We start from the raw sequence: 72,089 nt of genomic DNA, 5'->3' as shown, positions 1-72,089 counted from the left end.
TATAAACGTTGGGGTTACAGTCTTCTGAGGTAAATCCTTGGAAGTGGAGGTAGACTTGCTGTCCCTAGCAACTGAACATTTTTTTTCCTCAGTTATAGTGTCCCATATTTATACATCATCATACTCTGCAGGCTTTGTCCCTTCAAAACTACCCCTTTTCAGTCTTTCAGTATATTATGGGAGAAATAGGGGATTTGAATGGTTGCTGTGGGCCAAGAGAACAGTCTTTCAATATTTAGTCCCCACCTCTGAGGAGCTTAGATTCCCTTTTCATTCTTCTAGTGCAGGGGTGTCAAACTGGCGGCCCTCCAGCTGTTGCCAAACTACAATTCCCATCATGCCTCTGCCTTTTGGGAGTCATGCTTGTAACTGTCAGTCTTGCAATGCCTCATGGGACTTGTAATTTGACAACAGCTGGAGGGGCATCAGTTTGACACCCCTGTTCTAGTGCATTCTAAGGCTGCTTTCAGACTGAGAAGTTTTTCAAGCGTTTTTGCGTTTAAAAAAAAAAAAGCGTCTGAAAAGCTCAAGAAAACTGCTTTCCTGTGTATGTGAATGTACATCTATGTATGTTTTCACACTGAGGCGTTGCGCTTGCGGTGCGGTGTAAAAACTCTTGCTTGCAGCATCTTTGGGGCATGTTTGGGAACTAAAAAAAAACGCCCTGAAAACGCCTTTTCGCATTGAAAGCAATGGAAAACGCCTGAAAAGCACCTCAAAGAAGCAATCTTGGTGCAGTTTTTAAGTCACATGTCCTTGAAAAAAAACACTCAGAAAGCACTGCAAAAGCATGGTAAAAACGCCTATGTGTATGCTAACAGTGTGAAAGTAGTCAAAGGAAGAGGAGAGGGGAATCCTATTGGCCGCTATGGGCAGTGATATCCATTTTTTTTTTCTTTCAAATGCATCAAAGTTCTTTCATCCAAGCCTTTCTAGTCGAGTTCAAATGATGAAAGCAAATACTTTACTTAATTAAGAACCACCTATGAGGGCAGCAATGGGCACTGAAAAGTCCATCTTCATTTCATACTGTTACTACGCCTTTCTGAGTAGGCATTGAAGTTGTAAGCTAGAAAATGTTTTAGTTTTTTTGGTTGGGTTTTTTTTTTTTTTGTATTTTATTTTTTTGTTTTTAGTTTAACTTTGAGAAACTGTTATCTACTGCCATGTACGGTGAAGTAAACAGTAATACATTTAAAAGCAGAGGTCTTGATTTTGCAATAAAACTAATTTTGCGTAAATCTGTTTTTAGTGAATGCCCTCTAATGTTGAATGTTAAGGTTGCGGACGTTGATGAGATCACTTGGGGAAGATGGCTCATTCAGATTTGAAAATGTCAAGAAACTTCTATGGCGAGGCTAGGATCCAGTGATCGGGATGTAGGCCTTATGAGTTTTAATAAAACTTGTCGGGACCATTGGTGCTGTCAAAGCTTCTGTCCACTTCTGGAGCTGTTATTGCTTGATTTCTGTAAGGTTCCTCAACATGTCAATTTCAGCTTCCTTTTCTTGAAGGCCACCAGCTTTCAGGCTGATAAGGAAGTCTCACTGAGGTGGATAATGAGGAGGACTAGAAAAGCAAATGTTTATGGAAATAAAATAACACATTGTAAGATAAAATAAGGCTTTCAGCAGTTAAATGCCAATTTTCGGACCTGGATCACTTCGCCTCTCTCTTTTTTTTCCACAGCTATCCCTCTTCTGGTCCCAAATCTCCTTGTCCCCATTCCCTAACCACTACCAATCTTCTGGACATGGATTCCTCTGTCTCGCTCTCCTCCACAATTGCCCCAGTTTCACATTAATTGGTGTCCCCTCATTAATTCAAGTTTTCAGTTTATCTGTGTTTATTTGTTTCTCTGTGCATTATGTTCATTAGTGTACCCTTGTGTCCATATATTGGTTATGAGACTTCTGTGTGGGATGGAGACAGACATTCTTATGGGTAGGATGTAAACAGATTAAATCTGTGGCGACAAAGCACATCCTCCTTGGTAGGGTGGAATCTGAGGATATCCTTCTTGCTGTGACTGAGACAAAGGACAACCTCTTCAGTTTGTTGAGAACATCCTCCTGGGTGGAATGGAGATATAGGATATCCTCCTTCATAGGGCAGAAACAGAGGACATCCTCCTGGCTAGGATGGAGGCAAAACCATATGCTAGGTGGGGTGGAATAGAGGACATCCTCTTGGTTAGGATGGAGACATGACCATATCCTAGGTGGGATAGAAACATTAAATCTTTCTGAGTGGGGTGGCAACAAAGCACATCCTCCTTGGTAGAGTGAAGACTGAGGGCATTCTTCTGTTTGGGCTGAGACAAAGGACCGCTTCCTCGGTGGGTTGGGAACATCCTCCTGGGTGGGTTGGAGACAGAGAAAATCATCCTTTATAGGGTGGAAACAGGATGTCCTGGTTAGAATGGAGACAAGATCATATCCTGGGTGGGATGGAATAGAGGACATCTACCTGCTTAGAATGGAGACAATACCATATTGTGGGTGAGATGGAAACAGATGCAGTCTTTCTGGGTGGGATGGAGAGCACATCCTCCTTGATAGGGTGGAAACTGAGGATATCCTTCTTGCTGTGACTGAGACAAAGGACAACCTCTTCGGTTTGTTGAGAACATCCTCCTGGGTGGAATGGAGATATAGGATTTCCTTCTTCATAGGGTGGAAACAGAGGACATCCTCCTGGCTAGGTTGGAGGCAAGACCATATACTGGGTGGGGTGGAATAGAGGACATCCTCCTGGTTAGGGTGGAGACATGACCATATCCTAGGTGGGATAGAACAGACAAAACTTTCTGGGTGGCATAGAGACGGAGCACATCCTCCTTGGTAGGGTGGGGACTGAATACATGCTTCTTGTGTGGACTGAAACAAAAGACTGCTTCCTGGGTGGAATGAAATGGATGACAACCTCCTGGGTGAGATGGAGGCATAGGATATTCTCCTTCATAGGGTGGAAACAGAGGATATCCTCCTGGCTAGAATGGAGGCAAGACCATATCCTGGGTGGGATGGAGACTGAGGACATTTTTTCTTGTTTGGACTGAGATAAGGGATAGCTTACTGGGTGGAATGGAATAGAGGACATCCTCCTCCATGGGTTGAGAATATCCTGGGTGGTATGGAGACCTATTATATCCTCCTTCATAGGTTGGAAACGGAGGACATCCTCCTGGCTAGAATAGAGGCAAGACCATATACTGGGTGGGATGCAACAGAGGACATCCTCCTGATTAGGATGGAGACAAAAACATATCTTGCGTGGGATGGATCCGAGGCATCCTCCTGGTTAGGATGGAGATAAGACCATATCTTGGGTGGGATGGAAACAGATGATATTTTTTGGGTGGGATTGAGACAGCACATTCTCCTTGGTAGGGTGGAGACTAAGGTCATCCTTCTTGTTTGGACTGAGACAAAGGACTGACTCCTGGGTGGAATGGAATAGAGGACAGCCTGATCGGTGGGTTTAGAACAGGCATGTCCAAAGTCCGGCCCGCGGGCCATTTACGGCCCGAGGGTCGGTTTAATACGGCCCTCCATGTCAGTGTGTCTTATGGAGCGAATATGGAGCGGCCGGTCCGGTATTTCCACCGCGGCCGTGTCAGAATACCGGGCCGGCCGCTCAGCTCTGCAGCGGGACCTTACCTGTTCCTCTATCCAGCGGCGCGCTGTCTTCCCGGCTTCTGTAGTGTGGGCGCTGAGCATGACAGCCGGATGCCAAGTGCGCATGCGCAAGAAGCGGTGCTTTTTGTGAATGGTAAGGCGGTACCTGGGACACATGACAGATCCCAGAAGCCGCCGGACCAATCACAAAGCGCAAGTGCTTCTCGCTCATGCGCACTGGGCACCCGGCTGTCATGCCGAGCGCCATTACAGAAGCCGGGAAGACAGCGCGCGGCTGGATTGAGGAACAGGTAAGATCAAAGAACAACTGCGGAAGTAAGAGTGGGTACCTGTCAAATTCAGGTACCCGCTCCCCACCTCCCCAAAGGTCAGCAGTCATCTGTACTGTCCGCAGTCTCTGGTCATCCCTGTGCTGTCCGCAGTCTCTGGTCATCCCTGTGCTGTCCGCAGTCTCTGGTCATCCCTGTGCTGTCCGCAGTCTCTGGTCATCCCTGTGCTGTCCGCAGTCTCTGGTCATCCCTGTGCTGTCCGCAGTCTCTGGTCATCTCCTGTACTGTGTCTGCAGTCCATTAGTTCAGAATTTTTTTTTTCCTGTTTTCTGCCTCTAAAACCTAGGTGCGTCTTATGGTCAGGTGCGTCTTATACGGCGAAAAATACGGTAACTTGGCATAAAATAATTTATTTGCATTTAATTGTAATGGTTCAAAGAATGTTTGGAAAAATGTTCGGCCCTCCACCATGTTCACTTCATCCAATCTGGCCCTCTGTGAAAAAAGTTTGGACACCCATGGTTTAGAACATCCTCCTGGGTGATATGGAGACAGATTACATCCTCCTGGTAAGATGAAGACCAGGCCATATCCTGGGTGGGATGGAACAGAGGACATCCTCCTGGTTAGGACAGAGACAAGACCATATCCTGGGCTGGATAGAAACTGAGATAGAGGACATCATCCTTGATGGAGTGGAGACAGAGGACACCCTCCTGGTTAGGATGGAGACAAAGACCTCCTCTTAGGATGGAACAGAGGACATCATCATGGGTTGGACAGATACAGATGACTTTTTGTGGATCGGATGGAAACTGAGGACATCCTTGTGTTTTGGCATGAAGACAAGGACATCCTCCTGGGTGAGATGCAAGCAAAAAACATCTTCCTGAGTTGTATAGAGGCAGATGGAATTTTTCTGGGTAGGATGGAGACAGAAGACCTCATCCTTGATAGGGTGGTGACAGGTGACATCCTCCTGGTTAGAATGGACACAAGTGACATCCTCTTCCTTGAGATGGAAACAAAAGACATTCTCCTGAGTGGAAAGAAGTCACCCCACTGGATGGGTTAGAAATAGAGGATATCCTTCAAGGCAGGATAAAGAACATCCTTTTGGGTGTAATGAGGACGTTCTCTCTTGGGTCGTATGGAGAAACACCAAGCGGTACAGCTACAAATCTTATTTAACCGTTTTCTGAATCGTTGAACTTTCCATCCCTTTGCCTAAACAATTTTGCTTTGATCATACCATTTGGTTGTCACCTAATGCCCCTTAGACTCTGATCATATGACCAAAAAAAAAACTTGCATTTAAAAAAAACTCACATTGTTAAAAAAAAATGGCCTGGACAGGATTACAGAACATGGCAGCAATATTGCCAGCCTGTGGTCTATGCGTGGGATTGTTCTCGCAGGAGTGACAAAGACACTGCGGCAATGCAAGCAAGGCTTCGAACGTTGTCACCCCCCAAAAGATGAGCCACTGACACCATAGAAAGTGGTAGCAAAAGTTTTTTTTCCCCTTAAATAGCAGTAAAAAATACAGAAAACAATATGGTATAGGGGTTTAAAGGAACAAGAGCAACTATGCATTCATTTTGTTTTTGGGTGGATTTTACAAATATAACAAAAAGCTGTCAATGATAAGGAGTCAGTCAGTTATGCTGCAGTGAAGGGAGCCTATTGATAGAAGGAGAGAACAGAGTGATTGAAAGATACACTCGTCAATGTGCTGCTTCTCTTTCAGTGGTCTATGTCGGTGGTCCTTTGCTTGCTTTTATCCATCCCTTGGGGCACTATTTCGTCCACCAATACCAACAATGGGGCATTATTCCCTCCACTGACACCAATGATGAGGCACAATTCCTCCCAATGACACACCAATGGGGCCCAATTACCCCACTGATGGGGCACAATTCCTCCCACTGAAACCAACAATGGGGCCCAATGACCCCACTGATGGTGCACAATTCCTCCTTCTGACACCAATGATGGGGCACAATTCCAATGACACCAGCTATGGGGCACAATTCCTCCCAATGACACCAGCAATGGGGTCTATTGTCCCCACTGATGGGGCACAATTCCTCCCAATGACGGAGCACAATTCCTCCCAATGGACACCAACAATGGGGCCCAATGACCCCACTGATGGGGCCCAATTCCTTCCAATGACACCAATGATGGGGCACAATTCTTCCCAATGACACAACAATGGGGCCCAATGACTCCACTGTTGGTGCACAATTCCTCCCTCTGACACCAATGATGGGGCACAATTCCAATGACACCAGCAATCGGGCACAATTCCTCCCAATGACACCAGCAATAGGGTCTAATGTCCCCACTGATGGGGCACAATTCTTCCCTCTGACACCAATGATGGGGCACAATTCCAATGACACCAGCAATGGGGCACAATTCCTCCCAATGACACCAGCAATGGGGTCTAATGTCCCCATTAATGGGGTACAATTCCTCTCAATGACACCAATGATGGGGCACAATTCCTCCCAATGACACAACTATGGGGCTCAATGACCCCACTGATCAGGCACAATTCCTCCCTCTGACACCAATGATGGGGCACAATTCCTCCCAATGACACAACAATGGGGACCAATGAGCCCCTGTTGGTGCACAATTCCTCCCTCTGACACTAATGATCGGGCACAATTCCTCCCAATGACACCAACAATGGGGCCCAATGACCCCACTGATGGGGCACAATTACTCCCACTGAAACCAAAGATGGGGCATTGTTTTTTCCCCACTGACATCGGGACCTTTTGTACTCCCAATGGCCACAGTCCGGCCCCCCTACAGTCTGAAGGACAGTAAACTGGCCCTTTGTCTAGAAAGTTTGGAGACCCCTGGTCTATGTCACAGGCAGGGGAGGAGACCTGTAAGTGAAGATGAAACTGTGAAAGAGAAAGATCATGTTCTCTATCCTGCTAGACAGGATTTTATTGTGGAGCGTAGCAGTGTAAATCACAGGAAAAGGTTGGACAGAAATACAAATTCGGTGACCAGGGCTCTGTGTACAGAACCCTCCAGGTAGCCATATTACATTGCACTTTACAGAAAATTGACTGAAAAGGAAAGGTCATTTTTTATTAATATTATTATATGAATATTAACCTATTTACAATATGACTTGTGTCGCAATTGTATATGCTACATTAGATATTTTTTTATTTGCCCCCCCCCCCCCTATGAAAGTGGAGTGAACAAGGGATAACATAGGCAGCACAGTGGCTAAATGGTTAGCACTTCCGCCTGGCAGTACTAGGGTCATCAGTTTGAATCCCAACTGACTGACAACTCATGGGGCCCCTGGGCAATAGGGGATCATGGGGCCCCTGTGTCCTTTCCCAAACTCAAAAAAGCCTATGAAAAAGGTACCAGGGGCATCTCATGGGGCCCCCTACTGACCCCGGGCCCTCGGGCAATGCCCGAGTTTTCAAATGGTCAGTCCACCCCTGATCCCAACCACGCCTGGAGTTTGCATGTTCTCCCTCTGCCTGCGTGGGTTTTCTCCGGGTACTCTGGTTTCCTCCCACCTCCAAAGACACACTGGTAGGTGAATTGGCTCCTATTTAAATTGGCCCTAGTATGTATATGTATGAATGGTAATTAGATTGTACGCCCCTTGAGGGTTAGGGACTGATGTGAATGTACAGTATATATGTAAAGCACTGTGTAAACTGACGGCGCTGTAATAGTAACACAATACATTGCAGTTCTCAGTGTGGCCACAGGGGCCGCAAGAGTCCAGTTCAACGCTGTGCTCCCCATTGTCTAGGCCAGTGATGGGAAACCTTTTTTTTCAACTGAGCCAAATCTCGCCAAAACCACAATTGAAATTTATTTTGAGAGCCACATTTTTAAAACTGAAAATACATCCCCCATATAGTAATTCATCCCCCATAGTAATTCATCCCCCATAGTAATTCATCCCCCATATAGTAATTCATCCCCCATAGTAATTCATCCCCCATATAGTAATTCATCCCCCATAGTAATTCATCCCCCATATAGTAATTCATCCCCCATAGTAATTCATCCCCCATATAGTAATTCATCCCCCATAGTAATTCATCCCCCATATAGTAATTCATCCCCCATAGTAATTCATCCCCCATATAGTAATTCATCCCCCATAGTAATTCATCCCCCATATAGTAATTCATCCCCCATAGTAATTCATCCCCCATATAGTAATTCATCCCCCATAGTAATTCATCCCCCATAGTAATTCATCCCCCATAGTAATTCATCCCCCATATAGTAATTCATCCCCTATATAGTAATTCATCCCCCCTATAGTAATTCATCCCCCCTATAGTAATTCATTCCCCATATTGTGTCAATTCACTTACATTTTCTCCGCGCGTTCCTCTCGCCTTGTTCCCGCGCCGTTCCGGTCTTCAGGGCGGACTGTGAGAGGAGAGGAGTTCGTCACGCTGCCCCGCCTACATCCTGACAGCCAATGTTTGCCACGCTCCGCGGGCTGGATTAAAAGGTCCGCCGGGCCGTAGTTTGCCCATTGCTGGACTAGCTGCAGAGTCCTGACTTTTGGGGCGGCTGCCCGAGAGGAGGGAGGGGAGCGGGCGCCCGGCACACAGAAGAGCCGCATTACAGTGTGTAAAGAGCCGCATGTGGCTCGCGAGCCGTGGCTTGCCGACCACTGGTCTACTCAATGCTTTTCCTCTGCCGTGCCGGCTGCAGTTGCCTATTAGACCACGAGATGGCGGCGCTGAGGCCAGCGGCTTACAGTTCGAGTAGTGTATGGAAAGATGGCGGAAAGAGGGCGGAAGTCAGAGAAGAACTGGCAGTAAGCGGAGGAAACAACAACGTCCGGTGTACAGCAATTCATTACTAATCTAATGTCTGCATTGTAAATCCTATATATTATCTAATATATATTTTTGCCTGTCTTCCCTGTGTATTCTCTATTATATATCCTGGCTTTCCTCTGTGTGTGTGTGTATATATATATATATATATATATATATATATATATGTATATATAGCTAGAAGACAACAATGTGTATGTATATATACACACATTGTTGTCCTCTGGCTATATATACATATATAAACACTCTATATCTATATATATATATATATATATATATATATATAAATATATATATATACACACACACACACACACACATACATACATACACACATACACACACTCTATATATATATATATATATATATATATATATATACACATACATACACACGACAACAATGTGTGTGTATGTATGTATCTGATTATATATACACACACATTTATGTCCTCTGGCTGCCATGGCAACAGTTTCAGTACTGTGCATCACTGACCTGGCGTAATTATGCAGAATAAGTGTATATTTAGTATAACTGTCCTTGTGCTGAGCACCTACGAGGTCTACCTACAGTAGCAAGAAAAAGTATGTGAACCCTTTGGGATTACTTGGAGTTTTGCATGAATTGGGCATAAAATGTGCTCTGAACGTCATCTAAGTCACAACAATAGAAGAACACAGTCTGCTGAACATAATACTACACAAACATTAGATGTTGCCATGGTTTAATTGCACATAACATGTAAACATTCACAGTGCAGGGAGGAAAAAGTATGTGAACCTTTGGACTTAATAACTGGTTGACCCTCCTTTGGCAGCAATAACCTCAACCAAACATTTCCTGTAGTTGCAGATCAGACCTGCACAACAATCTGGAGTAATTTTGGACCACTCCTCTTCACAAAACTGTTTCAGTGTAGCAATATTCTTGGGATGTCTGGTGTGAATCGCTCTCTTAAGGTCATGCCACAGCATTTCAATCGGGTTGAGGTCAGGACTCTGACTGGGCCACTCCAGAAGGCGTATTCTGTGCTGTTGCAGCCATTGTTTTGTTGAATTACTTGTATGCTTTAGGTCATTGTCATGTTGCATCACCCATCCTCTGCGGAGCTTCAGTTGGCGGACAGATGGTCGTACGTTTTCCTGCAAAATGTCTTGATAAACTCTGGAATTCATTTTCCCATCAATGACAACAATCCGTCCAGGCCCTGAGGCAGCAAAGCAGCCCCAAACCATGATGCTCCCTCCGCCATGTTTTACAGTGGGGATGAGGTTTTGATGTTGGTGTGCTGTGCCTTTTTTTCTCCACACATAGTGTTGTGTGTTCTTCCCAAACAACTCAATCTTGGTTTCATCTGTCCACAGTATATTTTGCCAGTAGTGCTGTGGAACATCCAGGTGCTCTTTTGCAAACTTCAAACGTGCTGCCATATTCTTTTTGGACAGCAATGGCTTCCTGCGTGGTGTCCTCCCATGTACTCCATTCTTGTTTAATGTTTTCCTTATTGTAGATGTGTCAACAAAAATGTTAGCATGTGCCAGAGATTTCTGTAGGTCTTTAGCTGACACTCTGGGATTCTTCTTTACCTCATGCAGCATTCTGCGCTGTGCTCTTGCAGTCATTTTTACAGGACGACCACGCCTAGGGAGAGTAGCAACAGTGCTAAACTTTCTCCATTTGTAGACAGTCTGTCTTACCGTGGACACATGAACATCAAGGCTTTTGGAGATACTTTTGTAACCCTTTCCAGCTTCATGCAAGTCAACAATTCTTGATCGTAGGTCTTCTGAGAGCTCTTTTCTGCGAGGCATGGTTCACATCAGACAGTGCTTCCTGAAACCAGTAAACCCAAAACAGGTGTGTGTTTTTTAAGGGCAGGACAGCTGTCGGCAACACATCCAATATCATCACACTGATTGGAGTCAAGGTTGGCTCACTCCTGGCTCCAATTAGCTCTGGGAGAAGTCATTAAGCTAGGGCCTCACATACTTTTTCCTCCCTGCATTGTGAATGTTTACATGTTATGTGCAATTAAACCATGGCAACATCTAATGTTTGTGTAGTATTATGTTCAACAGACTGTGTTCTTCTATTGTTGTGACTTAGATGACGTTCAGAGCACATTTTATGCCCAATTCATGCAAAACTCCAAGTAATCCCAAAGGGTTCACATACTTTTTCTTGCAACTGTACCTACCTACCCGTCCTTCCTCCTCCAGAACCTTCACTAGGAGACAGAGTCACACATCTACAAGTCTCCATTCCAGGCTTTTCTTCATTCATGCATGACCACCACAATCTTGATACAAAGAAAAAAAACTTTTAGGCCCCATGTACACGGGACACTTCTGAACGATGGAAACTGACTGCTGGAAAACAGAGGTTAAAAAAACGTCTGTTTAGCCACATTTGCATACCGCGTTTATGAGCGTTTGCGTTTAGAAGCGTTTTTTTAAAGATAACCTCAGGAGATCTTCCAAAATGCCTAATGCACTGGAAGACAGTAAAAAATTAACAATTTCAGACATTTTGAGAGAAATATAGAGAGCAGAGAGAGCAGTATGTGTTGAGATTAGCAGTCTTTTTTTTGTGGCATTTGGATGTGTTCCAGCTCATTTCTGTGCAGAAATTATTGCAGCGGCGTCTAACATATCTTCTTTCATGCAAAACCTCAAAGTATGGCGTACCGGGTCCATTTGAGTACTGGGAAAACGCTTTGCATGCATTTTTCATGATGAAAAAAGGTTCCGGACAGCATCTGGAAATGGAAGAGTTAAAAAAAATTTCCAATCGCAAACGCTTATAAACGCGGTTAGCCACGTTTACAAGCATTTGGCGTTTGAAACGCTGATAAAATCTACTCCTGAACACAAGTTTTCTGCGTTGAAAAAACGTCTGTAAACTCAACTGCCTGTAAACAACGATGTGTACATGGACACATAGGAGAACATTAGGGAGAGTTCAGGGGCTGCTGAAACAAACACAGAAAAGTTCCTAAACGTCAGTTTATCAGCTGCAGTGTACATGGAGCCTTAAAGTTAAACACTTTTGTAGATACTAGATTATCCTGCCAGAAGAACCCTTAGGATAAGCACTTTCTTTGATAGGGTGACAACAATCTTTCTTTTGCAGTGAAATGACTGCAGAATTATCACCTCTTCCACTGCCATAGCTGCATAGATGCTGGCAACATTGATAGCCCTGGTAATGAGCAGCCTCACTCACAACCCTTTAGATTGACAGCACAGTTTAGATAAAATTTGACCTTTATGTTGTCAGTCTCGCCATGGTCTGTGTCTTTAGACATCCATTATTGCAGCCACTGACAGCCCTCACCTGTCCTCAGATACCCTGCACTGTCAGAGGACTCAGCTCCGCCCCCCCCCCCCACTGAAAAACTCCAATACAGAGATTCTATACATTTGATATTCTTTTGTGTTTTTAGTAAAATAACATCTGATCTTTTCCGCTTCCAGATCGGGTGAAGATGGATGAGAGTCAAAATTATGTGATGAAAATATTTGACCTAACCCTGGAGATCATCTCCCTGCTAACCGGAGAGGTGAGGATTCTGGGAGGTCACATGACATCGCTCTTATCTCTATTAATAAAACACAGACCTGGCCAGAGAGGTGAGGAGGATTCTGGGAGGTCACATGATATCACTCTTATCTCTATTAATAATACACAGACCTGACAGGAGAGGTGGATTCTGGGAGGTCACATGACGTCACTCATCTCTATTAATAAAACACAGACCTGGCCGGAGAGGTGAGGAGGATTCTGGGAGGTCACATGACATCACTCATATCTCTATTAATAAAACACAGACCTGGCCAGAGAGGTGAGGAGGATTCTGGGAGGTCACATGATGTCACTCTTATCTTTAATAATAATACACAGACCTGACCGGAGAGGTGGATTCTGGGAGGTCACATGACATCACTCTTATCTCTATTAATAAAACACAGACTTGACCGGAGAGGTGAGGAGGATTCTGGGAGGTCACATGATGTCATTCTTATCTCTATTAATAAAACACAGACCTGACCGAAGAGGTGAGCAGGATTCTGGGAGGTCACATGACGTCACTCATATCTCTAGTAATAAACCACACAGCTGACCGGAGAGGTGAGGAGAATTCTGGGAGGTCACATGACATCACTTTTATCTCTATTAATAAAACAGACCTGACCGGAGAGGTGAGGAGGATTCTGGAGGTCACATGACGTCACTCTTATCTCTATTAATAAAACACACAGCTGACCGGAGAGGTGAGGAGGATTCTGGAGGTCACATGACGTCACTCTTATCTCTATTAATAAAACACACAGCTGACCGGAGAGGTGAGGAGGATTCTGGGAGGTCACATTAAAAAGGTTGGGAGAACCACAATCGGGCTCAGGGTAGGATTTCTGCTGCTGCTCCTAATTTTGAGATATGGATTGCGTGCACGCCGGAAAATAATTACACGGACAACTGTCCAGTACAACCACTTTGACATCATCTCATCTCTGTTTATTGCAGGGCGGTGCTTAACCTTTTATACATAGAAAACAATAGAGTATACGTCACTATTGATTATATACAGTCACATTCTAAAAGGCACATTTTGCTTGGTTGAAATATAGGAGAAATGTAGAAACTTGATGTTTGCTTCTCATCCCGTTATCTCTTCACCCCCCCCCCCCTCACATTCCCAAAGTAAAAGGTCCTCTCAGTGCGAAGGGAGGGGTTGAGAACATTGCTCTGAGCAAAACAAGTTAAGGAGGACTGCAAAGCCCAGCAGACAAAATATATATATACGCACAACACATATATTTAGAAATATAAAAAAGTATAAAAGTAAATATGTATAAAATGTATATTTTAAACAGAAAACAGAATAGGCATTTTACCAAATCCATCACAGTCCCCCCTTAAAATGTCTATTTTACTCTGTCCCTATAAAGCCTAGCTCATCTGTCCTTATGTACCTTGGAACTCTTTTATGCTGTACGTTAGACAAGTGATGACTATTTCATCACCTCCCTTGCCACAGACTTTGTACATAAGGAAGTCAGATGCTATCCCTACAAAATTGTGAGATTACTGTTGGCGGGGAGGGACTGTAGAGGAGTGAAAGGTTTATCATCTTCCATCACAAAAAGGTCCTCCTCTTCTTGATGGAGAAATATAGGTGTGCTGTTGTCTACAACCTTACTTATTAACTTCTTTACAAATGGTAGAATACAATATACAATCAGAGCTAAAAGAACTAGAATTATTAGTACAGTTACCCCTATTTGGGCGAGCACTTTTTGCTACCCACTCATCCAGCTAAAATATTGATCCCACGGGTCTGAGATACCTGAGTTCTTCTGCTCCACTGACAGATCTTCTAATTTCTTTATAGCCAGAGTAACCTTACCATTCGGGCCAGTATTGTCAGGAATATATGTACAACATGTTCCGGTTCCTTCTATCATTTTACAAACACCTCCTTTTTCCGCTAAAATCATGTCCAGAGCCATTCTATTCTGGAATGTCATGTAGAATGTAGGGGCTAGCTGGTCAACGATTCCTTGGAGGGCATCCCTGGTGTAATTCACAAACCTCTGTTGGTTGTAGTATATGTAATTTATCCAATCTACATTTTTATTAACAGTTATCATGGGAATCAGGGATTCAAAACCTGCTTTACTTGGTCTTTGGCTTTAAATTTATTAGGCATCCCCCCTTGGGACTCCAATGGCATCTATATACACATGTGGGTCAAAACTACCAGAAGGAGCTTTTCGCTTCCTCCTATGGCCAGGCGTTGGGTCAGGGGTATTTTCTGCTAGGATGTGGAGAGGCATAATGGCCTTTACAAGGGCATACTCACCAGTCCAAATCCCTTCCAATCTGTTTCTAATCTTTTGGTCCCCAGTAATCATCCATGACACATATGTATATCTGGTCACTACTATCGGAACATGCTCGTTGTGTCAAGATCATATAGATTATGGTCATAGCAACACATGGGATCTATACTACAGAAATCAAAGGTGAAAATAGCTACATGAGTATTGGATAAATTGTACCAAAATATAGTGGTGTCACCTATTTCGGTGATATCCACCTGTTGAGCCTCTGTGAGACTTATAAGAAAAAGGATATACAACATAGTTGTCATGGTGTAGATGACGCCTTTCCCTCATGGTTTGGGACTTCCTTGCAGTGGGAGGCGTGTATCCAAGTGTTCTTCCCGGCCACCTTGTCAGAAGTGGCTGTGGTCAGCAGAACTTGGAATGGACCATCATATCTTGGCTCAAAGGAATATTTCCTCATAAATGTCTTTACTAATACCCAATCTCCGGGTAATAGGCTGTGAGTTCCTGTACCTGACTCAGAATCTGGAATGGAGAAAACACTTGAACATAGATACGGGTTAATTCACGTGATAATGCAGTCACATAATCAGTTAACACATCAAATTGTAATTGCAACTGTTGCGGAAAGTAACAGCCAAGTCTGGGGGGCTGAGCTAAACAAAATTTCATAAGGGGACAGGGCATGTTTCCCCCAGGGGGTGGGTTTGACACTAAACAGAGCAATGGGCAAACTGTCTGGCCAACTCATGTTAGTCTCTTGGGCCATCTTTAGCATCCTGTTTTTTTAGAGTCCCATTCATCCTTTCTACTTTCCCACTGCTTTGAGGGTGATAGGGGGTGTGTAAGGCCAACTCAACCCCCAGTGCTGTCCAAATCTCTGTCGTAAGGGTTGCTGTGAAGGTTGGACCCTGATCACTCTCTATCACCTCTGGGATCCTAAATCTACAGACTACCTCACTCAGTAGTTTCTTAGCCGTGGTCTTGGCTGTTATGTTTGTAACAGCATAGGCTTCTGGCCAACCAGAGAACATGTCCACCACCACTAGGGCATATTCATATCGTCCACTTTTTGGCATCTGTATATAATCAATCTGTATCCTCTGGAATGGATAGAGGGGTTTTGCCAGATGTTTCTGCGGTGTCTTTTCCGTCCTCCCCGGGTTGCATTTTGCACATACTACACACGAGGCTCAGTAATTTCTGGTTAAGGTGGTTATCCCTGGAGCCCAGTAATACTTGCTGATCAGTGAGTTCATTAAGTTCTTAGAGAGATGTGCATGTCCATGCGCCCATTGGACAATTGCTGGATACATATGTTTTGGTAAACAAGTTTTTCCTTTCATCGAATACAATTCTCCATCGTAGTCTGCTCCTTTATCAATCCATTCCAGCCTTTCCTCTGTATAAGCAGCTATTTGCATAGAAATCAGGTATTGCTTGTCTGATGGCACATGCACTGCCAAAAGTATCTGTACTGAGGTGCTTGAGCAGCAAAGACAGCTCTTAGAGATGAAGGACCACCCCTAGCTACGGGATCCAAATGACAAGAATAGTACCCAATGGGCCTAATTTGCCCTCCATGTTCTTGAGCTAGGACCCCTGTGGTGTGACCCTGCTTTTCTGACACAAACAGTTTGAAAGGTTTCTCATAATCTGAAAGTCCCAAGGCAGGAGCGGTGGATATTGCTTGCTTCAACAGAATAAAATTGTCCAGGGCCTCACTTGACAAGGTAAATAACACAGACTTGAGAGCATCATAGAGTGGTTGCATGAGGACCGATGCATCAGGGATTCATGTCCTGCAGTAGGATATAAGTCCAAGAAAGGCATGCAGTTGTTCAGCTGCTTTAGGTTGGGGAATATCCTGGATTACAGCTACACGGTCCCCCAGTCTTGTTTGCGGATACTGCCATAAGGGGTGACACAGGTTTGCCCTTTTCCCAACGAGAGTTGGGGCGTGGTGGTTGATGTTCGCATTGCCCTTCCCGGGGGTCCCTGTCTTGTCTGGGATATCTTGGGGCTCTGCATTCTCTTCTAAAATGTTCCCATTTTTCACAGTTATAACATATGGTCCTTTCCCTGATATTTGGCAAAGGTGGTGGACGAGTGTAGGTGGGATCTTCGTCATTGACCACCATAAGGGGCGCTGGGTTTTTTTTTTTTTTTTCCCTTTTTGGTTTTCTATGCCTCTGGCCACCAACAGTAAGTCAGACATCTTCATAGAGCGGTATTCAGGGCGGGCCACCATCAGACCTTTCCTAATATCCTCTTTGAGCCATGAGACAAAAGCAGTTGAGAGCATGTGTGTGTGTGCCTTTTCATATTGAGAGAAGCCCAGATCATCAAAGGCCTGTATGAGTCTGGCATAATACTTCTCCACAGACTCCCCTTTATCTTGGGTGATGTGTTGAATGGTGGTAGTCTGATCCGCCAATTTCTCCTTTGCCCAGTCATGGAGCTGGGCACAAAACTCCACGCCTGAAGAATAGGAAATAACACTTGTCAGGCAGGCATCATTGAAGACCATCTGCATAACTGGCCAGAAAACATGTCCTGCTTTAATTTGGCATAGACTGAGCAGGTCTTTCCAAGCAGCTGAGTAAGTTTCTTGTATCTGCACTACCTTGCGATAAAAGGGTATTGGCTGTTTCTCTGGGTCAGGCAGACTCGTCACTAAGGCCGCTGCTTTTGATGGGGTAAAAGCGACATACATTACCGGTGCCCCTTCCGGTAATCTTGAATGTCGGTGTTGTCTTGTGTACTGTTCCTGTTTAGGTTGTACTCCACTGTGCGTGGGTTTGGGAATCAAATCTATTGGCGCCTTTGTTGCTTGCAACTGTTGATCACTCCATTCAGATGCATCGTCATTCAATTGGACATCTGACATAGGTTTTGGAGTCATACCTATCGGTATCCTTCCTGCTTGAGGTTGTTGATCATCCGACTCGAATACATTGTCATTCATGTATCCGGCTTGTGAAGGTGACACTTCCATATTGGGGAAAACGGGAGTGTGGTAGGAACCATCCTGGTTTAGAACAGGGAGAACTAGATAAACTCCTTTTTTATGCCTTCCGGGTGTACCAAGATGGCCGCCAGACGGAAGTGCACTGGGCAGGGCTGGGGTAATGGGAATAAAGTAGGCATTAGACAAAGGGCAGGGCTGTCCCTCCCCTCCTCCGCCCCACATTCCAACATAGGGCGGTGGTTTTAGCACACTTCCTTTTACAATTTTGTGATACAAATACATTATACAATTGCCATTTTCTTGAATTTCTTTCAACTATCCTTCTTTATGCAACACTTTTCCAGTTCTGTACAAAACTTCTGTCACGTTCAGCAAACCTTTATCACATAACATTCCTCTCTGTTCCTACAATGATTTATGCCAATCCTGACCTTCAGTTTACAAACTTTTGCTACTTTAGATAACTTTTTAACTGCTTCACTTCCTTCTCTCCTCTTTACAATATCACATACTAATAATCCTTTCTGTGGCTTGACTGTCTTCTGACCCATCTTCCCCCTCTCTCTGGGTCACCCAACTTCTCACTCTGTTCTGTTCTTTCACCGTAGTCTCAGCTAACGGTTTCAGAGGCAGCGAGGGCAACTATTAAATTAATATCCCTATTCCGCTGCTTCAGAGGCAGCGCGGGCAACTATTAGATTAATATCCCTATTCCGCTGCTTCAGAGGCAGCGCGGGCAACTATTAGATTAATATCCCTATTCCGCTGCTTCAGAGGCAGCGCGGGCAACTATTAGATTAATATCCCTACTCCGCTGCTTTCTGTCTTATCTCAGAACAAACAGTGATTCACAAATACACTCAGAACAGGACATTACACCTGCCGCCCCTCACTCCGTGAAGCCTCAGCAGCTGAACTAAACCCTCAGGGGTCTCACACCGTCAACCCCGAGTCACCGACCGAAGACGCTTGTTGCAAGGTTCCGTCTTCCAGGGGCCCACAGCTCACCTGGTCAGGACACTCATTGCAACATATTGCAAGGTTCCGTCTTCCAGGGGCCCACAGCTCACCTGGTCAGGACACTCATTGCAACTTATCTATCACTCTACTGAGTTATCACAGTCGCACAGGACGACAGACACTGAACAAATACACAGTCAGCAGAAATCCAGTGGCAGGTTCATTAAACAGCCCCAGGCGAGCAATAAAAATTACCTGCCGCTCTTGATGACCTCTGGAAGCCGACAAAACTGGCGCCAAGGCTGGACAGAAACAAATCGTACAGTGGTAAGTATAAAAAGTACCTACCGTACTCTCAGGGGTGCGCAAATCCCTTTTGGTCTGTCCCAGCCAGCCGCTCAGTCCCTCACGCGGCCTTCCATCGATCAGAACCTGGGGCCCCTCGTTGGGCAGCCAGCTAAAAAGGTTGGGAGAACCACAATCGGGCTCAGGGTAGGATTTCTGCTGCTGCTCCTAATTTTGAGATATGGATTGCGTGCACGCCGGAAAATAATTACACGGACAACTGTCCAGTACAACCACTTTCACATCATCTCATCTCTGTTTATTGCAGGGCGGTGCTTAACCTTTTATACATAGAAAACAATAGAGTATACGTCACTATTGCGTATATACAGTCACATTCTAAAAGGCACATTTTGCTTGGTTGAAATATAGGAGAAATGTAGAAACTTGATGCTTGCTTCTCATCCCGTTATCTCTTCACCCCCCCCTCACATTCCCAAAGTAAAAGGTCCTCTCAGTGCGAAGGGAGGGGTTGAGAACATTGCTCTGAGCAAAACAAGTTAAGGAGGACTGCAAAGCCCAGCAGACAAAATATATATATACGCACAACACATATATTTAGAAATATAAAAAAGTATAAAAGTAAATATGTATAAAATGTATATTTTAAACAGAAAACAGAATAGGCATTTTACCAAATCCATCACAACATGACATCACTTTTATCTCTATTAATAAAACAGACCTGACCGGAGAGGTGAGGAGGATTCTGGGAGGTCACATGACGTCACTCTTATCTCTATTAATAAAACACACAGCTGACCGGAGAGGTGAGGAGGATTCTGGGAGGTCACATGACGTCACTCTTATCTCTAGTAATAAAACACACAGCTGACCGGAGAGGTGAGGAGGATTCTGGGAGGTCACATGACATCACTTTTATCTCTATTAATAAAACAGACCTGACCGGAGAGGTGAGGAGGATTCTGGGAGGTTACATGACGTCACTCTTATCTCTATTAATAAAACACACAGCTGACCGGAGAGGTGAGGAGGATTCTGGGAGGTCACATGATGTCACTCTTATCTCTATTAATAAAACACAGACCTGACCGGAGAGGTGAGGAGGATTCTGGGAGGTCACATGACGTCATTCTTATCTCTATTAATAAAACACAGACCTGACAGAAGAGGTGAGGAGGATTCTGGGAGGTCACATGAGGTCACTCTTATCTCTGTTAATAAAACACAGTTGTATATTAACATATAATTGATTTTTTATATACAGGAATGCTCTTTAGTGAAAAAATCTTCAGGTGACCCCAAGCATGGATCCTCCATTTCTCTCTGTGGCACCTGAGCAAAACAACAACAAAAAGATCCTAGAAGTCACCCAGAAGATGATGGAGCTGCTGACAGGAGAGGTGAGCGGTGCCGGGAATTCTGGGACATTCTCCAGTAACAGACAAGGGATGTGTCTGGATGGTGACTGTATCATTGTGTGTGTCAGGTTCCTATAAGGTGTCAGGATGTCACTGTCTATTTCTCCATGGAGGAGTGGGAGTATCTAGAAGGACACAAGGACCTCTACAAGGACGTCATGATGGAGGACCAGCCGCCGCTCACATCACCGGGTAAGAGGAGACTTTCATTTCTTATATTGAGGATCCACCTAGATACACACATCCTCTGATATAAAGACATATTTTTGGCCCCCATCTAGAAGTTCTGTTTGTCCCCTCTGACTTTGGGGTGACCACTTCCCCTGTTGCATTCTCTAGATCACTGGTGCCTAACCTGCAGCCTGAGTGGCCCCTGCAGATACAGATCTGTTTTTCCTCATTGCCCTCTTTTTGTAGTGAATCTTGCAGTCTCATATGCCTACTGAAGCATGTCCCCACTCTCCAACAACTCCCACAGCATGTCTGCAGTCTCTGGCCATCTCTTGCATCCTATCTACAGCCTCCTGCCTCTCATCTCTTGTATTATGTCTGCAGTCTCTGACTATCTTCTATACCATGCCTGCAGTCTCTGACCATCTCCTATACTAAGCCCACAGTCTCTGACCATTTCTTGTATCAGGTCTGTTGTCTCTGACCATCTCCTCTGCCATGCCCACAGTCTCTGACCAACTTCTATACTATGCCCACAGTCTCTGACCATTTCTTGTATCATGTCTGTAGTCTCTGACCATCTCCTATACTATGCCCACAATCTCTGATCATCTTTTGTATCATGTCTGCAGGCTGTGACCATTTGTTATTTCATATCTGCATTCTCTGACCACCTTTTATACTATGCCCACAGTCTCTAATCATCTTTTGTATCATGTCTGTAGTCTCTGACTATCCCCTATACCATGCCAACAGTCTCTGACCATCTCCTATACCATGCGTGCAGTCTCTGATCATCTTCTATATCGCCCGAAATCTCTTCCCATCTCCTATAGCATGCCCACAGTCTTTGATCATCTCTTGTGTCATATCTGCAGTCTCTGACCTTCTCCTATACCATGCCCACAGTCTTTGACCATCTCTTTTGTCATATCTGTAGTCTCTGACCTTCGCCTATACCATGCCCACAGTCTTTGACCATCTCTTGTATCATATCTGCAGTCTCTGACCTTCTCCTATACCATGCCCACTTTGTGACACACCGGAGGATGCACGCGGGCCTCAAACCTTTCCTGTGCTCCTACTGTGTTCCTCGAGTGTTTCCAGCACTGGGCGCAGCTGGTCGAGCATCGGAGGATCCACACGGGAGAAAAGCCCCACTCCTGCTCCGAATGCGGAAAGTGTTATTCCGAAAGGGCCATGCTCAACCGCCATCACCAAAGGACCCATGGCAGCAAACCGTATTCCTGCCCCGAGTGTGGGAAAGGCTACACGGAAAAGTCAGTCCTGAACCGGCATTGGAAGACTCAGTCGGACGTCAAGCCGTTTCTCTGCCTGGAGTGCCAGAGATCGTTCGCCGACGAGTTTCTGCTAAAGAGACATCGTCGGGTTCACAGCAAGCCATTCTCGTGTGGGGAGTGTGGGGAGTCTTTTCCGTTTAAGTCGCATCTCGCAAAACATGAACAAACGCACGTCGCTGGCAATCCAGTTATCCAGTTCGGAGAGGGTGGAGCTGATCTCTCTGGAACCAATTGGCACGAAGAACAGATCCCAATTGGCACATATCATAGAACAGATCCCAGTGTTAACTGCATTCTGCTGTGCCGTGGTTCTCCATGTGTTCTCCTTCTTCATTCTCTTCATCTCTCCTTCATCTTCAGTTACACAGGGGGTTGTCATGGTGGATTCCTCACAGAAAGCTAAAGATCAAGGTACAACAAAACAACATGAAGAACAATTATAGGAAGGCCGTTGCCCAAGGTGTTGTCATGGCAGACTCCTCACAGATATCTAAAGATTAAGGTACAACAAAACAGTGTGAAGATTAATTATTGGAAGGCGTTTACCCAAGGGTGTTGTCATGGAAGACTCCTCACAGATACCTAAAGATTAAAGAACAACAAAACAGTGTGAAGATTTAATTATTGGAAGGGGGTTGTCATGGGGGATTCCTCACAGATAGGTAAGGATCAAGGTACAACAAAACAGTGTAAATATTACTTATAGGAAGGCAGTTACCCAGGGTATTGTTATGGGTGCCTTATTAAATGATTTTTGTAAGCCATGTTCCTCAAGAGGCCATTCCTAGCATCTTCTTAGGTTTCATGGTGTTGTCAAGGTGAACTGTAAATTTCTTAGTTATAGAAACTGAACAATAAATACATCCATCAAGCCTAAAAATGTTTGCATTCTTGGATAACCAGGTTAACCCACAGAAATTAGACGTACCCATAATTCCATTTCCAGAAATCCTCCATGACAACACCCAGGGTAATTGTCTCCCTAGAGTTAATATTTGAGCTGTTTCGTTGTACATTGATTTTTGGATATCTCTGAGAAATTCTCAATGACAGCATTCTGAACTATTGCCTTCTTATAATTAATCTTCATGCTGTTTTGTTGTATCTTGATCGTTAGCTATCTGTGAGGAATCCCCCATGGCAACACCTTGGGTAACCGCCTTCCTATAATTAATCTTCACACTTTTTTGTTGTACCTTGATCCTAACTATCTGTGAAGAATCCCCTATGACAACACCCTTGGTAGCCACCTTCCTATAATTAATTTTTATGCTATTTTATTGTACCTTGATCCTTAGCTGTCTGTGAGGAATCCACCATGACAACACCCTGGGCAACTGCCTTCCTTAATCTTCATGCTGTTTTGTTGTACCTTGATCTTTAGCTATCTGTGAGGAATCCCCCATGACAACACCCTGGGTAACTGCCTTCCTATAATTAATCTTCACTCTGTTTTGTTGTACCTTGATCTTTAGCTATCTGTGAGGAATCACCCATAAGAACACCCTGGCTAACTGCCTTCCTATCAGTAATATTTATGCTGTTTTGTTGTACCTTGATCCTTACCTATCTGTGAGGAATCCCCCATGACAACACCCTTGGGTAAACGCCTTCCAATAATCTTTACACTGTTTTTTTGTACCTTAATCTTTAGATATCTGTGAGGAGTCCCACATGACAATACCCTGGGTAACCACCTTCCTATAATTATTCTTAATGCTGTTTTGTTGTACTTTGATTTTTAGCTTTCTGTGAGGAATCCACCATGACAACACCCTGTGTAACTGCCTTCCTATAATTACTCTTGATACTGTTTTGTTGTACCTTGATCTTTAGCTTTCTGTGGGGAATCCACCATGACTACACCCTGGGTAAACGCCTTTCTATAAATAATCTTCATGCTGTTTTGTTGTACCTTAATTGTTAGCTATCTGTGAGGAATCTTCCATGACAACACCCTGGGTGATGCCTCATAATCATTTTTCAGGTTGTTATGTTGTACCTTGATCTTTGACTATCTGTAGGGAATCCCCCATGACAACACTTTGGGTAGGCGTCTCGATATGTGAGGAATCCTCCATGATAACATCCTGGGTAACTTCCTCACAGATAGCTAAAAATTAAGTTACAACAAAAATACCTCGAAAATTAATCAGAGGTAGTTGGCTACCCAGGGTGTTGGCATGGGCAAATCCTCACAGAGGGACAATCATCGAGATACAACAGTACAGATTTATTATAGGGAGGCAAATTCTCAGGGTGTTGTCATAGGGGATTCATCACAGATAGCCAAAGATGAAGGTACAACAAAATGAGATTCTTCAAGATGTTTGTTGTACCCTGATCTTTGGTTATCTGTGTGGAATCCCCCATGACAACACTTTGGGTAACCACCTACCTATATTTAATCTTCAAGTTGTTTTGTTCCACCTTGATCTTTGGCTATCAGTAATCCCCTATGACGACACTTTGGGTAGGTATCTCTAAATGTGAGGAATCCTCCATGATAACATACTAAGTAACTTCCGCCCTATAATTAATCTTCAAGTTGTTTTTGTTGTACCTCGATCTTTAGTTATCTGTGTGCAATCTCCCATGACAACACCCTGGGTAACTGCCTCCCTGTAATTAATTTTCATGTTTTTTTTGTTGTACCTTGATCTTTGGTTATCTGTGAGAAATCCACCATGACAACCCTTTGGGTAGCCACCTACCTATATTTAATCTTCAAGTTGTTTTGTAGCACCTTGATCTTTGGCTATCAGGAATCCCCCATGACAACACCCTGGGTAACCACCTCCCTATAATTAAGCTTCACGTTGTTTTGTTGTACCTTGATCTTTGGTTATCTGTGAGAAATCCACCATGACAACCCTTTGGGTAACCACCGACCTATATTTAATCCTCAAGTTATTTTGTTGTACCTTGATCTTTAGCTATCTGCGAGGAATCCCCCATGACAACACCCTGAGTAACCACCTCTCTATAATTAACCAAAGATTAAGGAGGTTGTTCAATCAGTATGTTTGCCATTCAGGGAACACTTTGAATTTTCTCAATGAATGTAAAGCATCCTCTGATTGGATGAGGTGGATAGGAGGGGTGGTGAGGTGACATCACAAGCTTCACCTTGTCCAGTCATGGACCCCCTTCTGAGCAAGCAGCCTCCTGTGTCCAGTAAGCATCAGGGAAGCCGCTCAGCACAGGACCCAGAATCTATCTGGAATCCCTGTAGTGGTGGTTGGTCCATGCTGGTCCAATGTATCTATGTAAAAATTGCCATACCTAATTTTCAGCTTTAAAGGAGAAGTGTGTCACATAATTGCCCAGTTCTCGGGCTTATGCAGGCCATACATGGTTCGAATCCCGAACGATTTTTCGTCCGAAAATCGTAAACGGCGTTCACTCGGTAATCCGATGGTGCCATCATTGATTCAAAAAATCGGCCGACCAAGTCATAAAGTTCACCCCATATAACAGGCAAAACTTCAGTTCCTTCCAGATCACGGCTTATGAGCATATTCTTTTTGGAAAAATGATCATACGATTTGACCATCATTGAGTCGAAAATTGGTCGTTTTTCACGAACTTTCCAACATGCCAGGTCACCGAAAAAGGGGAGGAGCCACTAACATCGGCCGGTGCCAGTGACCCACTAACAGAGCGAAAATCGGCAGATTTTCGGACGAAAAATTGGTCGATTTTTGACCCATGTATGGCCGGCCTAAGTGCCTTGGGGGACAACTGTAGCACAGAGGTGAGTATGTACGACTGCCGGTCACTGATCAGTTCTCAGTCCACTCAGAGCTGAGAGCAGTAACGGCCAGTCACCGTTCTGCGCTCTGCCCCTCCAGTGCTCACTGGAGTGCCGGGCTGGGGAGGGGGCGGGAGCAGATGGCTCAGGCTCTTAGCCATGCACTGAGAAGCTAAGTTAGATGCCATCTGGGTAGATCCTGACGTTATTGTCGGGACCCTTCCAGAACTTGGAGCGGGTCTGTGACATCAGCTGACAATGGGCTTTAGCATTGGCTGATTCTGGGTCCCAGGAGAGCAAAATTAAGTGCACTGCTGTGACCCAAAGGAGAAATAGGGCCAACAAAGCTTTGACCATACTTGAAGCCCAACTCCGGGCAAAAATATTTTTTTTTCCTATGCAGTGGGACTGTGCATGGGTTAACCACTGTTTTTTTTTCTCTACGGGAGAGCAGAGATATACTTACCTAATTCTCTGATCCTACCAGTCCGGCAACCCTGTTCTCCAGCGGTCTTGAATAGTGGACTCTTCCTGACGTCATCACGCCCAAAGCAAGCTCCTTAGACTAGGAACAGTCCACCGCTGGACCACGGGGGGGTGGAGCGCCGTTTTTGGGAGGATAGAAAGATTGGGTGAGTATAAGCTTTCTGCTCAACCCTAGACAAAAGGAGCAGTTGACCTGAGCAGTGTGGGCACAGCCACATTTCATTTGAAGAACATTTTTTTGCCCAGAGTTGGGCTTTCAGTGTATGTAATATCATTTTTTTTTCTTTTAGGGAGCTCCAAAAACCCCTGTCTGGTTTATTATTGTCTGGATGGCTGCTGGGCAATATACTTTCCCTGTTTGTTTGGGTGACCATCATCAGTGGGACATAAAGTGATGGGAAATCCAAAATGTTACAGTTGCCCCAGGGTGAATCACACCGGCTCCAGTGACCTCTAAGAGGGGATTTCACCTTACTTTGCAGAGATTTCCTCTCACTTTGGGACACAAAGTGAAGGAGAATCTCCTCAAAGGGACACAGACAGCCCCAACATCCTCCTGCAATCCCTAGGCATGGGGTGAAGGCATCCTCCAAATCTTGGAGAACGTTGAGTAGAGAAGACAATCCTACACCGTGCTGCAGCATCATCTCGTGAGATTTGAGATGCTCTACATTCCCAAGGATTTTGTCAGCAGGAGGATGATATCACCCCCTGCATTATGGAAATCATGTAAAGGTGAGTATATTATCTAACTATGGTTCTCCCCACAGCTCAAAGCCACAACTTACGTACAGTGAAGGAAATAAGTATTTGCTCCCCTGCTGATTTTGAAGGTTTGCCCACTCACAAAGAAATGATCGGTCTAAAAATCGAATGTTCAGTGTATTGTAACACTGAGAGACAGAATAGCAACAACAAATTCAGCAGAAATGCATGTCTAACAAATGATGACTGATCTGCATGTTCATGAGGGAAATAAGTATTTGATCCCCTTCACAAAACATGACTTAGTACTTGTTGGCAATCACAGAGGTCAGATGTTTCCTGTAGTTGGCCACCAGATTTGCGCAATTCTCAGGAGGGATTTTGGCCCACTCCTCTTGGCAGATCCTCTCCAAGTCATTAAGGTTTGGTGGCTGACGTTTGGCAACTCAAACTTTCAGCTCCCTCCACAGATTTTCAATCGGATTAAGGTCTGGAGACTGGCTAGGCCACTCCAGGACCTTAATGTGCTTCTTCTTGAGCCACTCCTTTGTTGCCTTGGCCGTGTTTTTTGGGTCATTGTCATGCTGGAACACCCATCCACGACCCATTTTCAATGCCCTGGTTGAGGGAAGAAGGTTCTCACCCAAGATTTGACGGTACATTGCCCCATTCATAGTCCCTTTGATGCGGTGCAGTTGTCCTGTCCACTTAGAAGAAAAACACCCCCAAAGCAGAATGTTTCCACCACCATGTTTGACAGTTGGGATGGTGTTCTTGGGGTCATAGGCAGCATTCCTCCTCCTCCAAACACGGTGAGTTGAGTTGATGCCAAAGAGCTCGATTTTGGTCTCATCTGACCACAACACATTCAACCAGTCCTCCTCTGCATCATTCAGATGTTCAGTGGCAAACTTCAAACGGGCCTGGACATGTGCTTTCTTGAGCAGAGGGACCTTGCGGGCACTGCAATCCTTGTCCACGTAGTGTTACCAATTGTTTTCTTGGTGACTGTGGTCCCAGCTGCCTGGAGATCATTGACAAGATGCTCACGTGTAGTTCTGGGATGATTCCTCACTGTTCTGATGATCATTGACACTCCACGAGGTGAGATCTTGCATGATGCACCAGACCTAGGGAGACTGACAGTTGTTTTGTGTTTCTTCCATTTGCGAATGATTGCACCAACTGTTGTCACCTTCTCACCAAGCTGTTTGGCGATAGTTTGGTAGCCCAGTCCAGCCTTGTGTAGGTCTACAATCTTGTCCCTGACATCCTTGGAGAGCTCTTTGATCTTTGCCATGGTGGAGAGTTTGGAATCTGATTGTTTGATTGCTCCTGTGGACAGGTGTCTTTATACAGGTAACAAAATGAGATTAGCAGCACTCCCTTTAAGAGACTGCTTCTAATCACAGCTTGTCACCTGTATGAAAGACACCTAGTAGCCAGAAATCCTGCTGAATGATAGAGGATCAAATACTTATTTCCCTCATGAACATGCAAATCAGTACATCATTTGTTAGACGTGCATTTCTGCTGAATTTGTTGTTGCTATTCTGTCTCTCAGTGTTACAATACACCAAACATTAGATTTTTAGACCGATCATTTCTTTGTGAGTGGGCAAACATTCAAAATCAGCAGGGGATCAAATACGCATTTCCTTCACTGTATTCACTTTGGAGGCTCTGGCAGCAGGTTACAGGTAGTTTGGGCAAGGTGACTGTTGGAATTTTCTTCTACCTTCTCCAAAGTGAACCTGCTACTCTGTCTACTGCTTATAAAGTACGGGTTCACAGTAAAGTGCCCTGGTCAGGTGCTTCAAAAATCAAGCTTAAAGTCTCCTGCAAGAGAAAAGGTATTATACTCATCTGTTCGATGACCTACTGGCCCTGATTCACTATTGGGCGTGGGCGCATATTTATGGGCTTAAGCCCAATTTTCATGGGCGTCCGTCCATTTTTGACCCTGCAACCTAATTCACTAGTGAGCAGAGCCCATAAGCAGACGCCCAATCTAATTCACAAAAAGACACACGCCCGGAATCAGACTCACAAAAGCAGACTTGCTAAGAAGCACGTCTAACACCATGAAAAATCACTGTAGAGACATGTTCACTTAGAAATTTGCTTTGCCAAATATCAGGACTTCACTTTAAACAATATCTGCTATTTCCAAAAAAATTAAGAATGTGTTAAAAATCGTTTTTTTCAAGGAAATCGACACAGTAAAAATCTAGATGCCCGTGCAGTGTCTTTGGCAGATAGAACTGAGCATGTGCAGAACACCTTTTAGTCCTCTGCCATGGGCGTTTGCTTTTTAGCCACTGACTAATAGTGAATCTGATTGTGGATTCCTCTGACAGCCGGCACTCGGTCGCGACTACTGTGTTTAATAAACAGCATTAAGCATATCTTCATGTAATCTAATTAGATTTCCTTCGTTTTAGTGATTATATTTTTGTTTCTTATCCTTTATAATTATTTCTGTTATGATTTTACTTATTTTGAAGGTCTAGATAAAATTTATTTTGAAAGCTGAATGTAAAAATAAAGGTCCGCAATAAAAAAAAAAATAAATAAATAACAACGTGGGTCCCCCCTCTCATCCATACCAAGCCCTTCGGGTCTGGTATGGATATCAAGGGGGAACTCCATGCTGAAATTTAAAAAAAAAACAGCGTGGGTCCCCCTCAATATCCATACCAGACCTTTATCCGAGCATGCAGCCCGGCAGGTCAGGAAAGGGGGGGGGGGACGAGCGAGCGCCCCCCCCCCTCCTGAACCATACCAGGCCACATGCCCTCAACATGGGGGGAGTGCTTTGGGGCAGGGGGGCTCCCCCCCCCAAAGCACCTTGTCCCCATGTTGATGAGGACAAGGGCCTCTTCCCCACAACCCTGGCCGGTGGTTGTGGGGGTCTGCGGGCGGGGGGCTTATCAGAATCTGGAAGCCCCCTTTAACAAGGGGGCCCCCAGATCCCGCCCCCCCCCCCTACGTGAATGATTCTGCGGTACACGGTCCGCAGACTCATTCACAAAAAAACTAAGTGTGGTGTAAAAAAAACACAGTACAGGGTCTTTGACAAGTCCTTTATTAAAACAATGTCCCCCGAAGTAGATCCAACGTCAATCACGGCGGCGGCGGCAGGGACCCGAAAAAAGAAAAAAAAAAAAAGGTTCCGCTCCAGTCCAAGGCTTCCAGCCTTGTGAAGAAGAGGCTAGCTGACAGTTCTTATATAGGTATGGGGCGGGGCCAGCCGGGCACATCATCCCCGCCCCTTACCTATTTGAGAAATGTCACCCTGTCTCTCCACTGAGGCTAACTAGCTGAATGCAGGAGACAGTCTGACATTTCTTATATAGGTATGGGGCGGGGCCAGCCGGGAACAGCAAGCATGTGACATGGGGCGGGTCACTCAGATGATGTCCCCGGCTGGCCCCGCCCCATACCTATATAAGAACTGTCAGCTAGCCTCTTCTTCACTAGGCTGGAAGCCTCCGACGGGAGCGGAACTTTTATTTTTTTTTTCGGGTCCCTGCCGCCGCCGCGATTGACGTTGGATCTACTTCGAGAGACATTGTTTTAATAAAGGACTTGTCAAAGACCCTGTACTGTGTTTTTTTTACACCACACTTAGTTTTTTTGTGAATGAGTCTGCGGACCGTGTACCGCAGAATCATTCACGTAGGGGGGGGCGGGATCTGGGGGCCCCCTTGTTAAAGGGGGCTTCCAGATTCTGATAAGCCCCCCGCCCGCAGACCCCCACAACCACCGGCCAGGGTTGTGGGGAAGAGGCCCTTGTCCTCATCAACATGGGGACAAGGTGCTTTGGGGGGGGAGCCCCCCCTGCCCCACAGCACCCCCCCCATGTTGAGGGCATGTGGCCTGGTATGGTTCAGGAGGGGGGGGGTGCTCGCTCGTCCCCCCCCCCTTCCCTGACCTGCCGGGCTGCATGCTTGGATAAGGGTCTGGTATGGATATTGAGGGGACCCACGCTGTTTTTTTTTTTACATTTCGACGTGGAGTTCCCCCTTAATATCCATACTAGATCCGAAGGGCTTGGTACAGATGGGAGGGGGGACCCACGCTTTTTTTCTATTATTTATGCAATAAAGGGAATTATTTTACATTCAGCTGTCAGTGGGGAACCCCACTGACAGATGAAACATTAACTCATGGCTGTCGCTCCTACAATCCCGCATGAGTTATGTTATCAACTCATGCGGCGTTTTAGTAGTGAAAACCAATGCAGCACTCATGTTTCAGCTGTCGGCGGATTTCCCCACTGACAGTTGAATGTCAAAGTATTGCAGTGATTTATAAACAGTTCTTTAAATAACTGGCGTGGGGTCCCCCCTCCCATCCATACTAAGCCCTTCGGGTCTCGTATGGATGTTAAGGGGTACCTCCACGCTGAAATTAAATAAAAAACAGCATGGGGTACCCCCCAAAATCCATAACACATACTTATCCGAGCATGCAGCCCGGCAGGTCAGGAAAGGGGGGGGGGGGACGAGCGAGCGCCTCCCCCCCTCCTGAACCATACCAGGCCACATGCCCATACCAAATTATTCAAACATTTGTAAACAGACCAATTAACTGAAATGGTTTGGCATTTGTACCCCAAATATGACGTTCCCTGAGGCGTTGGTAAACCGAGGTACGCCTGTATTAGTATTGCAATCCTTTGTATTGGGATACATAGAACCATCATACATCTGAATTGGCAACATAGCACAACATTTGTGTCACATTGGAGATATCTGGCTAGTTAAACTGACCATGCCCAGGGACCTAGGATTGATTCACAGCACAGAAATACAGGCTGGGTTAGCAATGTAGCTCCGTGGGTTAGTGGTTAGCACTGCTGTCTCACAACTCTAGGGTTGTCGGTTCGAATCCCAACCCCGGCGAGGTAGTAGCATGATCTCCGTGTGTGGCTGTCTTCACATACATGTTCTGGCAACATCTTTGCATTCTGTCTAAATGATCCCTAAAATGTGAATTAGAATGAGGCCTTGTCTGTTGAAACACCTTCAAAGCTGCACCTTATGTGAATGTCATACAATGGTATAAGATAAGGGCCTGAATCACTAATAGATTTGATAATGATGGTTTACACTCCACCCACTTTTGTGAAGGATTTGGCAAGCAAAGAGCTGACAGAGAGAGAGAAGAGTGAGACGAAGAAGAGTGAGCGAGAGATACATATGAAGAGTGATAAAGAGAGACATTCAGAAGAGTGAGCGAGAGAGAAGAGCGAGCCAGTGAGACGAAGAAGAGTGAGCGAGAGAGAAGAGTGAGCCAGTGAGACGAAGAAGAGTGAGCGAGAGAGAAGAGCGAGCCAGTGAGACGAAGAAGAGTGAGCGAGAGATACATACTGAGGAGTGATAAAGAGAGACATTCAGAAGAGTGAGCAAGAGAGAAAAGACTCGGTTGGTGAATCCACACATCAAACTTGTCACAAATCCTGGCGTGCATTTTTCCCCCAAATGCATAGCAGACCCTTATCCCAGCAGGCAGGTACCGCACGCCTTCAAAGATTTATTTCCTTTGTTGATTTTCCTGCTTCGCTCACACTATATGCAATTGAAAATTACTCTTTAAGTTGCCAATTTTACTGTGTTTTCTAGAGAATTACTAACTAGTTGTGTTTTCAATTGTGTGTAGCATTGCGATTTCTATTTGAGTCTAGATGTTAAATTGCTAATAAATGGCCACAATTCTCAAATACCTTTGAACTCTCGCTGCAACAAATGGTGTATGTTAATACACTCACATTCATTATATCCAATATCAGGTACGATGTCAATGCACAAATCGCACCTGAAATTGCACACCCTGGATGTGACTTGTCATGTGATTGGCATGGCCAGCAGCTTGCTCTTTGCATGGCAAATTGCACCCAATGTTACTGGGGGCCAACACCACTGTCACATCTAATCCGATGCGGCAATTGTCCAACTTACAGTGAAGTTGCACGAGTTCACAATCCAATTGGATGTGAACAGAGCCTACAGTGGCCAATAGGGTGCGAATTGGTCTACGATTTGCAAGTCGCCTGTAATGCCAATTGCATGGCAATCGCAAACAATGTTATTGGGGGCTACCCGGTCACATTAAAGCAGATTTCTAAGTGGTGTTATTGACACCACAGTCACATCATGTGACTTGCATAGAAGTTGCATGATTTCAAAGTCGGGGTACATGGTGATTTCAAGTGCAATTTGCAAGACATTCGACATCGATCTCTCAGCAAATTGCATGAAAAGTAGTGTATTCATTACTCTATTATTACTTGCGGCTCCAACCAAGTTTGAACCACAACAATATGAACGCTCCAATAGCGTGCTCATTGAGTGGGACTTGGCATGTGATTTGCACAACATGCAAGCTGTAAATCGTCTGCAAAGTCGCACCCTATTGTCTGCTATTAGAGTGACCACATGGGTGCGTTTCAAACACTGATTTCTATAGTAGTACATGTACTACTTTAGTGGCAATTTGCATAGAGATCTGTGTCAGATGTCTTGAAAATTGCATTGAAATGGTCAACTTTACTGTAAGTCGCAGGATTTGTAAATCAGCTTTGCCCAGAGTGTAATGTTTGGTGATGTTTGATTTCTGGAGTGTTTTACCAATTGATGGGAAATTCACCATACTAGTCAAATCGATTTGTCATTTTCAGTATTGCATACAAGATGTGGTCATGTGACTGTCTTAACTCATGCGAGAATCTGGAGGGAATTGTGACCATAGTAGCAATAAAGGTTCCAATTGGGGTTCCCTTTCACATCCCTGCTCAATGTTCTGTTGTATGCTGCACACGTACATTTCACTGTATATATCTTTCTGATTTGTGGGGCCTGTATACCAAGGGTTAATGCAGGTAGGAAGCGGATTCATCAGGTGAAAACACTTTCACTGACCAAACTAAGGTCAGTGGTGGGTGTGGCTTCATTGGGTGTGGGGCCTTGTTTGGCACGCTCCAAATACAACCTAGCTTATATAAAGACGTGCAGTAGGGAGTGATTTGGCCTGTTACTAGGCCGGGTGGTTTGTGACTAAGTCCTTGCTTGTAGTGGTTTGGGGGAGGAAGAGATTTTGTGCTGAATTGCCCCAGACACCACTCAGGCTGTGTTTGGAAGTGGGCTGGAAATGTTTGCGTATTTTTGGCCTTGTAAAGTGTGTTTGTGTGTTATTGCACAATGATTGTGTTTTTTTCTCTTTGCATTGAAAGCCTCACACATGTCAATCGTTTTGTTTAAAATCTGCTCTTGTTTTAATTTTGCTTGCTTATTTAGACTCAAATGCATTTTTCTTACAAACCTGCTGACAAATGTATGTGTAGGGGGTTTGTAGAGGTGGGAGGGGATTTGTAGAGGTGGGAGGGGTTTTTCACATATGTCTTGTTTTCTTGATATTTTGATGTGTAGACTTTTTTTGTGAATGGATCTTTATACTAAATGATTGTGTAAGTAAACCTTATGTGCACGAAAATGTTACTTGATTCATCTTCCCCTTTGTTTCCTGCTATAACCTGAGCACACACAGTTCATTAGAAGTATCTTTAGATTGTAAGCTCTTATGAGCAGGAGTGTTTTATTTTTGCCACATCAATCCTATTTTTGTGACTCACCAAGATATTGACTGTACCTACTTGTTCCTGCTGACCAAATAAATGAAGATATATTTGATCAATAAATGTTTCACCGATGTTTTTGTGTTTATTTTATGTTCAATATATGAACAACCTTAATAGTTACTTTGCATACTTATATAATCTGCTCAAATGTAGCTTGTAAGAGCGTGAATATGCAAGTGGGTGCAAACTGGCTTTTTCAAAACCAAACAAAAAATAAAAAACCTGCTTGCACCACAATATTGTTATGTACTAATGAATATGTCACATTCACTGTGCAGCCAGCTACAGGTTTTCTACAATTTGATTTACAGTAATAAAATAGTCCCCACTGTATGTTGAGTTTTGGCCTTTGGCAACAAAGATATATTAGCCAAGGTTTAAAAAGAAAAAAATCACTAAAACACACATTCGCGAAAGCTGTCATAGCCCTGCATAGAAATGAGCGATCGTGCATAGATATGCGCGATCGTGCACAAATAAACGCCAAACAGGTGTCCCCCATGGCGCACGAGCAGCTATCCTCCTGGAAGTCCGTCATCTGGTGCGCACGCACCCGGAAGTGGTTGTGGGGAGTGTAAGTGGATGAGAAGTGGTTGGAGGTTTTGTGTTGGTTGAAAATTTTGATAACTTTATTGGCATTTGGACATGGCGAGAGCACAGTTCTCAACTGAGGAGATGATCCTTATATGTAAAGTAACTGTGGCCATTGCAAATATGTTTATAACATGTGAGGGACAAGTAATTGTAATTTTGTGGGTGGGGCCTAGCAGAATCTCACTTGGTGCACATGCTACTTATCTGTACATTAGCTCCTGGGTATTGATGGGTCAATTATATTAACCACTTGCCTACTGGGTACTCATACCCCCTTCCTGTCCTGGCCAATTTTCATCTTTCTGCACTGTTACCCTTTGAATGACAATTGTGCGGTCATGCCACATTGTACCCATCTTAAATTTGTATCAGTTTTTTCAGACAAATAGAGCTTTCTTTGGGTGGTATTGACTTGCTGCTGTGAGTTTTACTTTTTGCTCGATAAACCACAAAATAGCTCATAATGAATAAAAGTCTGTTTATATTATAACATTTGGTAAACTGGTAATTTAGCAACACTGATGTGCGTTGATGAGGCGGCACTGCTGGCCACAGGTGGGCGGAACTGTTGGGTGGCACTGGTGGGCACTGATCATCGGGGCCGACCCCTGCTTTGATAACTGCTGGTTCTCGGCAGTACTTTCCACACATTCTGACAGCGTGATGAAAGTGCAGCCAAGACCCGGCAAATGCATTTCCCGGTGATCAGCGTGTCATTGGACATGGCTGATCACATGGTAAAAAGCCGCTGTGATTGGTCTTTACCACATCACGTGATCAGCTGTGTCCTTAGGACACAGCAATCATGGAGAGCGCGTTCTGCCAGGATGTCATATGACACCCTCCCAGAGCTGCCTGGATGCAGTGTAGCGTTATTCGGCTATCTGCGGTCGCCAAATAGGTAACCAGCTAGGCCTTCATGGCTAATCTTTGAATATCTGGACATGTATACTACGTATAATGCATTACATTCTACAATGTGTTGGTGTACATGGTATAACAGTGTGCAATGCGTTGCTGGATTCTGCATGACAGTGGACAGCGTATCACAGTGTGCAATGCGTAGCTCCAGCCTGCATGACAGTGTACAGTGCATTACAGTCTACAATGTGTGGGTGTACACGGTATCACAGTGTGCAATGCGTTGCTCCAGCCTGCATGACAGAGTACAGTGCATTACAGTCTACAATGTGTGGGTGTACACGGTATTACATTGTACAGTGTATTACAGTGTGCAATGCGTTGTACACTGCAGTGTGCACTAAAGCATTTTACACTCATGCACTGTACACACTAACACATTTGACATTTCTAGTGTGCAATGCGTTAGTGTGCAATGCCTTGGACAGTACAATGCATTTGCAGTATTGGTGTATGTTTATTAAGCACAGATAATTCATCTGATTTTAGTTATCAAGGAGAAGTCTTCTCTGTCCCCCTGTTTATGAGGTGGAGGACAATTGTTTTCCGAAGAGGAGAGGAGACATTTTTTCAAGGAGATCTGTATAGATTTCCAGAGATATGTGTAGATGGTTGAGGGGCTGCATGTGATCTCCGGAGATAATTGTGATTAATGATCACCTGAGTTAAACCAGTGAATGAAAAGTGTAAAAAAACATGGATTGAAAATAATCTGCACTGACCACTGTGCTTTGTCAAGCCACATATTGGCACATTCTGGTGTCACACAGATGCGATGTGAAATTTGCAGTGTTTTCTGTGCAAGCGCTGCACCGCATCACAACCGCAACCCCTTCATGCCACCTGCTGCGGCTTTCTAGGTGAAGTTACCAACACACCAATATTGGTACACAAAGCGTATTGCGATTTGCCAAATTGGATGGCATGCCTATTCACACCCATGTGCATACCCTGAAAAAGGGTCCTGCACATTTTTGGCCCGGATGCGGTGCAATTTGAGGTGTGCAAAATGTTTGTCTCTAATTGCAACGCACACAAATTGCATGTGATTTGCCCAGGAGTGTGGTGTTAGACCACAATGCATGTATGTGAAGCCAGAATAAAAGGATGTGGATTTTGTCTATTTTTACTTGCGCATGTTAACATTATGGAAGTGCGTTATTCTTCTGTTTAACATGCTATAGAAATGCAACATGCATTTGGATGTAGTGTTTTTGTATGTGCATTTTGGAAGTATTCTAAACACACATTGACCCTAGGGCCACACCATATCTTATGCAGGCCATAGATGGGTCGAAAATCGGCCGATTTTTCGGCCGAAAATAAAATCGGCCGATTTTTGGATCGTTAGTGGGCTATTTGTTCGGCCGTTTTTCGGTATTTTGGCAGATTTTTTTTTTCGGTAAAGTTGGAAAAAAACGGCCGAATTTGCCGATCGGCCAATTTTCGCGGCAATGATGATGCACATGAGCAGTGACCTGCAAGAGGAAGACAAAAAGAATAAAAAGAAGAAGAGGATGATGATGATGAAGATGATGAAGAAGAGGATGATGATGATGATGAAGAAGAAGAAGAAGATGATGAAGAGGAAGAAGAGGATGATGATGAAGAAGAAGAGGAAGAAGAAGAGGAAGAAGAAGGATGAAAAATGAGAGGAATTCCAGTATGGCAAAAAGTGTCCCTGCAGAGAGCTCCGCTATTTCTTTGACAGTTCCTTGACATTTACAGCGGTTGCAACATTGTATCTATTTGTTTCCGAATAAAAACATCTGTATCCGAAATGGATACAAATACATTGTTGCAACCGCTATAAATGTAAAAGAACTGTCAAAGAAATAGCGGAGCTCTCTGCAGGGACACTTTTTGCCGGCTGTAGACGGGATGAAAATCGGCCGATTTTTTTTTTTTTACCATTGCTGGTAACGTCGGCCGCTTGAACAACCGATTTTTCATTTTTTAAAAGAAAAATCGGCTGTTTTTCTCCCCGTCTATGGCCTGCATAAGCATTAGTGTGCCTGGGGGAGGGGGGGACCTTTGGCCTTTCCAAACACAGTAGATGCTCCAAGAATGTTTCCTTGAACTCTTGAAATGGTTAAAAAGGAAAGACACTCTAGATAGCCTGCACTGAGAATTGACTGTCATGATGACGTGTCAATGATTATTTGCTCTCATTTTTCAGGAGTGGTACTGCTTGCGGTTGAAGCTGGTAGAAATCCACCTTCACGTCCTCCACTCACCTTCACTTGTGGCCAGTGGATATTTTGTGGCCGCAGGCAAGAACTGGCATCGAGGACCTGCATAATGACCCTGGCATGCCAGAGGTGGTTTGGAAGCAGCACAGCAATTTGACCATCCCTTTCCTCTATGTTGGTTTTAGGGTGCAGAATTGCTTCTCGTTCGTGAACGGACTGTCGCCGGATATCAGAGTCCCCATATTTTCAAGATATGTTTTAGCCATGTTGGCTTATTTTTATGTTATTTTCCAAGTGTGTCGCACCTAACCGCACAGTAGTGTGGTGCCATGCGTATTTGTGGCTGTGAATGGGGCTGTTTTTAATAGACGTGTGTAGGTGCAACAACGTTTTCATCATGGTACCTGCGCACATCTACATAGGGCATTGCATTTCTTTGCTGTGCTGGAAAATGTGTGTTCTTGCATGCGTTTCTGCACCACCAATAATGTGAACAAGTCCTAAGGGCTGGTTCACACTATAGAAACAGTCTAGATGTGTTCCTGATGGGTTTTTTTCATGCCCTTTTGGCATGCATGTTTAGTGTGTTCCAGTACATTTTGGATGCGTTTTGGACATGTTTACATTGCATTTTTGTATCCCTTCCACTTATTTTTTTCTATTTTCTTTGTATTCAATGTAGTTAGGGACATGTGCGTTTTAGTACATTCAAGGACGTTTCAATGTGTTCCAGTACAGTTCTGTGCAGAAACAATGCAGCGCTGATGTGAACTATGACATTGACAACCATATAACCTTCTTTCTGTGTGTTTGTGATGCTGAAAAAGCAACTGAAACACATGTAGTGTGAACTGGCCCTAAAGGTTATTAGAGGTCAGGGAACAGGACTGACCAGGAATTGTGAATTCAATCAGACTAGTGGTGAGATACAATCAGCAATTGTATAATAATGTGAGATCTGAGCTGTAGCTGATAGAAAATGAGACACATTCACTTGATCAGTAAATAGATAGTTAAAGAGTGGGGCGGTGATCCATAGATTTGCATATGGGACAGGTGATGATGGGGTGGGGGAGGGGGTCAAGTTGTATAAGGAGACAGATTTAAAAGAGAAAAAAGTTACAATGAAATATACACGGCATGAAACTTGCACATGACCTAATTGGCAGAAGAACAGTACGCAAGTAACATTCATCCACTTTCTAGTCACTAGGCAAAATCATAATTGATTGATCAATATTCCTGCCACAACCCAGAAAATTGATCTCCATTTTTTTGGGATGTTGCCAAGACTGGGATTTGAACCCATGACCCAAGTGCTGTAAGTTCTGAGCTCTAACCACTAAACCACTGTGGGAAACACAGTTTGAGCTATAATGTAGAATAGTTACATTGTTTAAAAATGATAAAGCGAGCGCTGGTCAAATGATATAGACTAGTAAAATGGTATTACACAAGATAAATATAACCACGAACAGTAGTGCATGAACTCGTGAAAGGTCATCCACCCCTGTGACAGTGTACTACACTATTGAGCACCTTTCTGGCTCCTGTGGCTGAGCTAATTCCTCCCCAGGACCATTTGGGCACCCACCCTGATGGATGGATGGATGGAGCTGGATGACTAACCCATAGCTGCCAGCATACCGCTGCACCCCCAGATGTGCGATGTGTATAACCCATGCACATTAATACTTTTTTTCTGGTGAGTGTAGACCAGTCCCAAGGGTGGTTTACCTTTCACGAGTTCATGCACTACTGTCCGTCACGGAGAGACCACACGTGCCATTCATAGGCACTCTCTGAGTTGGTACTCTCACACGAAGGACATTCCATTATTCAGGAATGATTCTATGAACTTATTTTAGCACGATTTACCAGTTTACATCATTATTGCAATTCTTTGCACTTTTTGGTTTTTACATGCGTTCATTATTGATCACATGCATTTATAGCGCTGCACTTGTCTTTAACATAGAATAGTTATGTGATTAAAGAGAATGAAGATATATAACTATATTGGGAAATTAGAAGTATATAAATTATTTGAGATATAAGTGTGAAAAATTTGAAAATAAAATGTATGACATTCATTAGTAAATGCAATACTTTCCTGATCATTTTGGAGAAACAGCCAAAAAAAAAAAATAGCAAAAGAGAATTTTCAGAATGTAATAGTACAGCTGTATTAGAATTTTCTATCAGAAAAACGCCAATGTTAATAAAGCCCGCGCTTGTGCGCCATCTAGCGAATATATCCGGTATTGCACCTAAAAATGTGCCAGATGGGATACCACATTCACTAATGGCAAAGTAGTCAGTAGACGCTCGTTAATGAGCTTGCTAGACGCTGGTCAGACCACTGATTGATTGACCGGAGTCTGCCTGAATGGTCAGTCTCTGCTAATACACTCACATCTCAGTGAATCAAGGCCACTGTGTCTGCTACCTGCGTTCCATAAGTCTCTTCAGCATTTTACACTTCTAAGGTTTTCAGATGCCTGTGTCCTCCATCATGTGGTGGTTCCATCCTTTGACATCACCATAGGACACAACAGTGACATAGGGGACATAGGATGGAACCACCACTATTGGCAGGGAACACAGGGATCCCAAATGTTATAAGCCAAAGAGACTAACTGATGGAAAGATGTGCAGATCTTCAGATGAGGCTGAGGAAAGAGGACTTAGAACTACCCTCTTTGGAAAATGGTAGACATTTTGTTGGTCACCAAGACACTAACTCCGATCTAAGCTCTTTTATGCCTACGTGGGATAGCAATGGTGGGAAAAACCCCCTGATGTAAAGAGGCTATCATGGAGCAAACTGACTCGATCCATCATAAAGTATGGCTGTGTCCTTCAAGGAACTCAGAGAAAAGGATTTTATGGTGAGCACAAAAATCCTGTTATACTCACCTCTTTGATGGCCTACTGCTACCTCCCCTTCGTTCCAGCACTGCAGCCTCCATAAGACTCTTCAGCATTGTAAACTTCCAGGGTTAGCAGATGCCTGTGTCCTCCATCATGTGGTGGTTCCATCCTTTGACCCGTACATCACCATAGGACACAACAGTGACATAGGGGACATAGGATGGAACCACCACTATTGACAGGGAACACAGGCTTCCAAATGTTGTAAGCCATCAATTGATGGAAAGATGTGCAGATCTTCAGATGAGGCTGAGGAAAGAGGACTTAGAACTATCCTCTTTGGAAAATGGTAGAAATTTGGTTGGTCACCAAGACATTAGCTCCGATCTAAGCTCTTTTATGCCTTCTCGGGATAGCAATGGTGGGAAAGCCCCTTGATATAAGGAGGCTATCACGGAGCGAACTGACTCCATTCATCATGAAGTATGGCTGTATCCTTCAAGGAACTCAGAGAAAAGGATTTTATGGTGAGTACAAAAAATCCCGTTATACTCACCTCTCCGATGACCTACTGCAACCTCCGCTTCGTTCCAGCACTGCAGCCTCCATAAGACTCTTCAGCATTGTAAACTTCCAGGATTATCAGATGCCTGTGTCCTCCATCATGTGGTGGCTCCATCCTTTGACCCGTACATCACCATAGGACACAACAGTGACATAGGGGACATAGGATGGAACCACCGCTATTGGCAGGGAACACAGGCTTCCAAAATGTTGTAAGTCGAAGAGACTATATGATGGAAAGATGTGCAGATCTTCGAGTGAGGCTGAGGGACTCTTGGATACCTGAGATCCTACTCCTGAATATAATAGGTGTAAGAAGTGCGGATTTCAGTGTTATTGTCCATACTGAAGAAGTCTGATCCAGATGGAATGGAGGATGAGACGGACGGGCTGCCTGACACCCCGACTGGGTATCTCCGCCAAACTACAGCCTCCTCCACTCTGGAACCAGAATATAGCACATTTACCTCAAGCATCAGATAGAAGTTGCCTTTTCTTAGCAAACAGCACTAATACACAAAACCCTTCCCCCCCTAGACAGGTAAGGCCCACATTACAAGTCTCGGGAGAAAATTACATTTCATAAACAATCAAACACAAGAAAACAATGGATTCCTTCCTGGCACCTAGCAGTCTGGACACTGGATGGGATTTAACAAAGTGAGACCTCATTACCTACACCTAATTACAGCAGACAATAGTTGATGCCAGGAAACCTGTAACAGAAAGTGAAGTTTCTTAACCCCACCTATGCTGGAATTCACCTCCCCACATAGTTCCACTATGCACAGTATGCCAAGAGGTCCCAGAAACAGTTCTTCCAGTCCGATTGCATGGAAAGGGTAGCTGGTAAAATTCACGGCCAGCCAGGAACCCAGGCAGGTGATATAAACCTCTTGGGGAAATGGTTCCTTGTAACCCCAATAGGGGGGGGTCTCCCTAGTCCTGGGTCCATAGTTGGTGTGAAGGAGGCTGGTCTCCAGGTTCCTTGTGATCCCAACAGGGGAGTCTCCTTAGTCCTGGGTCCATAGTTGGTGGAAAGGAGGCTGGTCTCTAGCTTCCTTGTGATCCCAACAGGGGGGTCTCCTTAGTCCTGGGTCCATAGTTGTCAAAAAGGAGGCTGGCCTCCAGGTTACTTGTAGCCTCAACAGGGAGGGTCTCCTTCGTCCTGGGTCCATAGTTGGTGGGAAGGAGGCTGGTCTACAGGTTTTTTGTAACCCCAACAGGGGGGGGGGGGTCTCCTTATTCCTGGGTCCATAGTCGGTGGGAAGGAGGTTGGCCTGCAGGTTCTGTATAACCCCAAAAGGGAGGTCTCCTTAGTCCTGGGTCCATAGTTGGTGGGAAGGAGGCTGGTCTCCAGGTTCTGTATAACCCCAAAAGGGGGGTCTCCTTAGTCCTGGGTCCATAGTTGGTGGGAAGGAGGCTGGTCTCCAGGTTCCTTGTGATCCCAACAGGGGGGTCTCCTTAATCCTGGGTCCATAGTTGGTGGGAATAAGGCTGGCCTCCAGGTTCTGTATAACCCCAAAAGGGGGGTCTCCTTAGTCCTGGGTCCATAGTCGGTGGGAAGAAGCCTGGCCTCCAGGTTCTGTATAACCCCAAAAGGGGGGTCTCCTTAGTCCTGGGTCCATAGTTGGTGGGAAGGAGGCTGGCCTCCAGGTTCTGTATAACCCCAAGAGGGGGGTCTCCTTAGTCCTGGGTCCATAGTCGGTGGGAAGAAGGCTGGCCTCCAGGTTCTGTATAATCCCAAAAGAGGGGTCTCCTTAGTCCTGGATCCATAGTCGGTGGGAAGGAGGCTGGTCTCCAGGTTCCTTGTAACCCCCACAGGGAGGGTCTCCTGAGTCCTGGGTCCATAGTCGGTGGGAAGGAGGCTGGCCTCCAGGTTCCTTGTAACCCCAACAGGGAGGGTTTCCTGAGTCCATAGTAGGTGGGAAGGAGGCTGGCCTCCAGGTTCTGTATAACCTCAAGAGGGGGGGTCTCCTTAGTTCTGGGTCCATAGTCGGTAGGAAGGAGGCTGGCCTCCAGGTTCCTTGTAACTGCAACAGGGGGGTCTCCTTAGTTCTGGGTCCATAGTTGGTGGGAAGAAGGCTGGCCTCCAGGTTCTGTATAACCCCAAAAGGGGGGTCTCCTTAGTCCTGGGTCCATAGTCGGTGGGAAGGAGGCTGGCCTCCAGGTTCTATATAACCCAAAAGGGAGGTCTCCTTAGTCCTGGGTCCATAGTTGGTGGGAAGAAGGCTGGTCTCCAGGTTCCTTGTAACCCCAAGAGGGAGGGTCTCCTTAGTCCTGGGTCCATAGTCGGTGGGAAGGAGGCTGGTCTCCAGGTTCCTTGTAATCCCAACGGGGGGTCACCTTAGTCCTGGGTCCATAGTTGGCAAAAAGGAGGCTGGCCTCCAGGTTCCTTGTAACCCCAACAGGGGGGTCTCCTTAGTCCTGGGTCCATAGTTGGTAAAATGGAGGCTGGCCTCCAGGTTCCTTGTAACCCCAAGAGGGAGGTCTCCTTAGTCTTGGGTCCATAGTCGGTGGGAAGAAGTCTGGCCCCTGGGCCCCTCCAGGAGCCCAAGTCACGGTGGTTTCCAGGGAATATCAAATAGTATATTATATGCAGTGTTCTAAGCTAACCCCCCCCCCCAAAAAAAAAAAATGCAGAGTACTGCTTTAATTTAGGAAAAAGTGCAAAGAAACAACCTAATCCAAAATTATATAGACAGAAACATTTTTTAAAAAAAGCTTTAAATATTGGGGGCATTTCTCTTTTTCAAGACTGACCAAATAGAAAAAAAAAAAAGTCCTCCCAGATGAAAAAAAAATAGATGGACGAACGCTTCATCTATTCCTAGTTGCAGTTCCCTATTCAGCCACTAGATGGTGGCATCCTACACCATTACACTTGCCTCCACCAATGCAACTCCCATTGCAGCACCAGCGATGTGCAGTTGCCACTTCCGGCCGTCAGGTGGCAGCATTGCAAACCGTCCGTTGGAACGCACAACGTCAGCTGACCCAGGAGGCAGGAAGAGCTTTATTAGCAACTTCCGTCGGGGACAACAGAAGACAGCTTGCAGCTGATGTGTGTTCAAAGCTGGTAATGGTGTTCCTATGTTCCTGTTTATTATTATTATCATTGATTTGGGTTACAAGGAGGGCAGTAAGTGTAATATAGTGCTGGGGTAAGTAGAAGTGTGATAGAGAGATGTGTGTTTATGTCTATCAGCCCTATGAATGCCTGTGGCAGCACACACAGATATATAGGAGTAGGAAATGGTGCTTTCCTGGCTGCTCTTGCCCTCAGCGCTGCATTAACCAGTGTCCCGGAATAAGCACGTGGCCAGTGAAGGAGAAGCAGCGACTCCCGATCTGCCTGCTCCTTCCAGGTCAGCGACTCCACCACGGCAGCCATTAATCGACAGTGACCTCTGTATAGATGACAGCGCAGGTTCCCTGGAAGTGTACGGCATACAGGTAGGGGGCGCTAGCTTTGCTTGGAAACCTCAGGACCCCAGTGGGATGGACACATGGTATGACAACATCCTAGTCAGGGTCTGGGGGGAGGATGGAGGCGGCGTACTGGTACGGTCAGGCCTTCAAGAAGTGATGTGTTGGATACAGGTGGAGCTGGGTGGGCTGACTCAACTTCCGGGCTTGTTGTAGGTCATCGACACCCCGTCAATATGATCTCCTGACTCTGCTCCTGCACACCTGGGAGCTCTGGGTGTCTCCGCCCACATTTGTTTGTCCCCGCCCATGTTTGTGTGTTTTGGCTCCTCCTGTCCCACTCTCTGTAATAGGATATAAAGGGAGAGGAGAACCTGGGGGCCTCACACACTCAGATTTACACCTACAGCTCTCTGCTCTCCTTCGTACTGCTCCCTCCACTCAGCAGCACTGGAGGGATCTGCACACAGCCCTGGGAAATGTAGCCCCTCTCTGTCTGCTCTACATCTCAGTTTGCATCCCACCCGTTATATTCTTCTTCCTCTGATTCTGCCTTTCCCTTCTTTATGGTCATACCAGGGTGCCTAGAGCACACACACGGTCCCGGCATACATGTAGTCAAGGCAAACATACACACATTTAGAGCACACACGATCCCAGCACATATATAGTCAAGGCAAGCATACACACATTTAGAGCACACACACTGTCCCGGCACACATGTAGTCAAGGCAAACATACACACATTTAGAGCACACATGATTCCAGCACATATATAGTCAAGGCAAACATACACACATTTAGAGCACACATGATTCCAGCACATATATAGTCAAGGCAAACATACACACATTTAGAGCACACATACTGTCCCGGCACACATGTAGTCAAGGCAAACATACACACATTTAGAGCACACACGGTCAAAGCAGACACACACACATGTAGAGTACATACACAGAGTCTGACAACACATACAGTCAATCCAGACACATATACTTGGAGCACACGCATATTCTAGGCACGCACACAGTCAAGGCAGACAAACACACATTTAGAGCACACACACTCCGGGCAAACATACAGTCAGAGCAGACACACATAGAGTACATATACAGAGTCTGGGAACACATACTGTCAATCCAGACACACATGCTTAGAGCACACACATACAGCCAAGGCAAACAGACATATACTTAGAACACACACACATTCTGGGTATGCATACAGGCAGACACACATAGAGTACACACACATGTGGAGCACACATATGGTCAAGAATGACACAAACACTTAGAACACACACACAGAGTCTGGGCGCACATACAGTCAATCCAGACACACATATTTAAAGCACACACACACATTCCATTAACACATGCAGTCAAAGCAGACACACACACACATTGAGCACACAACAGTCCTGGCACACATACAATAAAGGCAGACATGACTATTCGTGGAGCAAACACACGGTCCGGGCACACATACAGTCTGGGTACACATACAGTCTGGGTACACATACAGTCTGGGTACACACACAGTCCGGGCACACACATGGTCTGGGAACACACACAGGTCGGGCACACACATGGTTTGGGAACACACACGGTCCAGGCACACATATGGTCCGGGCACCCATACGGTCTGGGCACACACACGGTCCGGGTACACACATGGTCTGGGAACACACACGGTCCGGGCACACATATACGGTCTGGGCACACACACGGTCCGGGCATACATATGGTCCGGGCACCCATACCAGGCACACATACAGTCTGGGTACACACACACGGTCCGGGCACATGCATGGTCTGGGAACACACACGGTCCGGGCAAATATATGGTCTGGGAACACACACGGTCTGGGAACACACACGGTCCAGGCACCCATACGGTCTGGGTACACACTCACACATGGTCCGGGCACACATACAGTCTAGGTACACACACATGGTCCGGGCACACACATGGTTTGGGAACACACACAGTCCGGGCACCCATACGGTCTGGGCACACAAACACACGGTCCGGGTACACACATGGCCTAGGCACACACACAGTCCAGGTACACATACAGTGTGGGTACACACACACGGTCCGGGCACACATATGGTCTGTGAACACACACGGTCCGGGCACACACATGGTCCGGGCACACACACGGTCTGGGCACACATACAGTCTGGGTACACACACACGGTCCGGGCACACACAGAGTTATAGCACATCCTCACATGCAGTCAAGACCAGCAGACACACACAGAACACACTCGATCACAGCACACAAACTGAAAACATGAGCACAACTCAGAGCACACAAGGACAATAAAATGCCACATTTAACGGTCTGATAATCAATGCCAGGAGGGTGGGGAGTCTAATGATGGACTTCTTATTCATGTTCTACATGGGGGACTGACTTTCTTACTCATTGTAATACATTGATGTCCACACGTGGGACATTTCCCTGTTACAAATTGGCTGTTGTAGGAATGGGCACATTTGCTAGGAAATAAAAATTGCAGCAGGGAAGGTGGGAACCCCTCATAATGGGCACAGAGGGTGTGCAGACCCAGGAACTCAGCACAGGGATGGTGGGAACCCCTCATAATTGGCACAGAGGGTGTGCAGACCGAGGAAATCAGCACAGGGATGGTGAGAACCCCTCATGGGTGCAGCAGGTGTACAGACCCGGGTATGCAGAGATCTCACCAATCCAGTCACCTAGAGATAGTAGGAAATGTCAGGTGGGTTAGCTCGCCAATATCAACCAAACACTGAGAGTTCAGATTACGCTGGGCTAACCCTTTAATAACTTCTCTGAGTTATTTCATTGCAATTGTTGGAATTGTCTTTAGATCTTCAGACTGACTCGCTGAAGATGGAGAAAACTAAGAGTCACGTTAATGCGATATTAGACCTCACCCTGGAGATCGTCTACCTGCTGACCGGAGAGGTGAGGGGGATTGTGGGAGGTCACATGACATCACTCTCATCTCTAATAATAAATAACAGAGCTGACTGGAGAGGTGAGGAGGATTCTGGGAGGTCACATGACATCACTCTTACCTCTATTAATAAAACACAGACCTGACCGGAGAGGTGAGGAGGATTCTGGGAGGTCACATGATGTCACTCTTACCTCTATTAATAAATCACAGACCTGCCCGGAGAGGTGAGGAGGATTCTGGGAGGTCACATGACATAACTCTCATCTCTATTAACAAAACACAGACCTGACCGGAGAGGTGAGGAGGATTCTGGGAGGTCACATGATGTCACTCCTATCTCTATTAATAAAACACAGACCTGACCGGAGAGGTGAGGAGGATTCTGGGAGGTCACATGACATCACTCTTATCTCTATTAATAAAACGCAGACCTGACTGGAGAGGTGAGGAGGATTCTGGGAGGTCACATGATGTCACTCTTACCTCTATTAAAAAACACAGACCTGACCAGAGAGGTGAGGAGGATTGTGGGAAAATTATAGTGATTATAGTGGTTGCTACTTTTTATTTAGAATTATTCACTGGTGAAGACTTCATCACTTGAGAGGGACATTTATCCCCCTATGTCTAGAAAATGGAGCAGGACCCAAAGCCCTTTCACAGTACCTCCTTCTGCACTGCTGACACCTGGGAAAAACGACAAAAAGATTCTAGAAGTCACCCAGAAGATCATCGAGCTACTAACAGGAGAGGTGAGTGGTGCCGGGAATTCTGGGACATTCTCCAGTAACAGACAAGGGATGTGTCGGGATGGTGACTGTCTCATTGTGTGTGTCAGGTTCCTATAAGGTGTCAGGATGTCACTGTCTATTTCTCCATGGAGGAGTGGGAGTATATAGAAGGACACAAGGACCTCTACAAGGACGTCATCATGGAGAACCGGCTGCCCCTCCCATCACATGGTAAGAGGAGACTTTCATTTCTTGTAGTGAGGGTCCACCTAGATCCCCCATCATCTGATATAAACACATAGACACAATGGATTCAGTCAGTGTGTGTGTTTCCTACAGATGGATCCAGTAATGGGAACCCACCAGAGAGATGTCCCCGTCCTCTGTATTCCCGGGACCCCACACAGGAACATCACAAGGATCTTCAAGATTTTGAGGTAGATGGATTTGTCACACCATACTGCCATATAGCACACAATCCAGAGAGAATCCTTCCTCTTGTGACCCGCCTTCACCTGCTGCCCACGAAAGGTCGGTCAGGTCCAGGGAACGTAGCAACACCTTCAAGAAAGATCAAATGTCCCACCTTCCTGTGACCACCTCAACCAGTCATACACAATATGATCTATACAGAGACATTGTATCCAAATAAAATCTCAGAGTTTCGCTCATGATGTAGGATAACACATTGGTTTTATGATGCAGGAGGACCACTTGATCGTTGTTAAAGTGGAAAGTGATGAAGAAGAGCTGTATCTGAGGGATGATGGGCAATATACGAAGAAGGAGGAGATCCCTCCAGAGATCAGCCCAGGTGAGGAACACTAAATCCAGAGAAGAGTCCCGGATCCTCCTTGTTCAGTCACTACAACCATCTCTTCTTCTCCCTGTAATGGGGAGACAGTATGTGCCCAGTGGGGGGGTCAGGAACCATCAGTCTCTATTAGACTCTGGCTAAGAGCTATGTAAGGAGGAGGAGATCCCTCCAGGTGAGGAATAAACACTAAATCCAGAGAAGAGTCCCAGATCCTTCTTGTTCAGTCACTACAACCATCTCTTCTCCCATCTCCTCTATCAGTAGACAGTAATGGGGGGACAGTATGTATCCAGTGGGGGAGTCAGTAGACAGTAAGGGGGGAGACAATATGTGCCCAGTGGGGGAGTCAGGAGCCATCAGCCTCTATTAGACTCCAGCTATGGACCATGTATGGAGGAGGAAGTTCCTCCAGAGATCAGCCCAGGTGAGGAATAAACACTAAATCCAGAGAAGAGTCCCAGATCCTCCTTGTTCAGTCCCTACAACCATCTCTTCTTCTCTCCCCTCCTCTGTCAGTAGACAGTAATGGGGGGACAGTATGTACCCAGTGGGGGAGTCAGGAGCCATCAGCCTCTATTAGACTCCAGCTATGGACCATGTATGGAGGAGGAAGTTCCTCCAGAGATCATCCCAGGTGAGGAATAAACACTAAATCCAGAGAAGAGTCTCAGATCCTCCTTGTTCAGTCACTACAACCATCTCTTCTCCCCCCTCCTCTGTCAGTAGACAGTAATGGGGGGACAGTATGTACCCAGTGGGGGAGTCAGTAGACAGTAAGGGGGAGACAATATGTGCCCAGTGGGGGAGTCAGGATCCATCAGCCTCTATTAGACTCCAGCTATGGACCATGTATGGAGGAGGAAGTTCCTCCAGAGATCAGCCCAGGTGAGGAATAAACACTAAATCCAGAGAAGAGTCCCAGATCCTCCTTGTTCAGTCACTACAACCATCTCTTCTTCTCCCCCCTCCTCTGTCAGTAGACAGTAATGGGGGGACAGTATGTACCCAGTGGGGGATCAGGAGCCATCAGCCTCTATTAGACTCCGGCTATGAGCCATGTAAGGAGGAGGAAGTTCCTCCAGAGGTCAGCCCAGGTGAGGAATAAACACTATATCCAGAGAAGAGTCCCATATCCTCCTTGTTCAGTCCCTACAACAATCTCTTCTTGGGGCAGGGAGAAGGATCAGTACAGTTAAGTTGTGGTACCATTTGTGACCTCTAGAGTTAGGTTCTACTCAGGGTTCTGCCGAGAGGAGTGTAGGAGCCTTCAGGAAGAGACCAAAGCAAGAGGGAAAACTCTCCTCCTGTCCTTCCACTGGCGTCCCAGAAGAACACCTTCCTAGAATACGAAGCTATAGATGAAGAAGAGACGAATGTTATGAGATGAGGGGTGATGGGCTGTGTAAGAAGGCGTAGGGAGATCGGAGCAGGTGAGGAATAAACACTAAATCCATAAAAAGTAGGGATGCACCGATACCGGAAAATACGAGTACCGATACTTTTGGTCAAGTGCTCGCCATTATCGATTACTGATACCTCTTGTGGTGCGATTTGAACCCATACAAGATGAATTGGCTCAAACTGCACTGCAAAGAATTGCATGTGATTTGAACAAGAATGCCGTGAAATCCCTGTCCAAATTGCATGCCGTTTCTTCCACAGCTGCTGTGCCAACCCAGGCTTGCCATAGTGACTTTGAGTCAGGAGCCGTGCGGGAAACCTCACATGGATGGTGCTGACCAATCAGAAGCCGTCTGGGCCATACTGTCAGTCCTGGAAGGAGAGGAGAGAGCCACGGGGATTTCAAATCCCTGGACCTCTAAAGCTGCTTTTCATCGTCTGACAGCGGGGGGGGGGGGGGGGGATGTCTGCAGTCTGGTACAGCAGGACCAGGGGGATGGGTAGTGAGTCCAGTGGATGGATGGGAACCACTGGAGGCTGGGGGGGAGAGAGCCGCTGGAGGCTGGGGGGAGAGAGCTGCTGGAAGGGAGAGAGCCGGGGGGTGGGGGGGAGAGCTGTTGGAGGGGAGAGAGTCGCTGGAGGCTGGGGGGAGAGAGACGCTGGAGGCTGGGAGGAGAGAGCTGCTGGAGGCTGGGGGGAGAGAGACGTTGGAGGCTGGAAAGAGAGCTGCTGGAGAGAAGAGAGCCACTGGAGGCTGGAAAGAGAGCTTTTGGAGAGTAGAAAGCCGCTGGAGGCTGGGGGGAAAGAGCTGTTGGAGGGGAGAGAGACGCAGGAGGCTGGGGGGAGAGAGACGCTGGAGGCTGGGGGGAGAAAGCTGTTGGAGGGGAGAGGGAGGCTGGGGGGAGAGAGCTGTTGGAGGGGGGAGAGACGCTGGAGGCTGGGGGGAGAGAGCCGCTGGAGGCTGGGAGGAGAGAGCCGTTGGGGAGGGGGGGAGGAGCTGCTGGAGGCTGGGGGGAAGAGAGCTGCTGGAGGCTGGGTGGGGGGCTGAGGCAGAAGGAGCCCAAGCAGCAATCTCTGATTTTCACAGTGGGATCGGGAGCCTGGGCTGCTGGAACCCATCATGCAGGGATGTTTCCCACAATGCTCCTGTGTGAACTCGGTCTCAAAGTCGCTACGACAAGCCTGGGCTCACACAGGAGCCCTGCAGGAAACCACATGTGATTCGGACAGGAATAGCCCAGCACTCCAGTTCAAATCTCATGCATTTCCTTGCAGTGCGATTTGAGACCGTTCATTTTGTATGGGCTCAAATCGCACTGCAAAAGCATCGGTTTCAGCATCAGGAACATTTGTCCACGTACTCGGAATCAACCCTAATAAAGAGAATAATCCATCCTTTTTTTTTCCAGGAGGGGAGCAGAGGACCAGCATGAGCTCAGAGGAACATCTTTCCTCCACTCCAGAATACGATGACCTTGTAGATGGTTCTCCAGGAGAAGACTCCTTTAGCAACGATCTTCATCCAGGATTCCATAGTGTGGATAGATCGCCAGATCCCTCTAATCCTGAGGAACCTTATCTGGACAGATTGTATAGTCTTTCCCCAGACATCAATCCCGGACTCTCCAGAGCAAGTAGATCCCCTGATGCCTCAGCCTATGGCCTGGTGCTTGTCGACACTGCAGATACCCAAACCCACGGGGTCGTTGAGCCTTTTTTTTGCTCGGCATGCGCGAAATGGTTCTTGCTGAAACTACCTCCTGGCCAGCATAAGTCAACCACACCCAAAGTGCCATATTTATGTCCGGATTGTGGGAGATGCCTGACGCAGCATGAAGGCCTCCCTCAACCCAGGAGGACGGACATCGTCAAGCTGACGCACGTCTGTTTTGAATGCGGAAGATGTTTTACGGTGGAGTCCAATCTCTTCAGGCATCGGCTCACCCACAGCAAAGATCGGCCTTACCAGCCCACTGAGGGCAGGGCGAGGTTCAACCAGGGCGCCGAGCACCAGAGGGTTTACTCCAGCGAGGGACTCCTTGAATGTTCTGAATGTGGAGAACGGCTTTCAGGGAAGAGCTGTCTTCTGAATCACGAGAGACTTCACGCCGAGGAGAAACCGTATTCCTGCTCTGAAGGTGAGAAGAGTTTGGTGGATCAGGTAGTCCTCTATCAGCATCACGAGCGAGTTTTCTCTGACTATAAACCGTTTTCTTGTCCGGAGTGCGGAAAATTTTACACCTCCAAGTCCGTTCTCAACCGGCACTTGAAGCTTCACTCCGACTATAAGCCGTTCCCGTGTTCGGTGTGTGGGAAATGCTTCGCCAATAAGTCTCTGCTCAACAGCCACCGGAGGGTTCACAGTAAACCATTCTCCTGCGCAGAGTGCGGAAAGTGTTTCACGTTCAGATATCACCTGACCAAACATGAACAGACGCACGCCGGTGGGAGCCACCTTTTGGAACAGAGAGAACAGAAGTTTTTGTACTCCAATGAATTATTAGACAGTGGAGCTCCCGGGGGTCAGACATTTAATTTTTAATAATAAAATAAAGTCAATTTTGTAAAATATTCTTGTATGCGTTTGTGTGTGTGTGTGCTCCTTTAAGGTGTTCTCCACCGTGCACTCTTCTTTGGTGGACCAGGGCGAGGCCTGTTGTGAGTGGAACCTGTCCTGTTCGACCGCTGTATGGTCTTGGCCACCGTGCTACAGCTCAGTTTCAGGGTCTTGGCAATCTTCTTATAGCCTAGGCCATCTTTATGTAGAGCAACAATTCTTTTTTTCAGATCTCTTTTTCCTCAGAGAGTTCTTTGCCATGAGGGGCCATGCTGAACTTCCAGTGACCAGTATGAGAGAGTGAGAGCGATAACGCCAAATTGAACACACCTGCTCCCCATTCACACCTGAGACCTTGTAACATGAGTCACATGACACCAGAGAGGGAAAATGGCTAATTGGGCCCAATTTGGACCTTGTCACTTAGGGGTGGAGTCACTTTTGTTGCCAGCGGTTTAGACATTAATGGCGGTGTGTTGAGTGATTTTGAGGGGACAGCAAATTTACATGTTATACAAGCTGTACACTGACTACTTCACATTGTAGCAAAGTGTCATTTCTTCAGTGTTGTCAAATGAAAAGATAAAATCAAATATTTACAAAAATGGGAGGGGTGGACTCCTGAGATATCGTATGTCATTTTTCACCGGATTACTCATGCATAGCTGAAAGGAGTCAAAGAACACCCCTTTTTTCTTAGATATCTTATTTTTCAGTCACTAAGTGCAAAACTAGTGCTGAGCTTTCTTATTAAAAAACCTGGCACATATGTTTCTATGAAAAAAAAAAAAATTAAAACGAATTAGGATACCGGATTATTCATGCATAGGTGAATGAAGTCAAGGAAAACCTCGTTTTCCCTAGATATCTAATTTTTCAGTCAATGAGTACAGAACTAGTGCTGGACTTATTAAAAAACACAACACACGTTTCTATGTAAAAATAAAATAATCACAATAATATTTAAAACAAATTGGGATACTGGACTATTCACGCATAGGTGAATGAAGTCAAGGAGCACCTCGCTTTCCCTAGATATCTAATTTTTCAGTCAGTAAGTGCAGAACTAGTGCTAGACCTTCTTATTTTAATGCACAACACATTTTTCTATGTAAAAAAAAAAAGTTATTAAAACAAATCAGGATACCAGATTATTCATGCATAGCTTAATGAAGTCAAAGAACACCCCGCTTTTCCCAGATATCTAATTTTTCAGTCAATAAGTGCAGAACTAGTGCTGGGCTTTCTTATTAGAAAACTTGTCACAAATGTTTCTATGAAAAAAAAAATTAAAACAAATTAGGATACTGGATTATTCATGCATAGGTGAATGAAGTCAAGGAACACCTCGCTTTCCCTAGATATCTACTTTTTCAGTCAATAAGTGCAGACCTAGTGCTGAGCTTTCTTAATAAAAAACCTGGCACATATGTTTCTATGTAAAAACAAAAAAAAAAAATAAAACAAATCAGGATACCGGATTATTCATGCATAGGTGAATGAAGTCAAGGAAAACCTTGCTTTCCCTAGATCTCTAATTTTTCAGTTAATCAGTACAGAACTAGTGCTGGACTTTCTTATTAAAAAACACAATATACGTTTCTATGTAAAAGTAAAATAATAACAATATTAATTAACACAAATCAGGATACTGGATTATGCACATTTAGCTGAATGAAGTCAAAGAACACCCCACTTTTCCCAGATATCTAATTTTTCAGTCAATAAGTGCAGAACTAGTGCTGGACTTTCTTATTAGAAAACCGGTCACAAATGTTTCTATGAAAAAAAAAAATTTAAACGAATTAGGATACTGGATTATTCATGCATAGGTGAATGAAGTCAAGGAACACCTCGCTTTCCCTAGATATCTAATTTTTCAGTCAATACATGCAGAACTGGTGCTTGACCTTCTTATTTGAATGCACAACACATGTAGAAAAAAAAAAAGTTATTAAAACAAATCAGGATACCAGATTATTCATGCATAGCTGAACGAAGTCGGAGAACAACCCGCTTTTCCTAAGATCTCGAATTATTCAGTCAATAAGTGCAGAACTAGTGCTGGACTTTCTTATTAAAAAACACAACACACGTTTCTATGTAAAAATAAAATAATAACAATGTTAATTAACACAAATCAGGATACTGGATTATGCACACTTAGCTGAATGAAGTCAAGGAACACCCCACTTTTCTGAGATATCTAATTTTTCAGTTAATAAGTGCAGAACTAGTGCTGGACATTCTTATTAGAAAACCCTGCAAAAATGTTTCTATGAAAAAAATAAAAATTAAAATGAATTAGGATACTGGATTATTCATGCATAGCTGAATGAAGTCAAGGAAAACCTTGTTTTCCCTAGATATCTACTTTTTCAGTCAATGAGCACAGACCTAGTGCTGGACTTCCTTATTAAAAAACACAACACACGTTTCTATGTAAAAAATAAAATAATAAAATTAAAACAAACCAGGATACTGGATTACTCAGACATATAGATGTGTTCAAAATAATAGCAGTCAGACATCACTAACCTGATCACTGTTTTTGGTGGAAATTATATTTCTACATGGCAAATAATTTACTAGCAGGTGTAGTCGAGTAATAGAAATCCAACAGACCCAACAGTCATGACATGCATGCTGCTGATTCTGTGTAATTGAATCACTAATTGAAAGGGGCATGTTCAAAATAATAGCAGTGTGGAGTTAGTGAGGTCATTCATTCTTTGAAAAACAGGTGGCAATTATTGCCCTTATTTAAGGAAGGAAGGCAGCAAATGTTGTACATGCTGGTTACAGTGCATTTCTCTTTGAAATTCTGAGGAAAATGGGTCGTTCCAGACCCAAAGGCCTTGTTAATGCAGCCAAGTCAAGTATTCTGATGTATTCAAACTGATCCATGATCCCTGGTATGGATAAATAGGCCCAACACCGTAGTATGAGAAACATCCCCATATCATGATGCTTGTGCAACCATGCTTCACTGTCTTCACAGTGTACTGTGGCTTGAATTCAGTTTTTGGGGGTCGTCTGACAAACTGTCTCCGGCCACTAGACCCAAAAAGAACAATCTTACTTTCATCAGTCCACAAAATGTTGCGCCATTTCTCTTTAGGTCAGTCAATGTGCTTTTTGGCAAATTGTAACCTCTTCAGCACGTCTTTCATGTCTGGCACTTGTCTGGCACATGTCTGGCACTTGATTCTGATCCTACCCCTCACTTACATTATGGTGTCATATCTGAGCTGGCAACTTCAGGAAGTAGATAGTGACCCTAGATGATGGCACCTCTAGTGGTGCATAAAGGAGTTGATCACTCAATTTGATGATCGTTACACCAACTCCTTGGCCATGTGGACTATTACTGTTTACATGAAATCTTTACAATTCAAAGTTTTCTTAATGAAAAAAAAACCAATAACAAAAAAGTTATTTATGGTTATTTCCTGGAGTTCCCCCCAGTCCTGGCACTTTATTCTGATCCTACCCCTCACTTACATTATGGTGTCATATCTGAGCTGGCAACTTCAGGAAGTGAATGGTGACCATGGCTGATGGCACCTCTAGTGCATAAAGGAGCTGACTGCTCAATTTCATGATTTTTAATTTTTTAAATCTTTTTAATTTAAAAAGAAATTATATTACATTATATATATTTTATATAACGTACTGTATCTTCTAATGTGTTAATGCTTTATTTAAAAAATAATATTTTTATGTTAAAGCTTTTTTTTTAAATATTTTTATTACAATATATATTTATATTATTATATATACAGTATTTTATATTATAATAACATATTGTTATTTATGTACTGTATCTTCTAATATGTTAACGCTTTATTTTTTAAAAATATTTTTATGTTAAAGCTTTTTTTTTTAACTTTTTTTATTACATTATATATTAATATATATACAGTATTTTATAGTATAATATATTATGTATGTACTGTATCTTCTATTATGTTAATAATTTATTTAAAAAAATAATTTTTATGTTAAACCTTTTTTTGTTTTTTTGTTTTTATTACATTATATATTTATATATATATATATATATATATATATATATATATATATACAGTATTTTATATTATAATATATTGTTATTTATGTACTGTATCTTCTAATATGTTAGTGCTTTATTTTAAAAAAATATTATGTTAAAGCTTTTTTTAAAATATTTTTTATTACAATATATATTTATATTATATATACAGTATTTTATATTATAATAATATATTATTTATGTACTGTATCTTCTAATATGTTCATGCTTTATTTTTAAAAAATATTTTTATGTTAAAGCTTTCTTTAAAATATTTTTATTACATTATATATTTATGTTATATATACAGTATTTTATATAATAATATATTGTTATTTATGTACTGTACCTTCTAATATGTTAATGCTTTATTTTTTTTTAATATTTTTAGGTTAAAGCTTCTTTTAAATTTTTTTTAATACACTATATATACAGTATTTTATATTATAATAATATATTGTTATTTATGTAATCTTCTAATATGTTTACGCTTTATTTTTAAAAAAATATTTTTATGTGAAAGATTTTTTTAAATTTTTTATTACATTATATATTTATGATTATATATACAGTATTTTATATTATAATATATTGTTATGTATGTAATGTATCTTCTAATACGTTAACGCTTTTTTTTAAAAAAATATGTTTATGTTAAAGCTTTTTATTAAATATTTTTTATTGCATTATATATTTAAATTATTATATATACAGTATTTTATGTTATAATAATATATTGTTATTTATTATTATTTATAATATTAATATGATGCTGCCTTGTATCTTTCTCTTTTACCCACAACCCCTTTAGCCCCTCCTCCTCCTATGCCCCCTCTAACTGAAAATGTTCCTTGGGGAAACCATAGCTCAGCAAGCTGCTCAGTGAATCAAATATGACGCTGCAGTTCTCCTGCAGACCATTAGATGGCAGCTCGGTACACTACATCAGAATGGGACAGTCTAGTCTACAGTATCTCTATTAGTGGCAATATGCGTTCTCTTATTTGGCCGCAAGATGGCAGCATGGCGCTAAAAATGCTTTAGCTCACAGAGCTTGGAACGCAGAGCCCGGATAACTTTATTAGCAACTTCCGGTTTGAGCAATAATAGCAAAGAGGCAAAATTGTTGCTGATGGGTGACAAGGGCTGGTATGACTTTCTGTTTCTTTTATGTGAATACTAAAGCTGCTCTCAACCTGACTTCTTATTTCCTAAAATACAAGCATGCTGAGTTTGCTTCCTTATGAATTTTTAGCGTAATATCTTCCTTCTAGGTCACCAGACTTGTAGAAGATGGATAGACACAGGAGTCACACAGCTGAAATAATAAACCTCACCCTGGAGATCCTCTGCCTGCTGACCGGAGAGGTGAGAAGGATTCTGGGAGGTCACATGACATCACTCCTATCTCTATTAATAAAACACAGACCTGACCAGAGAGGTGAGGAGGATTCTGGGAGGTCACATGACATCACTCTCTCTCTCTATTAATAAGACACAGACCTGACCGGAGAAGTCAGGAGGATTCTGAGAGGTCACATGACGTCACTCTTATCTCTATTAATAAAACACAGACCTGACCGGAGAGGTGAGGAGGATTCTGGGAGGTCACAAGACATCACTCTTATTTCTATTAATAAAACACAGACCTGATTGGAGAGGTGAGGAGGATTCTGGGAGGTCACATGATGTCACTCTCTTCTCTATACATAATACACAGACTTGACCGGAGAGGTGAGGAGGATTCTGAGAGGTCACATGACGTCACTCTTATCTCTATTAATAAAACACAGACCTGACCGGAGAGGTGAGGAGGATTCTGGGAGGTCACATGACATCACTCTCTCTCTCTATTAATAAGACACAGACCTGACCGGAGAAGTCAGGAGGATTCTGAGAGGTCACATGACGTCACTCTTATCTCTATTAATAAAACACAGACCTGACCGGAGAGGTGAGGAGGATTCTGGGAGGTCACAAGACATCACTCTTATTTCTATTAATAAAACACAGACCTGATTGGAGAGGTGAGGAGGATTCTGGGAGGTCACATGATGTCACTCTCTTCTCTATACATAATACACAGACTTGACCGGAGAGGTGAGGAGGATTCTGGGAGGTCACATGACATGACTGTTTCTTTATGCAGAGTTTTCCTCCTGTGAAGTCCGGTGACCATGTGACCATCACAGTGTCTCAAACCTCCTCCATGATATCTGAGAGAAACAACAAGAAGATTCTCGAAGTCACCCAGAAGATGATGGATCTGCTGACAGGAGAGGTGAGCGGTGCCGGGAATGCTGGGACATTCTCCAGTAACAGACAAGGGATGTGTCTGGATGGTGACTGTATCATTGTGTGTGTCAGGTTCCTATAAGGTGTCAGGATGTCACTGTCTATTTCTCCATGGAGGAGTGGAAGTATTTAGAAGGACACAAGGACCTCTACAAGGACATCATGATGGAAGACCGGCTGCCCCTCACATCACCGGGTAAGAGGAGACTTTCATTTCTTGTATTGAGGGTCCACCAAGATCAGTGTTTCTCAACTCCAGTCCTCATGGACCCCCAACAGGTCATGTTTTCAGGATTTCCATTATTTTGCACAGGTGATTTGATCAGTTTCACTGCCTTAGTAATTACCACAGCTGTTTCATCTGAGGGAAATCCTGAAAACATGACCTGTTGGGGGTCCATGAGGACTGGAGTTGAGAAACACTGACCTAGATTCACACATCCTCTGATATAAACACTTATAAACAATGTATTAAGTCAGTGTGTGTGTTTCCTACAGATGGATCCAGTAATGGAAACCCACCAGGGAGATGTCCCCGTCCTCTGTATTCCCGGAATTCCACACAGGAAGGTCACACCATCCCCCACCATCATCAGGTAGATGGATCCAGTAATGGGAACCCACCAGAGAGATGTCCCCGTCCTCTGTATTCCCGGGACTCCACAAAGGACCATCAGGAGATCCCTCAGGAGCATCGGGTATAAACACTGAACACCAGATAACTGTAGACTATGATTTCTGCCTAATACAAATAAAATGGCACTTTGTGGTTTTATTCATCAGCTAATAATAAAAGTCTAATTTTCAGGATGCAGAAGTGATTCAAATTAAAATTGAAGTAATCGATGAGTCAGAAGAAGAGAAGGATGATGAGCCATGTATGGAGGATATTCCTCCAGAGGTCAGCACAGGTGAGTGATAAACACTAAATCCTGGAGAAAAAAAAAAAAAAAGCCTTCCAAAGTGAGTTCATTGTCTGTTGTCACTTCCAGTGGATCTGGTTTGTCTTTTTTTATTAGAGACATTTTCTTCAGTCTACATAGAACATTTCCCTTCCAGGCATGTAATCACTTGCTGCTCATCTGTCCTTAGATATGGTGGCCGCATTTGTTTTCTTTTTCAGGCTTTTTTTCCCTTTGTTTCCAACTGGTGATCCTGCTAGTAGCACACTTCCTTTCCTAGGGTGACTACGCTCAATCCCTGTACTGTATCTATGGAGGGAGCCATGGTAGTCACTACTGCTCTTCACTACCCTTGGATGAAACATGGAGTTGGCATTGTTGTACCTCTTTTATGAAAGTCTTTTAGGAAAGTTCTGATTCTGGTACAAAGCCCAGCAAAGCTATTTAAAAGTGAATGAATGGCTTTTTATTTCAAAAGGCTTATTATTCAAAAAATAAATATGAAGCAAGTTTAACCTCTTCCTGCCATCCACACGCAAATGTGCGGCCTCCCGGCGCCTGGGCCTTGACTGCGAGCGGCCGCACATTTGCACGCAATTAACAAAAACATACATGCTGAGAGTGCGCACCCTGTGCGCTCCCAGCACACATATCCGATACTCACAGAAAGGTCCCGATCTCCTCTTTCGATCGGGACCTTTCCCGATTATGTGACCGCCGTGACGGTGAATCACGGTGGTCACATGACCTTAAAACCCCATCTGCCGGCTTCTGAAACCCTTAAAGAGCCGGGAGGCGCCGGCGCCAAGGGGTTAAAATATTAACCACTTCCCGACCGCTCTATAGCAGTTTTGGTAGGGGGCCAGGCCTTTTTTTGCATTACGGCGCTACATTACTTTATCTATAATCTTGGATTATCTGGTCAGTATCTGTTTCTTGTACTCTCATGCTTGCTGGATGGAACAAATCTGTATTATCAAGCAGTATCACGCTATTGGGCCTCCTTGTGAGCTTCCTACCATCCACAGAGTCACGTCTAAGGAGGACAGAGCCATGCTTGATAGCTGGGTGAGCAGAGCACGGGAATAGACCAGACCACATTCCAGAGGGTTTCCTGGATTCAAACCTTAAGAGGGGTTATCTCTTACATGCACATCTGGTGAGTGCGCAGTCTTATATCAGTTTGGATATCACCACGTTTATATTCATCATTAGAGATCCTCTCAACACTCAACCCACTGGGATATTGTGGACTGGGCACTCACGAATATTTCTGATCAAGTCACGATGCAGTGACAAGTATTGTTTATGTGTGGACTTTACTCTTTGCACTTTAATGTGTTTTGCACCATAGTGTGTTATTCACAATAATTTATGCACACCGAGACACTTGTTTTTACAGCAATTTTAGCATTTTATTCATTTATATTTTATGAATTATTTATGATTCCATAAGCGCTGCACCCCCCGTTTATATACTGCATTACTTTTACTGACAATTGCACGATCATGCAACGCCACACCCAAATGAAATTGAAGTCCATTTTTTCCCACAAATAGAGCTTTCTTTTAGTAGTATTTGATCGCCTGTGCAGTTTTTTATTTTATAAAAAAATAAGACTGACAATTTTGAAAAAAAACAATATTTTTGAATTTTTGCTATCAAACATGTCCAGTAAACAAATTTAAAAAATCAAATTTCGGCATAAATTTCAGCCAAAATGTATTCTGCTCCGTGTCTTTGCTAAAAAAAAATCCCAATACGTGTAAATTAATTGGTTTACGTGAAAGTTATAGCGTTTACAAATGGTGGTATGTATATTGTAATTGTAATTTTTTTTTTCCTAGTAAAGGCGGCGATCAGCGGGACTGCGGCGGGCATTCTGACATTGGGTGTAACAGTGATCAGTGCTAATAAAAAACACTGACACTGTACTAATGACACTGGGCAGGAAGGGGTTAACATCTTGGGCGATCAAAGGGTTAACTGTTTGCTGTTTTACTATGGGGGCTGTGTGTTTCACTGTAAGCACACTGCTCTGTATGGCTCTGTTATGCATACAAAGCAGTGTTCAGGATCTGACAGGGGAGAGATCTGTATGGTTTACACACAGGTCTCTCCCCCCCGTTGGAAATCCTAGGAGATCGCCGGGTGCCGACGGGGAATCACCAGCCGGGACCCAGTAATTGACAGCCGAGGCCGCGAATGGCGGTGCGGGTAGGGCGCGCACGCCATCTACCCGGAACTGCAAAATCACGGATATATACGTGATTTTGCGCATCCGTGCCACCCTGTAGCAGTATTTTTGCCATAGGGTGGCTCGGAAGCTGTTAACTGATATCATATACAGATTTAGGCTCATCCCTTTGATCTGCAGATGAATGAAACAGAATAAATTAAAAAAGAACAAAGTCCGTTTGTACCACTCTATTTCCCGGTAAAATGTTTACAAAAACTGTGTCAGATGATCTATTTTTTTTTTTTTAAAGCATCAGCTTCTACTGCATGACTGTATATAGACAGCAACTCCCAGCTCTCATTTTGACAGCCTGGAACTGCCAGAAAGTGTAAATGGGAAGCTGCGGAGGAGAAGATGAACAGGGCATGCTACACATGTCCTGTGTACTTCCGTGAAATTTTGGAGGGCATGTGCAGCACGTCCACGACTGCTTATGCTTTCCATTCAGCTCACAGAGAGTGACAAGCGCACTGCAGTTCTGGTGTTTTCTGTACTTGCTGAACATTTGCATAAAAAAATAAATAAAACAAATGCAGAACCACATCTAACAACTTGTAAGCTGCAATATGTGACATTTCTGTACTTGGGTTTTGATATCGTGTAATAAAAAAAAAAAAAAACGTTTTCACTTTGTGTAAGGTACTGTTGCCCAACCTTTAAAGTGTAACATGCTCAGGCCGGAGTTTATTAAGCAGTTTCATGCAGCTCTATGACTCGTATGAGATTTAAATGTATATATAGGCCTACCTTTCTCAACCAGGTTCCATGGAACCCCAGGATTTCTCAAGAGGTTTCTAGGGGTTCCTTGACCCATGGTTAATCGACCTCCCATATGATGGTTCCTTCATAGATCTAGGTCCATCATCACTGGTAGAGCCAGTAGCATGACAGCATTGATCTTTGAAGCTGTCTGAATGTGGCATTCTAACCACCACTGTAAGAAGGGGATATTCTTCCCACTTGACCACCAATGTAAGGGGCATTTTCCTAATGGCAACCAATAGACTGATCTTAGCAGGGGTTCCCTGAGACATGGACACTATTACAAGGGTTCCTCTGGGTTAAAAAGTTTTAGAAAGGCTGATAGAGGTAGATTTAGACTTTGAGAATAATCTTTTTTATTTGTTCCTAGTAGATGGACTTAGGAACTGTGAGATCTTGGAGATGCTCACTTCATCTCCGAGGTACATAGCAGAAGATGATTCCCTCGGGGAAGATATGTATGGATTACATGCTTCCGATCCCTCTACACATCTTGGACATCCTCCAGATTGCTCTACACACATTGGACATCCTCCCAATAGCTCCTCAGAGATTGGATGTCCTCCCAATTGCTCCACACAGATTGGTCATCCTCCCAATCGCACTCCAGAGACTGGAAATCCTTCCAATAATTCTACACAGATTGGACTTCCTCCCAGTTACTGCACACAGATTGGATGCCCTCCTAATTGCTCCTCACAGATTGGACGTCCTCCCAATTGCTCCTCACAGATTGGACGTCCTCCCAATTGCTCCTCACAGATTGGACGTCCTCCCAATTGCTCCTCACAGATTGGACATTCTCCCAATTGCTCCACACAGATTGGTTATCCTCCCAATCGCTCTCCAGAGACTGGATGTCCTCCCAATTGCTCCACACAGACTGGTTATCCTCCCAATCATTCTCCAGAGATCGGGAATCCTTCCAATCATTCTACACATATTGGACATCCTCCCAATCACTCCACACAGATTGGACATCCTCCCAATCACTCCACACAGATTGGTTATCCTCCCAATAGCTCTCCAGAGACTGAAAATTCTTCCGATCATTCTACACAGACTGGGCATCCTCCCAATCTCTCCACACAGATTGGACATCCTCCCAATCGCTCCACACAGATTGGACGTCTTCCCAATTGCTCCACAAAGAATGGACATCCTCCCAATCGTTCCACACAGATTGGACATCCTCCCAATTGCTCCCCAGAGATTGGAAATCTTCCCAATCTCTCTACACATAGACATCCACTCAATGGCTCTGTACATATTGGACATCCTGTCAATCACCCTACAGAAATTGGACATCCCCCTAATCACTCTACACAGACTGGCTATCCTACTGATCCCTCTACATATCGAAGACATATTTCTGATGCCTCTAAACTTGGTGAACATCCTTCTGGTCCTGCTGTGTTCATTGGACATCTTTTCAACTCCGCTGCACTTGGCGACCATCTTTCTGATCATGCCAGCAATCTCACCGATCATACTGCATACCGAGGCAACAATAGATTTGTCTGTTCACAGTGCGGGAAATGTTGCTCGCTGAAATTACCTGCAGACGTGCACCGCAGGATCCGCAGGCAGAAGATGCAGTTTTTGTGCCCTTACTGCAGGCAGTGTTTTGCTCAGAGGGCGGGGCTGGAGAAGTACTCCTGTACGGAGTGCGGGAAGAGTTTCATCCAGAAGTCCGACCTGGTCCGCCATCTCCGATCACACACGGGTGAGAAGCCCTTCGAGTGCCATGAGTGCGACAAGCGCTTCAGCCTGAAGGGAGCCCTCAGAGTACACCAGCGTAGCCACACAGGGGAGCGTCCCTTCTCCTGTTCTGTGTGCGGTAAGCGTTTTGCGCGAAAGGTAATCCTTCTCAACCACGAACGGATTCACACGGGTGAGAAGCCCTTCATCTGCCTGGAGTGTGGCAAATGTTTTGCGCAGGAGGTGTCTCTGAGCAGACATCGAAAAACTCACACAAGATAAGAAGCTATTGTTGTGGTCTAAAATAAAGTATTTTTGATTACTTCTTAAGTGTGTTTTTTTAATTAATACTAGCAAAAGTGTTCATGTTCCATAATGAGCAATGGTGGGAATTCTACAAATATTGTTGTTTTAGTAGGCAAGATGAGTAAAGGAGGAATGTAGGCGGTATGGAGAGAGGAAGTAGGTGAAGGAGAGGAGCGCTGAGGGTATGACAGCAGACAGTATCTGCAGCAGAGTAGTGTGAATGATATGAAAGCTGGCAGTATATGCAGGGAAGGAGTGCAGAGGGTATGTTGCAGTGAGTGCAGGAGCAATGTAGAGCGTATCTGGATGTTAGTAAGGAGTGATGATGTATGATGGTATGTGCAGGAAAGGACTGAAGAGGAAATGACAGTATGTGCAGGAAAGGAGTGCCAAGTGTATGACAGGATGTGCAGGAAAGGAAGGGTACGACGGTACAGGAAAGTAGAGGGAAGGGTACGATGGTACGTGCAGGAAAGGAGAGGGAAGGGTACGATGGTACGCGCAGGAAAGGAGAGGGAAGGGTACAATGGTATGTGCAGGAAAGGGAAAGGTACAATGGTATGTGCAGGAAAGGGAAGGGTACGATGGTACGTGCAGGAAAGGAGTGGGAAGGGTATGTGCAGGAAAGGAGAGGGAAGGGTACGATGGTACGCGCAAGAAAGGAGTGGGAAGGGTACGATGGTACGCGCAGGAAAGGAGTGGGAAGGGTACGATGGTACGCGCAGGAAAGGAGTGGGAAGGGTACGATGGTACGCGCAGGAAAGGAGTGGGAAGGGTACGATGGTACGCGCAGGAAAGGAGTGGGAAGGGTACGATGGTACGCGCAGCAAAGGAGTGGGAAGGGTACGATGGTACGCGCAGGAAAGGAGTGGGAAGGGTACGATGGTACGCGCAGGAAAGGAGTGGGAAGGGTACGATGGTACGCGCAGAAAAGGAGTGGGAAGGGTACGATGGTACGCGCAGGAAAGGAGTGGGAAGGGTACGATGGTACGCGCAGGAAAGGAGAGGGAAGGGTACGATGGTACGCGCAGGAAAGGAGAGGGAAGGGTACGATGGTACGCGCAGGAAAGGAGTAGGAAGGGTACGATGGTACGCGCATGAAAGGAGAGGGAAGGGTACGATGGTACGTGCAGGAAAGGAGAGGGAAGGGTACGATGGTACGTGCAGGAAAGGAGAGGGAAGGGTACAATGGTATGTGCAGGAAAGGAGTAGGAAGGGTACGATGGTATGTGCAGGAAAAGAGTGGGAAGGGTAAGACGGAATGTGTAAAAAAAGATTGCAGAGGCTATAATGATTTGTGCAGGAAAGGAGTGTGGAGTATATGATGGCATATGCAGGAAAGAAGTGCTGAAGGTATGATCAGGAAAAGAGTGTGGAATGTATGACGCATTATGCAAGAAAGGAGTGCGGAGGATAGGACAGTATGATATAGGAATGTATGACGGAATGTGCAGGAAAGGAATGTGGAAGGTATGACAGTATGATCAGGAAAGTAGTGCCATGGGCATGATGATATGATCAGGAAATGAGTGCAGGGGGTATGACGGTATGATCAGGAAAGGAGTGCAGAGGGTATGACGGTATGATCAGGAAAAGAGTGCAGAGGGTATGATGGTAAGATCAGGAAAGGAGTGCGGAGGGAATGATGGGATGATCAGAAAAGGAGTGCGGAGGGAATGATGGGATGATCAGAAAAGGAGTGCGGAGGGAATGATGGGATGATCAGAAAAGGAGTGCGGAGGGAATGATGGGATGATCAGGAAAGGAGTGAGGCGAGTATGACGGTACGATCAGGAAAGGAGTGCGGAGGGAATGATGGGATGATCAGGAAAGGAGTGCGGAAAATAGGACAGTATGATCAGGAAAGGAGTGCGGAGGGTAGGACAGTATGATCAGGAAAGGAGTGCGGAGGGTATGATGGTATGATCAGAAAAGGAGTGCGGAGGGAATGATGGGATGATCAGGAAAGGAGTGAGGCGAGTATGACAGTACGATCAGGAAAAGAGTGCGGAGAGTATGACGGTATGATCGGGAAAGGAGTGCGGAGAGTATGACAGTACGATCGGGGAAGGAGTGCGGAGGGTATGACGGTACGATCAGGAAAGGAGTGCGGAGGGTATGACGATATGATCAGGAAAGGAGAGCAGAGGGTATGACGGTATGATCAGGAAAGGATTGCGGAGGGTATGACGATATGATCAGGAAAGGAGTGCGGAGGGTATGACGGTATGATCAGGGAAGGAGTGCGGAGGGTATGACGGTATGATCGTGAAAGGAGTGCGGAGGGTACAGTGTTATGTGCTGGAAGAGTGACCAGTTGGGTAGCCCTGTATGAAGGAAAGCTACCTTACCAGACCAATCAATGTCCCTTCACAGCTCTGATTAGAATTTGTTCTAAGAGTGGCCAATCAGCAGCCAGGATGGATTGTGCAAAGCTAAAATTTTAGAAAGAAATACGAAAATCATGACAGGAATTGGATTCAATTGCACTTGGAAACCCACCCAGAATGAATCTAAGGCGGCCCAATTGTGGTAAGTACATGCCTCCTTTCCTGTTACTGAGAAGAGATATGCTACCTCCAAATCGGCTTTTACTTCTAGTCTATGTATTGTCTGGTGGGGTCATGCTGTTGTCACCCAACCGATTGGCTCTTTGCAGTGAAGCCTGAAACCACCAATAACTGATCCGCCGTTCTTTGTGATTTGGACGGATGTTCCACAGCTGCAACAACGGGGCCTTCCGATTGGACAGGATCACTAGCGAACCGGCTGCTTCTCCCCTACCATCGTACCGAGTACAGGACACATATTGGATTCCCGACACAGCTTAACCCTTTAAATACAACAGTCCAGTTTATCACTTTATTAAATTATATCGTCAGTCATATGCTACATATCAATACATATATACATAACCTTAGGAGGAGTACAAAATAAAAACATGCCATAAAACATAAAAAAAAAAAAAATCACAGATGAGCCCACCAAGAACTGAACCCAACAATGACAATCCTTGCCCATATATTAGGCCTGGTTGCTTTGCCAAGCGGATACATGATCTGGAATATCCAAGGGACTCACCCACAGAGGCTGGGATTACTATGATCACCGTTCACATGGAAGTGGTAGACTGGATCTTCCTGAAGTAAGCTGAAGGTGTTGAGTCTGACTCTGGGCTATGCTAAAGCTCAGCAGGACACAGAGTAGAAAACAATAGGTGTTTGGTGTCTAAACGCTGAGGCACCCTAATCTGGAGCCCCTTGTAGGGACAGGGTCACTAGCCTGGAGGCCCTTATAGGGAAAGGGTCCCTAGTCTGGAAGCTCTTGTAGGGAAAGGGTCTCTATCCTGGAGGCCCATACAGAGGAAGGGCCCCTAACCTGGAGGCCCTTATAGGGAAAGGGTCCCTAACCTGGAGGCCCTTATAGGGAATGGGGCTCTAGCCTGGAGGCCCTTATAAGGAAAGAGTCTCTAACCTGGAGACCCTTATAGGGAACATGGGTCTAGCATGGAGGCCCTTATACGGAAAGGGTCCCTAGCCTGGAAGCCCTTATACGGAAAGGGTCCCTAGCCTGGAGGCCCTTATAGGGAATGGGGCTCTAGCCTGGAGGCCCTTATAGGGAACGGGGCTCTAGCCTGGAGGCCCTTATAGGAAACGGGGCTCTAGCCTGGAGGCCCTTATAGGGAACGGTGCTCTGGCCTGGAGGCCCTTATAGGGAACGGCGCTCTGGCCTGGAGGCCTTTACAGGGAAAGGGTCCCTGGCCTGGAGGCCTTTACAGAGAAAGGGTCCCTGGCCTGGAGGCCCTTACAGAGAAAGGGGCTTTAGTCAGGAGGCCCTCATACGGAAAAGGTTCCTAGCCTGGAGGCCCTTATAGTGAACAGGGCTAGACTGAAGACCCCTATGGGTAAAGGGTCTCTAACCTGGAGGCCTTTATAGGGAAAGGGTCCCTAACCTAGAGGCCCTTATAGGGAAAGGGTCCCTAACTTGGAGGCCCTTATAGGGAAAGGGTCCCTAACCTGGAGGCCCTTATAGGGAAAGAGTCCTTAACCTGAAGGCCCTTAAAGGGAAAGGGTCCCCAGCCTAGATGCCCTTATATAAACCTCAGTAAGGAATGAATCACCCCCTCCAATTCAGCTTCAGCTATTGGGTTCTGTTAACAATGCGCAAAGATGAGTATGATCTATGTAACTAGACATGTTAAAAGAAGCCTCAAAAGGAAAACACAAAATATTAAATAGGCAGTTATTCTTGACTATAATAAATGTACAAAACCACTTTACATTCTCTTTAAGAGTTTGGGTACTTGTGGTTCCAAATAACACTTGGCACCAGGGAACCAAAGCCCAAGCTTATGGTCCACCTTTATCTTTTAAATAGACCCCTCCCCTCCTGTAAAAAAATAAACAAAAAGAAACACACATTTTCCAAGCAGTTCTCACCATGTCCATGCTCAAGTATTCTCCACAGTGGGCCAGTGCTGGTCCCCTTCTGGGGTTGAAAGATACCTAGTGTCACTTACCCCACTTCCTGTAGGCCTGGGGTGTCAAGGAAACATCCTCTGGGGTGTCAAGGAATCATCCTCTGGGGTGTCAAGGAATCATCCTCTGGGGTGTCAAAGAATCATCCACTGGGGTGTCAAGGAATCATCCTCTGGGGTGTCAAGGAATCATCCTCTGGGGTGTCAAGGAATCATCCTCTGGGGTGTCAAGGAATCATCCTCTGGGGTGTCAAGGAACCACCCTCTGGGGTGTCAAGGAACCACCCTCTGAAGTGTCAAGGAACTATCCTCTAGGGCGTCAAGGAACCACCCTCTGAAGTGTCAAGGAACTATCCTCTGGGGTGTCAAGGAACCACCCTCTGGGGCGTCAAGGAACCACCCTCTGGGGCGTCAAGGAACCACCCTCTGGGGCGTCAAGGGACCATCCTTTGGGGTGTCAAGGAACCACCACCCTCTGGGGTGTCATCAAGCTGCCTTGGACTTACACGAGAATGCTGAAGAGACTCTTTCACCACCGGAGGAGGAAGAACCTGTGATGTCACGCAACCAAAGACTGCAAAAAAAAAAAAGAAAAGGGAATTGTATACTGTTTTTAAAAAATAAATAAGGAAGCAAAGGGGTGCTCCAAAGGGGGTGGAGGCAGGAAATGGGGGAGAAGGGGAAAGCAGGAGTTGGGCTTTAAAAGGCGACGGGAAGTTGTGTGGTGGCCAACTGGAAGCCAATGACAGCAGCAGACTAAAATGCAAATTCCGGTTGCCAACTCAAGTATCATGGACAATGTTGACGTATGTAGACCTCTTCAGACATTCATGGTAGATGGAGCTCAAGTGGCGAAATGCTTTGGCTCCATTCTGAAATATGAACAGTGCATGGAACCTAATTCAGGACTGCGCTTTCCATCAAGCCAGTCTGTTCCCCCTGTGCGTTTTCTGATGCTGGGCACAATCCGAATTACTGACGAAGCATTTCCCGCACTCCTCGCAGGCGTACGGCTTCTCTCCGGTGTGGATTCGCATGTGCCGGACCAGGGCAGACTGGAAGGTGAAGCGTTTGCCGCATTCGCTACAAGCGTAGGGTCTCTCCCCCGTATGGATGCGCTGGTGCCGGACGAGGTCCGAGTTGCTGGTAAACCATTTTTCACACTCGTTGCAGGGGAAAGGTTTCTCACCGGTGTGCACGCGGTGGTGGGACAGGAGGTGGGACTTGCAGGTGAAGCGTTTGCCACATATTGCGCAGCAGAAGGGCTTTTCCCCAGTGTGGGTCTTCTCATGCCTTGTCAATCCCGACTTGACCCTAAAACATTTCCCGCACACCGAGCAGGCAAAGGCCTTTTCCCCGGTGTGGATCTTCTGGTGCTTCATGAGGTCCGACTTATGGATGAACGATCGCTCGCACTCTGAACACGAATAGGGCTTCTCTCCTGAGTGAATCCTCTCATGAACCAGAAGGTTGGTGGTCGTGGTGAAGCATTTCCCGCATACAGAACAAGCGTACGGCTTCTCGCCGGTATGAGTCCGCTGGTGGATGATCAGTACCGACTTGTCGGTGAAGCTTTTCCCGCAGTCGGAGCAGAGGAATGCCCGGTGGCCACTGTGCTTCCTCTGGTGTTTCACCATTTGGGACTTGCTGACAAAGCATTTCCCGCACTCCGGGCACGGATATGGCTTCTCATGTGTGTGGCTCCTCTTGTGCTCTACCACGTGCGATTTGGCAATGAAGCATTTGCCGCACTCGTTACAGCTGTACGGCTTCTGTCCCGTGTGGCTCATGACGTGGACCGTGAGGTTGGACTTCCAGGCGAAACATTTGCCGCAGTACGTGCAGGAAAACGGCTTCTCCCCAGAGTGGACCTTCTGGTGGCGGCGGAGTAACCCTTTCTCTCCAAAGTTCTTCCCGCATAGGGGGCAGGAGAACGGTTTTTCTCCGGCAGGCGGTTTGCCGGACTCGGA

The 72,089-nt window shown here is 45.0% G+C and overlaps 4 protein-coding genes across 6 annotated transcripts in view; 3 read left to right on the top strand and 1 right to left on the bottom strand.

The window, feature by feature from the left end:
* Window positions 1–1,241, top strand: part of LOC149453533 (uncharacterized) — a 25,224-nt gene extending 23,983 nt beyond the window's left edge. Inside the window, exon 8 of the mRNA XM_089688659.1 lies at window positions 1–1,241. This exon is cut by the window's left edge and continues 4,784 nt beyond it. The gene's annotated coding sequence lies outside the window, so the exon portion shown is untranslated.
* A 43,240-nt stretch (window positions 1,242–44,481) lies between these two features.
* LOC149453532 (uncharacterized) lies at window positions 44,482–53,396 on the top strand. Of its 2 annotated transcripts, none has more exons than XM_089688423.1 (7): window positions 44,482–44,569; window positions 47,784–47,881; window positions 48,449–48,628; window positions 48,715–48,838; window positions 48,947–49,044; window positions 49,313–49,421; window positions 52,235–53,396. In XM_089688423.1, exons 2-7 carry the CDS (start codon window positions 47,807–47,809, stop codon window positions 53,365–53,367), a joined length of 1,719 nt encoding a protein of 572 aa, XP_089544549.1. In that variant the 5' UTR covers window positions 44,482–44,569; window positions 47,784–47,806; the 3' UTR covers window positions 53,368–53,396. The 2 variants fall into 2 exon arrangements, with proteins under 2 accessions (XP_089544549.1, XP_089544550.1); XM_089688424.1 differs by having other exon boundaries at window positions 44,554–44,569; window positions 48,508–48,628.
* Window positions 53,397–58,496: 5,100 nt separating this feature from the next.
* On the top strand, window positions 58,497–65,666 carry LOC149453531 (uncharacterized). 2 transcript variants are annotated; one of them, XM_089688313.1, is made up of 7 exons: window positions 58,497–58,585; window positions 58,711–58,804; window positions 59,586–59,717; window positions 59,804–59,927; window positions 60,230–60,429; window positions 60,540–60,642; window positions 64,009–65,666. In XM_089688313.1, exons 2-7 carry the CDS (start codon window positions 58,730–58,732, stop codon window positions 65,616–65,618), a joined length of 2,244 nt encoding a protein of 747 aa, XP_089544439.1. In that variant the 5' UTR covers window positions 58,497–58,585; window positions 58,711–58,729; the 3' UTR covers window positions 65,619–65,666. The 2 variants fall into 2 exon arrangements, with proteins under 2 accessions (XP_089544439.1, XP_089544438.1); XM_089688312.1 differs by having other exon boundaries at window positions 64,006–65,666.
* A 2,824-nt stretch (window positions 65,667–68,490) lies between these two features.
* Window positions 68,491–72,089, bottom strand: part of LOC149453530 (uncharacterized) — a 10,480-nt gene continuing 6,881 nt past the window's right edge. The window contains exon 4 of the mRNA XM_089688390.1: window positions 68,491–72,089. This exon is cut by the window's right edge and continues 566 nt beyond it. Within this exon, the coding sequence (XP_089544516.1) occupies window positions 71,040–72,089 (1,050 nt within the window). The 3' untranslated portion in view covers window positions 68,491–71,039.

Source organism: Staurois parvus, unplaced genomic scaffold (assembly GCF_062004578.1).
Source record: "Staurois parvus isolate SC_StPar_1 unplaced genomic scaffold, SC_StPar_1.0 ptg000449l, whole genome shotgun sequence".
In the NCBI taxonomy this organism is placed as follows: Eukaryota; Metazoa; Chordata; class Amphibia; order Anura; family Ranidae; genus Staurois; species Staurois parvus.
The sequence above is the reverse complement of the archived record's forward strand: the minus strand, read 5'-3'. Positions and strand labels throughout refer to the sequence as shown.

What these genes read in the sequence shown, in the direction of transcription:
- LOC149453532 (XM_089688423.1), top strand. Translation starts at nt 47,807, where the DNA reads ATGGAGAAAACTAAGAGTCACGTTAATGCGATATTAGACCTCACCCTG. An exon ending in TCGAGCTACTAACAGGAGAG is followed by an intron (nt 48,629 to 48,714) that starts GTGAGTGGTGCC and finishes TGTGTGTGTCAG; the next exon opens with GTTCCTATAAGGTGTCAGGA. An exon ending in AGGATCTTCAAGATTTTGAG is followed by an intron (nt 49,045 to 49,312) that starts GTAGATGGATTT and finishes TTTATGATGCAG; the next exon opens with GAGGACCACTTGATCGTTGT.
- LOC149453531 (XM_089688312.1), top strand. Translation starts at nt 58,730, where the DNA reads ATGGATAGACACAGGAGTCACACAGCTGAAATAATAAACCTCACCCTG. An exon ending in TCTGCCTGCTGACCGGAGAG is followed by an intron (nt 58,805 to 59,585) that starts GTGAGAAGGATT and finishes TTCTTTATGCAG; the next exon opens with AGTTTTCCTCCTGTGAAGTC. An exon ending in GCTGCCCCTCACATCACCGG is followed by an intron (nt 59,928 to 60,229) that starts GTAAGAGGAGAC and finishes TGTTTCCTACAG; the next exon opens with ATGGATCCAGTAATGGAAAC.